The following is a 72,089-nucleotide window of genomic DNA, read 5'->3' on the forward strand; positions in this document are numbered from 1 at the left end:
TGTGGTACAATTGTTCAGGTAGTGGGACTCCTACACTCATAAAGCCTATGCACTAAGTGAAAGGGCTTCCAAAAATTACAAGGAACTGGCCAATGCACCCTTTATTACACATAAAGGAGGGCATCTTACACCCTTGAAAAATTATGATTGATGGCCTGCTGGTGACCCTCAAAAACATTAGGAGCAAGGGCCTGCTGGTGACCCTCTAAAACATTACGGGCAAGGGCCTGATGCATGAGCTGACCATCTAAAACATTAGGGGTGAGGGTCTGCTGCAAAGCTGACCTTTGAAAAAATTATGGGCAAGTGCCTGCTGCTTAGCTAACCATTAAAAAAATTATGGGCGAGGGCCTGCTGGAGAGCTGACCCTGTAAAACATTATGAGTGACGGCCTGCTGGTGAGCTGACCCTCTAAAACATTACATGCGAGGGCCTGCAGGTGAGTTGACCCTCTAAAAGATTGTAGGTGAGGGCCTGCTGGTGACCTGACCCTCTAAAACAATATATGCAAAGGGCTGCAGGTGAGCTGACCCTCTAAAAGATTGTAGGTGAGGGCCTGCTGGTGAGCTGACCCTCTAAAACATTATATGCAAGGGCCTGCAGGTGAGCTTTTTTCTAATGTTTTGAGATAGTAGTAGGTCCTCTCATTTATTATATTCTCTCTATTCAAACTAGGACCCTTTTAAAATATACCTTTTATTATTTATCCTTAAAATATATGCCCCATATTGGTGGCTGATACCATACAAAAGTGCAGACCTCAGGCCGGCTACTTATTACTATGCATATAGTATCCACCACATTTGTAACGTACATACCATACACAAATAATTAGGGTGGAAGTTCGTCGGCTAGTATCCTAATATACGGGGAGTCTTTCCCTGATACAGTCCTCCTCTAGCCTTTTGTCCAGGGACTACCCCTAATGGTGGGGTTTCCCTGTCCTTGTGTCTTCCCTACTTCCCCTATAACACCCTAACAGTAAAAAGTGAACAGTGAAAAATTTACATATTAACCACCCCAGGACCGCCGTACGCAGGATTGCGTCCTCGCGGCGGCCCTGTTATTCCTCCTGGACGCGCCGGTGCGTCATCTCGCGAGAGGCGAGATTTCCTGTGAATGCGCGCACACAGGAGCCCGCGTTCACAGTAACCGGTTTAAACGAGTGGATCTGCAGCCTGCCAGCGGCGATCATTCACTGGCAGGCTGTAGATGCGATTTTTTTAACCCTAAAAAGGTATATTAGACGCTGTTTTGATAACAGCATCTAATATACCTGCTACCTGGTCCTCTGGTGGTCCCTTTTGCTTGGATCGACCACCAGAGGACACAGGCAGCTCTGTAAAGTAGCACCAAACACCACTACACTACACCCCCCCGCCCTGTCACTTATTAACCTCTTATTAACCCCTGATCACCCCATATAGACTCCCTGATCACCCCCCTGTCATTGATAACCCCCCCTGTAAGGCTCCAGTCAGACGTCCGTATGTGTTTTGCGGATCCGCGGATCCACGGATCCGCAAAACACGGACACCACGGATCCGCAAAACACGGACACCGGCAATGTGCTTTCCGCATTTTGCGGATCCGCACATTACCAGAACTATATAGAAAATGCCTTTTCTTGTCCGCAATTGCGGACAAGAAAAGGACATGTTCTATAGGCTCTACAAAAAATGCAGTGTTCGCCCGATCAGGCCTGATCTTGTGCGCAGACTTGCGTTCAGTCCGCCCCACTGCAGTGACAGAATATTTTTTTTTCTGATAACTGCAAAAAACACTGTAAAATCGATGCGGCGCTATAAAAAGATCACTTTTGAGGGGCATGGCGAGTTCATAGAAGATTTATTTTTTTTGGCACAAGTTAGCGGAAATAGATATTTTTTTTTTTCTTACAAAGTCTCATATTCCACTAACTTGTGACAAAAAATAAAATCTCACATGAACTAACCATACCCCTCACGGAATCCAAATGCTTAAAATTTTTTAGACATTTATATTCCAGACTTCTTCTCACGCTTTAGGGCCCCTAAAATGCCAGGGCAGTACAAACACCCTACATGTGACCCCATTTCGGAAAGAAGACACCCCAAGGTATTCGCTGAGGGGCATATTGAGTCCATGAAAGATTGAACTTTTTGTCACAAGTTAGCGGAAAGGGAGACTTTGTGAGAAAAAAAAAAATCAATTTCCGCTAACTTGTGCCAAAAAAAAAAAAATTCTATGAACTCGCCATGCCCCTCACGGAATACCTTGGGGTGTCTTCTTTCCAAAATGGGGTCACTTGTGGGGTATTTATACTGCCCTGGCATTTTAGGGGCGTGAGAAGAAGTCTGGAATCCAAATGTCTAAAAATGCCCTCCTAATAGGAATTTGGGCCCCTTTTGCGCAGAAAAGTGTCACATATGCAGAAAAGTGTCACATATGTGGTATCGCCGTACTCAGAAGAAGTAGGGAAATGTGTTTGGGGTGTATTTTTACATATTCCCATGCTGGGTGAGAGACATATCTCTCTCAAATGACAACTTTGTATAAAAAAAATGGGAATAGTTGACTTTTAGAGAGATATTTCTCTCACCCAGCATGGGTATATGTAAAAATACACCCCAAAACACATTGCCCTACTTCTTCTGAGTACGGCGATATCACATGTGTGACTATTTTTTGCAGCCTAGATGCCCAAAGGGGCGCAAATTCTAAAGAGCACCTTTAGGATTTCACAGGGCATTTTTTACGCATTTGGATTCTAAATTAATTCTCACGCTTTAGGTCCCCTAAAATGCCAGGGCAGTACAAACACCCCACAAGTGACCCCATTTTGGAAAGAAGACACCCCAAGGTATTTCGTGATGGGCATAGTGAGTTCATGGAAGTTTTTATTTTTTGTCACAAGTTAGTGGAATATGAGACTTTGTAAGAAAATAAAAAAATCATAACTTTCCACTAACTTGTGACAAAAAATAAAAACTTCTATGAACTCACTATGCCCATCAGCGAATACCTCAGGGTGTCTACTTTCCGAAATGGGGTCATTTATGGGGTGTTACTACTGTCTGGGCATTGTAGAACTTCAGGAAACAAGACAGGTGCTCAGAAAGTCAGAGCTGCATCAAAATGTGGAAATTCACATTTTTGTACCATAGTTTGTAAACGCTAGAACTTTTACCCAAACCAATAAATATAGACTTATTGCATTTTTTTTTAATCAAAGACATGTAGAACAATAAATTTAGAGAAAAAGTTATATAGAAATGTAGTTTTATTTGAAAAATTTTACAACCGAAAGTGAAAAATGTCATTTTTTTGCAAAAATTTCGGTAAATTTCAATTAATATCAAAAAAAGTTAAGATGTCAGCAACAATGAAATACCACCAAATGAAAGCTCTATTAGTGATAAGAAAAGGAGGTAAAATTAATTTGGGTGGTAAGTTGTATGACCGAGCAATAAACCGTGAAAGTAGTGTAGTACAGAATTGTAAAAAGTGGTCTGGTCATTAAGGAGGTTTAAGCTAGGGGGGCTGAAGTGGTTAAAATGATACTGCCGCAACAATGATGGTCGTTGCCCATAGGTCAGGTAACAATAAAGTACCCCACAACACAATACCACAACGGTTTTCGCCCACTCAAGGGCTCCTCAGGGGGTCTCGGTTCCAATGATACAAACAATAGCACTTAATACAGTGTCTTCATAGATAAATTCACCATAAGGTGCATTATACCATTATACCAAATGTCGTCCTGAAAAGATTCTGCGGACGTCACAAATAATGATAATAAGACAGACCTTATAGGGTGCGAACTGGATAGATAAATTCACCATATGGTACATTATGCCATTATACCAACTGTTGTCCTGAAAGGATGCTGCGGACGTCACAAATAATAATAGTAAGACAGACCTTAAAGGATGTGAGCTGGAGACCTAAAAGATTGTAGGTGAGGGACTGCTGGTGAGCTGACCATCTAAAACATTACATTCGACGGCCTGCAGGTGAGCTGGACCTCTAAAAGATTGTAGGTGAGGGCCTGCTGGTGAGCTGACCCTGTAAAACATTATGGTTGAGGGCCTGCGGGTGAACTGACCGTCTAAAAGATTGTAGGTGAGGGCTTGCTGGTGAGCTGAACCTGTAAAACATTATGGTTGAGGGCATGATGGTGAGCTGACCCTCTAAAACATTATATGCGAAGGCCTGCAGGTGAGCTGACCCTCTAAAAGATAGTAGGGGAAGGCCTGCAGGTGAGCTGACCCTCTAAAAGATAGTAGGGGAAGGCCTGCTGGTGAGCTGACCCTTTAAAACATTATGGTTGAGGGCCTGCTGGTGAGCTGACCCTCTAAATCATTATATGCGAGGGCGTTCAGGTGAGCTGACCCTCTAAAAGAGTGTAGTGAGGGCCTGCTGGTAAGCTGACCCTCTAAAACATTACATGTGAGGGCCTGCAGGTAAGCTGCCTAGAGGGCCTGCTGGTGAGCTGACCCTTTAAAACATTATGGTTGAGGGCCTGCTGGTGAGCTGACTCTCTAAAACATTATATACGAGGGCGTTCAGGTGAGCTGACCCTCTAAAAGATTGTAGGTAAGTGCCTGCTGGTGAGCTAACCCTCTAAAACATTATATGCAAGGGACTGCAGGTGAGCTGACCCTCTAAAAGATTGTAGGTGAGGGCCTGCTGGTGAGATGACCCTTTAAAACATTACATGCGAGGGCCTGAAGGTGAGCTGACCCTCTACAACATTAGGAGAGAGGGAAGACTAATAAGCATGTTGATGATGGAAGAGGAGAAGGAGGAGGATGAGAAAAGGAAGATTGAACTATATACCCTTTTTTGTGGTGGAAGGGGTGCATGGGAATAGAGTGTATTCAGTACATTATACAAAAAACATTTAAAGTGCCTTTATGTTCAGCCGCTTTCCTCTGGTGGAGTAGAGAAGCTAGGGGCAATCCAGGCCTTGTTCATTTTTATAAGAGTCAATCTGTCAGCATTTTCAGTTGACAGGTTGATGCGCGTATCAGTTATTATACCCCCCGCAGCACTAAATACCAGCTCTGACAAAACGCTGGTGGCAGGGCAGGCCAACACCTCCAAGGTGTAGAGCGCCAGTTCATGCCACGGGTCCAGCTTGGATACCCAGTAGTTGTAAGGCACTGAGGGATCGATGAGGACGCTGACACGGTCTGTTAGGTACTCCTTCACCATCTTCCAAAATGTTTGCCTCCTTGTGACATTAGGCCGCGCATCAGGGTGAGGGTGCTGGCGGGGTGTCATGAAACTGTCCCAGGCTTTGGAGAGTATTGCCCTGCCTCTGTTGGAACTGCTGTGTGTTCCCCTCCCCTTCTCTGTTGCCCAAGGAACTACGTACTCTGCTGCCAGCGTTGTCAGCTGGAAAGTTATGGAGCTATTTTTCCACAAGGACCTTCTGGTATTGCACCATTTTGCTCGTCCTCTCCACCACAGGAATGAGAAATGAGAAGTTCTCTTTGTAGCGGTGGTCTAGAAGGGTGAACAACCAGTAATCCGTGTTGTCCAAAATGCGTAAAACGTGTTGGTCACGGGAAAGGCAGCCTAACATAAAGTCAGCCATGTGTGCCAGAGTCCTAACAGGCAAGACTTCACTTTCATCAGGAGGATGACTCTCATTCTCCTCATCCTCTTCCTCCTCTTCTGCTCTTCCTCCTCTTCTGCCCATCCACGCTGAACAGATGGAATTAAACTTCCATGGGTACTACCCTCTGTAGCGGAGGCATCCATCTCCTGGTCCTCCTTCTCCTCCTCATCATTATCCAATTTGCACTGAGAAGATGAACTGAGGGTGGTCTGGCTATCACCCTGTGTAATGTCTTCCCCCATTTCCACATCTTCCACATGCAAAGCATCATCCTTAATTGTGAGCAGCTAGCGTTTGAGTAGACACAGAAGTGGGATGGTGACGCTGAGAATAGTGTTATTGCCGCTCACCATCTGTGTTGATTCCTCAAAGTTTCTCAAAGCCTCACAGAGGTCAGACATCCATGCCCACTCCTCGCTTGTGAAGAGCGGAAGCTGATTTTAAAGGCGATGACCATGTTGCAGCTGGTATTCCACTACTGCCTTCTGCTGCTTACAAAGCCTGTCCAACATGTGGAACGTTGAGTTCCAGCGCTTGCTCACGTCGCTCAACAGTCGGTGAGCTGGCAATAATAAGCGGTTCTGCAGCTTTAACAGACCGACTGAAGCTGTCGATGACTTGTAGAAATGGGCAAACATGCGGCGCACCTTCACCAGTAGCTCAGGCAAATTGGGGTAGGTTTTGAGAAACCTCTGAACCACTAAGTTGAAAGACGTGGGCTAGGCATGGGATGTGTATGAGCTTGCCGAGCTCTAAAGCTGCCACCAAGTTATGGCCATTATCAGACACAACCATGCCTGGTTCTAGGTTGAGTGGCGAGAGCCACAGCTCAGTCTGGTCTCTTATCCCCTGCCATAGCTCTGCAGCGGTGTGCTGTTTGTCACCTAAGCAGATCAGCTTAAGCACGGCCTGTTAAAGTACCCCACTACAGTGCTACACTGCTTCCAGCTACCGACTGATGGCTGACTGGTGCTGCAAGAGGATAATTCTGAGGTGGAAGTGGAGGAGGAGGCGGAGGAGGAGAAGTGGGGGTTGGAGCCACTAACATAGGTAGTGGCGGAAACCCTGATGGAAGTAGGGCCCGCAATCCTTGGCGTGGGTAGCACCTGTGCCATCCCAGGGTACGACTCGCTACCGGCTTCCACAACATTCACCCAGTGTGCCGTCAGGGAAATGTAGCGTCCCTGGCCGAAACCACTTGTTCATGTGTCAGTGGTTAAGTGGACCTTCCCAGTAACTGCGTTGGACAGGGCACGGGTGATGCTGGTGTAAGGCTGGCACAGTACACTGGATGTCACAGATATTTTTGGGATGCGCACACGTTACACAGGAGATGTAGCGCAGATAATGTTGCTGTCTTCCCTGTCCCTTACTGCTCGCCTTCTTCATATTAAATTTTATACAGTTGCAAGAAAAAGTATGTGAACCCTTTGGAATGATATGGATTTCTGCACAAATTGGTCATAAAATGTGATCTGATCTTCATATGAGTCACAACAATAGACAATCACAGTCTGCCTAAACTAATAACACACAAAGAATTAAATGTTACCATCTTTTTATTGAACACACCATGTAAACATTCACAGTGCAGGTGGAAAAAGTATGTGAATCCTTGGATTTAATAACTGGTTGAGCCTCCTTTGGCAGCAATAACTTCAACCAAATGTTTCCTGTAGTTGCAGATCAGACGTGCACAACGGTCAGGAGTAATTCTTGAGCATTCATCTTTACAGAACTGTTTCAGTTCAGCAATATTCTTGGGATGTCTGGTGTGAATCGCTTTCTTGAGGTCATGCCACAGCATCTCAATCAGGTTGAGGTCAGGACTCTGACTGGGCCACTCCAGAAGGCATATTTTCTTCTGTTTAAGCCATTCTGTTGTTGATTTACTTCTATGCTTTGGGTCGTTGTCCTGTTGCAACACCCATCTTCTGTTGAGCTTCAGCTGGTGGACAGATGGCCTTAAGTTCTCCTGCAAAATGTCTTGATAAACTTGGGAATTAATTTTTCCTTCGATGATACCAATCTGTCCAGTGTTGTGTGTTTCTTCCAAACAACTCCGCTTTGGTTTCATCTGTCCACAGAATATTTTGCCAGTACTGCTGTGGAACATCCAGGTGCTCTTGTGCAAACTGTAAACGTGCAGCAATGTTTTTTTTGGACAGCAGTGGCTTCTCTGTGGTATCCTCCCATGAAATCCATTCTTGTTTAGTGTTTTACGTATCGTAGATTCGCTAACAGGGATGTTAGCATATGCCAGAGACTTTTGTAAGTCTTTAGCTGACACTGTAGGATTCTTCTTCACCTCATTGAGCAGTCTGTGCTGTGCTCTTGCAGTCATCTTTACAGGACGGCCACTCCTAGGGAGAGTAGCAGCAGTGCTGAACTTTCTCCATTTATAGACAAATTGTCTTACCGTGGACTGATGAACATCAAGGCTTTTGGAGATACTTTTATAACCCTTTCCAGCTTTATGCAAGTCAACAATTCTTAATCGTAGGTCTTCTGAGAGCTCTTTTGTGCGAGGCATCATTCACATCAGGCAATGCTTCTTGTGAAAAGCAAACCCAGAACTGGTGTGTGTTTTTATAGCTCAGGGCAGCTGTAACCAACACCTCCAATCTCATCTCATTCATTGGACTCCAGTTGTCTGACACCTCACTCCAATAAGCTCTTGGAGATGTCATTAGTCTAGGGGTTCACATACTTTTTCCACCTGCACTGTGAATGTTTACATGGTGTGTTCAATAAAAACATGGTAACATTTAATTCTTTGTGTGTTATTAGTTTAAGCAGACTGTGATTGTCTATTGTTGTGACTTAGATGAAGATCAGATCACATTTTATGACCAATTTGTGCAGAAATCCATATCACTCCAAAGGGTTCACATACGTTTTCTTGCAACTGTATATACTGGAAAGTATGTAACACGTACAGTAGCGTAAGGTTATGCGCAAAAAAAAAGGTATTCTGGATGTGGAAACGTCACACAAGAGATATACTACGCTTATGGCAATTACTTAGGTGTTATGGGAGTTTTGACAGGAGATATACCGCAGATAATGTTGCTTATGTCAGCAGCGGCTAATATAAAATTACAGGGAATGTCACAGGTATTTGAGATGTGGAAACGTTACATAGGAGATGTACCCCAGGTAATGTCACTGTCCGCAGCGGACACCGTCTACGGAAAAAGTACACTGGATGTCACAGATATTTTTTGGATGCGCACACATTATACAGGAGATGTAGCGCAACTAATGCACACTATTTAGTGCAGGATGCGCTAAAAATAGATATTGCTGCCACACACAAAATTCCTTAAATTGACTTTTGGGTCTGTAAAGTTTTATCAATTTAGCACAGGTTGCGCTAAAAATATATACGTTTTTAAACTTACCCAAAAAATTTTTCACTCCCTACACTATCTTTCACTTCTTCAGCACAGCTCTCCCTGACTAACACTGAGCCGAACATGTGTCATCGGGTGCTATATAGCTACATGGCTACGGCATTACAGTGATGGCAGATCTTACCTGCACTTTTATTTGCTGCGTAGGTGTTCGGCCGAGCATGCTCGATTAACACTAATCATCACCAGTATCTGGCCGCAAATGTTCTGAAGAAATTGTACCAACATGACTGTATTGAGTGGGATCAATGACTATAGGTTTAGATCCATCAACATCTTTCCAGATCACCTTTCTTCCTATGTCAATGACCCAACCCCATTTTTTCATTATTTCAGTTCCTATGGTGTTTTCAGAGTTAGTACTATGCCAAATGTCAATTTTAGTTCTCAGATAGCCAGGAATTTCCAAAACAACATTCTGAGCTAAAGTTGCTTTTGTTCCTCTCTTTCCACTAAAACCAACAATTGTACAAACAGGTGCATTTGGAATTAGAGGTAAGTCCTGATTAGTCAAGCTTAATTGAGCTACTGGGTCAATGAGAAATGTAACCTCTTTGCCCTGTAAGGATCCCCTTACAAATGGTCTCCCACACTAATCCAATGAAACTGGAGCTACTAATTCCAAAGGACGAGGGGTCAAAGTTCAGCAGTGCAGTTATATGTTCTAAAGCCTTTTGTGTCGTGTATAAGTGGGAAAAATAAGGGCCTATTTGCCGTTCAGCGGTGCAGTTATATGTTCTAAAGCCCTTTTGTGGAGTGTATAAGTGGAAAAAAGAAAAATATATTTGCCGTTCAGCGGTGTAGTTATATGTCCTAAAGCCTTTTGTGGAGTGTATAAATGGAAAAAAATAAGGGCCTATTTGCCGTTCAGCGGTGCAGTTATATGTTCTAAAGCCCTTTTTTGAGTGTATTAGTGGCACAAAAAAAGTATTTGCCGTTGTGTGGCGAAGTGAGAAAACTACAGACTTTTTAGCGGTGTTTTAATTTCCTTTTTATTTCTTTATTTCATCTAACAGTATGTGAGACAGAGAAGTGCCAGGCCCTGCACAGGGGAGTGTCAAAGGCCTAAATGTTTCTGGCGCAGGCAGAGGTCATAGTAACATAGTAACATAGCACATAAGGCCGAAAAAAGACATTTGTCCATCCAGTTCGGCCTGTCATCCTAGGTAGAAGCCAATTTTCCTTACTTTAGGGGAATAAAAACTTCCTTCCCGACTCCAATGAGGCAATCAGAATAACTTAAAACAAACAAGTGGAAGTAATGTATGAAAATATCATTTATTATAAAATACAAAGTATGGGGAGACAACAGGATGGTATACAGTGTACGGAGAAGCACAGGGCCAATGACAGCAAAAAACTACCAGTAAATCTGTGCAGTGTAGAGCACAGGTAAGTACAACCAATGAATCAAGGCGTAAAGCTCAAGGATAGCCAGGATAGTATGACACAAGAGGGTCGCCCCAGTAGGGCTATGTACACAAGGTACAAGGGACCATACCTTGTAAACCGTGAGCCATCACACACATACCAAAATACGTAGGCGCCGAGACTGACCAATATGATAATAAGTCCAAGGTAAGAATCAATGTCTAAATCTCAAAGATAACATGCACCTAGATCCAAGGGACCCACTATGGATATATACAGGGGTACCCTAAAGGAAATGTGGGGCTGTACTAATGACAGGACGTACCTGAAGACATGGTAGTAAAGTGGATGTCAGACCCTGAGCGCGAGACCTCGACGCGCGTTTCACCTCAGCGGCTTCGTCAGGAGGTACTGAATGATAAGTAAGCAGGGTATATATAGGCTTGAATGGGGGTGGGATGATAGAGAAGTATTACCTGGATACGACGCACCTGCGGTCCACACAATCGGGCACGGAGAACACCATGATTCACGGCGCCATCTCTCAGCGCGTCCACGTCTGCGCACCGCGCATGCGCGGCGCTTGCAGACGTCACGGAGCGCGTCGAGATGGCGTCGTCGTGCAGCGCATGCGTACCCCGCGGCCCATTGGAACGCAGGTGACCCGCAACTCACAGCGATGAATAGGGAACTACAGATGGACCCGATCACATGAATAATGTGACCGATACTACGGGAAGCACACTCTCTATATCCATATTGGGTCCCGTATAGTCCAGGGCGCATAGCATCAGCGGAAAAGATCTACCAGTGGAATAAAAAAAGTGAAAATATGGATGTAAAAAGTTATATGTGTATATGGAATTAATCCATTTATTTAGCTGTATACAGAATAGGACTAAGACCCGCCCACACGGTGGGACGTCAAGTGAAAGAAAAGTGATGTACGGAGGAACCATAGTAAATGGAATCGAAGTACTGTATGTAAATCGTGAAAAAATATATATATAAATGGTGCAAAGAAAAAAAGAGGAAAAATTATAAACGTCATATGTGAATAAATATATGTACCATCAGTGATATGCATATAATCGATGAAATCCATGATCAAAAGAACATAATTAGAATGTTCATGATTGACAATATAGTGTATAATACAGGACAATATGACACATGATTAAAACGCAATCCATATAGATCTAAAATAGATAAAATACTACCATCTATAATGGATTTACGATCGATGCAGTGATGTACGCATAATCAAACATGATCAAATGAATCAATGGTTGCACATACGTACAGCACTGGGAATAAACATGATAATATAATTATTCATCTAAACATGGTCTCTATAATTTCAGAACAAAATCATATGTTCATAATGGAAGGAAAGCATATCATATAGACATAAAAAGTGAATAGATAGAATGACAATTCATAAAATATAGGAAGGTTCTTCCTAATACATAAGTGAAAACAAGTTCACTGTGCTCATAAAAGCCGCATGGTAAATGCCCCAAGGAATGATTAGATGACAACGTCAATAGTAACAAGGATATGGGGTGGGAGTGACAGGGGCGGCGCCACAGGCGGCAAGGGCCGCCCGCGGGGTCGACCAAGGCACTCACAACCCAACAGAGAGGGATAAAATAATTAAGTGACAACATCAATAATAAAGAGAATATGGGGTGGGAGTGACAGGGTCGGCACCACAGGCGGCTAAGGCACTCCCAACCCAACAGGGAGGGAAAAAATAATTAAATTACAACGTCAATAATAACTCCCTGGATCAACGACCCCTCTCTAGTAGCTATAGCCTGTAATATTATTACACTCCAGAAATACATCCAGGCCCCTCTTGAATTCCTTTATTGTACTCCCCATCACCACCTCCTCAGGCAGAGAGCTCCATAGTCTCACTGCTCTTACCGTAAAGAATCCTCTTCTATGTTTGTGTACAAACCTTCTTTCCTCCAGACGCAGAGGATGTCCCCTCGTCACAGTCACAGTTCTGGGGATAAATAGATGATGGGATAGATCTCTGTACTGACCCCTGATATATTTATACATAGTAATTAGATCTCCCCTCAGTCGTCTTTTTCTAAAGTGAATAACCCTAATGCTGATAATCTTTCAGGGTACTGTAGTTGCCCCATTCCAGTTATTACTTTAGTTGCCCTCCTCTGGACCCTCTCCAGCTCTGCTATGTCTGCCTTGTTCACTGGAGCCCAGAACTGTACACAGTCCTCCATGTGTGGTCTGACTAATGATTTGTAAAGTGGTAGGACTATGTTCTCATCACGGGCATCTATGCCCCTTCTGATGCAACCCATTATCTTATTGGCCTTGGCAGCAGCTGCCTGACACTGGTTTTTACTGCTTAGTTTGCTGTTTATTAGAAATCTTAGGTCCTTTTCCATGTCAGTGTTACCGAGTGTTTTATCATTTAGTATGTACGGGTGACTTGCATTATTCCTTCCCATGTGCATAACCTTACATTTGTCAGTGTTAAACCTCATCTGCCACTTATCTGCCCAATCCTCCAATCTATCCAGATCCCTCTGTAGTAGTATACTGTTCTCTGTAGTATATATACAGTATACTGTCCTCTGTAGTATATATACAGTATACTGTACTCTGTAGTATATATATACAGTATACTGTCCTCTGTAGTGTATATATACAGTATACTGTCCTCTGTAGTATATATACAGTATACTGTCCTCTGTAGTATATATACAGTATACTGTCCTCTGTAGTGTATATACAGTATACTGTCCTCTGTAGTATATATACAGTATACTGTCCTCTGTAGTATATATACAGTATACTGTACTCTGTAGTATATATACAGTATACTGTCCTCTGTAGTATATATATACAGTATACTGTACTCTGTAGTATATATATACAGTATACTGTCCTCTGTAGTATATATACAGTATACTGTCCTCTGTAGTATATATATACAGTATACTGTCCTCTGTAGTATATATATACAGTATACTGTCCTCTGTAGTATATATATACAGTATACTGTCCTCTGTAGTATATATACAGTATACTGTCCTCTGTAGTATATATACAGTATACTGTCCTCTGTAGTATATATATACAGTATACTGTCCTCTGTAGTGTATATACACAGTATACTGTCCTCTGTAGTATATATATACAGTATACTGTCCTCTTCAGTGTTAATTACTTTACACAGTTTAGTGTCATCTGCGAAAATTGATACTTTACTATGCAAGCCTTCTACAAGATCATTAATAAATATATTGAAGAGAATAGGGCCCAATACTGACCCCTGAGGTACCCCACTAGTGACAGTGACCCAATCTGAGTATGTACCGTTAATAACCACCCTCTGTTTTCTATCCCTCAGCCAGTTACTTACCCACATACAGACGTTTTCTCCCAGTCCGAGCATTCTCATTTTATATACTAACCTTTTATGTGGTACAGTGTCAAATGCTTTGGAGAAGTCCAGATATACGACCTCCATTGATTCGCCGCTGTCAAGTCTAGAACTTTCCTCTTCATAGAAACTGATTAAATTAGTTTGACATGACTGATCCCTCACAAAGCCATGCTGATATGGTGTTATTTGCTTATTTCTGTTGAGATGCTCTAAGATAGCATCTCTCAGAAAACCTTCAAACAGTTTACCCACAACAGAGGTTAAACTTACCGGCCTATAGTTTCCAGGCTCTGTTTTTGGACCCTTTTTGAATATTGGCACCACATTTGCTATGCGCCAATCCTGTGGGACATTCCCTGTTAGTATAGAGTCCGCAAATATCAGAAATAAGGGTCTGGCTATGACATTACTTAATTCACTAAAGATACAGGTCGCAGTAGAGTAAGGTGGCATGGCAGCAGGAGTCCCAAAGAGAGGCTTGAGCTCCAAGTGTCATCTAGTGGTCGCGTCTTGACCAGAAACCCAGCTGCTCTTGAATGGTTGACTCAGTCAAGAAGTTTGCCCATCTGTACCATATTACCATCTCCTATTCTTGACACCTTCTTTGCTTAGTATTTTTTTGACCTGGCTATTCTTGACTTTGTCGACTTTGACCCAGACATCCTTAGCCTGCTTATTCTGATCCAATAATACACAACTCCGTCATTCTAGTTCAGAGTAATCTTGATCACATTCTCCTTGCCTAATCTTGAACCAGAGATTTATCACCCAGTTATACTTTGCCTAGTCATACTTGTCTCGCCCATTCTTGGTCCCATCATTCTCATTCTGATGATCCTTGGCCAGATTATCACAGCCATGTCCAACCATCTTTAGCAGGTGACAATGGTAAGTAATCTCTTTCTCCACTGTAGCATTTTTTAGGATTATACCGGTAATTAACCCATTATCAACTTAAGAACAATTATGTCCATTCCCCTATGTCCATGGATATCTCTGGGCTCTTGTTAATTTCTCTGAATTATATATCATCTTGAATAATATCACTGTTCCCTTCAAGTCTCTGACCCCAGTTATCCTGAGTGTGCAGATTCCATTACAATCCCCATATTACATCCTGAAAACCAGTCATTATCAGACTCTGTAATTGCCAAACCCTTCATTAGAAGACCTTCTTGTATCCCCTAGGACCTGGGTCTTCCAGCCCCTCAAGACTTTCACAAGAGCAAATCTATAATTACAGTCATATTGAGTCCACAGAGTAAAATAAGCTCAGGTGTTAATCCAAAACCATGATAGCTATAAATACTGCAGGCGCATCTCCCCACCATTTACATACATCTGCATCACATGCATATATACCACCTCATATCAGATAGATATATCAATCTTCAAGTCATATAGCCTCATATCAGATACAAATACTTACACTCAAACCTCATACAAAGTCAGATACCTATCCTCACATTGAATACAGTGTCATCTCAGATACATAGTCACGTACACATCATATACAGATCACGTCAGATACACATACTCACCCCCTGCATTATATACACATATACAGCCCATGTCTACAGGTATGTCATGTCAGGAGATGTGATGTTTCCCCTGAATAATAATTAATCAGTGGACAAATCACAATACCCAGATACAATCTGATGACTCCATAAGTTTGTGACCCCATCAAGGAAATTTCATGACAACATAAATCTTTAAGACTGAGAAACTTGGAGGAATCTCTGGTTTATCAAAGTAAAACCACTCTTGATATGTCAGCTCGGAGGGTCTTCTGTTTCTTTGTGATGGACATGACACCATAGAGCAGGTATGTACTGACCCTGTACTGAGTCAGGTCATAGACACCACTGACTCTTCCTGTATGGTGAGCAAATATCAATCTGAGGTTTCTTGTCTGTATCCGTATATATAGTCGCTAATGTCACTGGGATCTAACATAAGAGAAGGTGGGAATGATGATGAATATGAGTTATCCATTTCTATTGTATAAGAGGGCCTTGGATGCTACAAAACCATATGCACATACGTGGTCAGTACATATGTGCACTCAGGGTTAGCCAAGTTACCAATCAGCATTAGGGTCCTAGGTTTGACTGTGAAGGACACATCTTTATTGAGTACGTTCTCTACATGCTTTCCTGGGTTTCTTCTAGCCATTATTCAGGAGCTTCAAGCACAGAAGCACCCGCCAAAGCAACTTTTTCATATGTCCGTTCACCTACTCGAGTCCCAAAACCAGCCCCAAAACCAATCCAGTTGTCTGTTTAACGCTCCCCTCTTAGTGAGCAGACTTAATGACCTCCTGATTTGTTCCACATGGGTGCCACCTTAAAGATAGTCCACAGAGTAGTTGATGTTACAGAAGTGCTGCTTCATCAGACACGGTGCTATTACACAACTCATTTCTCTCCTTCATGGTTTTGAACTGCTCTGTGTACCAAAGACAGAAATTCACCCCTAAGGAACAAATCAACAGTGGTGCAAATGTCATCATTTCCAGCATCGATCTCAAGATTGGAGGATCCCACTGGTCAGACAAGCTCTATAATGAATCCTTTATATTACGGCAAATATATGGCATTTTGGAACAGTGCAAGGAATTCTTTACTGTCTGACTGAATCCAGGATTACGGATGACTCAGATTATAAACCTTGAAAAAGAGGGTTAGCCATAAAATGAGGGTTCAACCAGGATTAAAGGCTATTTACACCTTCAGGACAATTTTTTATGATTGCATTTCACTCATTTTGGCCTGAATTTTTTTTATTCTTTTGGCCTTTATTAAAAATGTTCAACCGTTTCTGATATACTAAAAATCAATCTGTTCGCAAGGCGACACAGTCTCATTTGATGGCTCATGTCTTGCTCTTATCTCTGATCTTCTGACTTCATAAACATTCATTATAGCTGAATTCTTACTAATATGGCTTAAATAAGCGTTATGAGGTGAGGAGATCACAGATAAGGGCTACACATAAGCAGTCATGATGGGACAAAGCAGACTGACAGCTTACAAACAGGCTGATCTTTAACCATTGTATCTCACAAACGGCTGAACATTTTAAGACCAATTGAAAAAAAAAATTTGTATCCCAAAATGAGTAAATACTATAATAAGAAATGTGTCTGAAGGTGCATATAACCCTTAGCTTACAGTAAGACATTCCCAATGCTTTTCTTACTTTTACCTGTAAGTTTGTGGCTTTGTTTTTGTGTTATGCTAAGAACCCCAAATAAAACGTGTTTCATTCTTTAGGATGTAACTGATATCAAGGCTTTAAAGAACATCCCTTTTTTGTTGCATTTTGCTTCAGTTACTCAAGTCTTGTCTGATTCCTGTCCCTCCATTCATTCTCAGTTCATCTAGGACAACCAATCCAGACTCATGAGGAGATTCCTTCAGATACTTCTCCTTCTGTCTTCATTGAGTGAAGAACATCCCCAGCTTGGCCGCAGCCTCCGGGGTTGGAAAATGGATTCTTTCCTTCAGAATGGAGATATTCTTATTGGAGGAGTTTTCGTGGTCCACTCTGGTTTTGAGTTTAAACCACCAACTTTCCAGGAACTTCCAAAACCGATATCATGCACAGGGTAAGTGCTGGGTCATCTTAACTTTTTTATGTTTCTAAAGTTCAAGCGACACTTGCATGTGGTCCAACTTTGTACATTGGAATTGATCATGTTTTTTGTATCCTCTGTTTACCATTAAAGGGAACCTGTCATCGGGATTTGATGTATAGAGCTGAGGACATGGGTTGCTAGATGGCTGCTAGCACATCTGCAATACCCAGTCCCCATAGCTGTGTGTGCTTTTATTGTGTAAAAAAAAAAACGATTTGATCCATATGCAAATTAACCTGAGATGTGTCCTGTATGTGAGATGAGTCCAGCGTAAAGGAGCCCAGCAACGCCTCGCATCCTCACAATCTCCTCCTTGCTCCCCGACGTCAGAAAGCCAGAGCGTCGTAATATCGCGATGCGTGAGCTAGTGCATGCGCAATTCCTTCCCTGAGGCTGATGCCAGCACAGGGAAGGAACACTATGACGCCACTGCGCATGCGCTAGCTCGCGCATCACGAGATTACGACGCTCTGGCTTTCTGACATGAGGGAGCAAGGAGGAGATTCTGAGGATGCGGGGCGGTGCTGTGCTCCTTCACGCTTGACTTATCTCACGTACAGGACACATCTCAGGTTAATTTGCATATGGATCAATTCATTTTTTTTTACACAATAAAAGCACACAGAGCTATGGGGATTGGGGATTGCAGATGTGCTAGCGGCCATCTAGCAACCCATGTCCTCAGCTCTATACATCAAATCTCCCGGTGACAGGTTCCCTTTAATTAATATCTTCTGTTTTTTAGGTTTCATATCCGTTATTACCGGGATGTTCTAGGCCTCATGTTTGCAATAAATGAAATTAATCAATCTCCATACCTACTACCTAATATCACCTTGGGCTTCAGTCTTGTTGACTCCTGTATGTCTGAAATGAGAGCTGTCGGAGGAGTCATGTCCCTAATGTCAGGAGACGATAATCCATTACCAGGATATGATTGTCACCTCCAGTCTGCCATGGCTGGGATAGCAGGAGAACTTGTATCTGCTTTATCTCTTCCAATGGCTCGGGTCCTTGGTGTCCTCCATTACCCCCAGGTAACACACTTCTGTAGACATCTCACCTGCCATGACACATTGTTTTTCTCTTTGCTCTCATAATATACACTTATATACTTAAGCTATATAATTTTTACATGTCATGTAGAAAATTTCATGGATCCTAAAACTTATAGAGTGTGTTTTTCAGATCAGCCATGGGGCAACCCTGTCCAGCCTTAGTAATAAGATCAACTTCCCATCATTTTTCCGCACTGTACCTAACAACCTTTTTCAGAACATTGCTCTTACCCAGTTGGTTGTACAGTTTGGCTGGACATGGGTGGGAATGCTGGTTGTGGACAATGATGCGGGGGAGCAAGGTGGACAAATTATTCAAGCTGGCATAAAGAGAAGTGGAATCTGTATAGCTTTCATGGAAAGAATCCACCTGAACTACTCACTGAGACAGATTTTAAGAGTGGTAGAGGTGATTAAGAAAAGTTCAGTCAATGTGATCATTCTGCACAGTCCTGAGGTCCACACAAAACTTCTCTTAGATACTCTGTTTGATGAGGGTGTGACTGGGAAGATATTCATGTCTTCAGCCTCTTTTGGACTCACTCCAACTCTTTTTTCTAAAAAATCCTGGAAGGTTTTGAATGGTACAATTGGGTTGATTCCATATACAGGAGCTATGCCTGGTTTCAAGAAGTTTCTTCTTAATCTGAGTCCATCCAACCAGTCTTCATACCCATTTATCAGACTTTTTTGGGAGAAAGCATTCAACTGCCAATCAACTTATGGAGACAGTGGTCATCAAAACTCAGTTGTCCTTGCTATAAATGACACGTTGTTCTGTTCAGCTGTAGAGGACTTTGGAGAAAGAATGTCCTTGTTATTTGAGACCAATGACCTAAGTTATACCTACCATGCTTACTTAGCGGTCTATGCCTATGCTCATGCATTAAACAGGCTTCTTGGGTGTCATAATGGAATCTGTGATGAAATTAGTTTAGTACAACCCTGGAAGGTATGTGATAAATATTTAGTACTTACGGTGACCTTAGGTGACACCAGACATTGTTGCTCCAGTTAAGGCAACTTTCTCATATGTTCCAAATTGGATGACTGTGCTCGTAGATGAGTGCAACATTGAAGTTATTGTCAGAATGAGGATGGAACACTGTTGTCAATGTGGTTTCATGTGCTGCTGGAATTACAATTTGGCCATATTCTATAGTGCGTCATAAAAACATGGAAAAAGTCCACTAACTTGTAGGCATTTATGGTATTACAGTGTCATAGTGGTATAAAACTATTTGGTTAAGCCTAAAAAGATCAGAAACCTTGGGTTCTCTTGGAGTGGAGTAGGTAAAGGAACACTTTTTACAGATATGGATTTTCTTTTAAGATTCAATGAGGAGAAACCCAGTCTGTCGGTAGTTTAGTTATTATTAAGCAAATCCTCTAGACATGCTCCAGGTGGGTAAAAAATTGTTTGTAGCAATGTGACTGGTTTCTAAACAAGGAGTCATCCCACATAATGACCATGGTGCTGAAATGACTTGTTTGTAGCATTAGCCATGTCTACATGGTGGCTGGTATGAGGACTAATGTTCATGTTGTGGACTTTGGGTTAAATACTGATCAAATACAAATTCTGCAGGTGCTTCGTTACCTCAAGAAAGTGAGCTTCCGCACCATGTCTGGGGAAGTGGTAAAGTTCAATGCTGATGGGGACATCCCAGCCTCCTATGACATCATCAACGTTCAGGTTCTTCAGAACAACTTTAATCTGGTGAAAGTGGGAACATTTGATCCAGAAGCAAAAGGTGGAGACAAAATAACATTGAACATCAGCTCCATTCTATGGAATGAGAAGTTTTCACAAGTGAGTACAGCCAAGAACATAATCCTACAAGTTGAATATTTCATTTCACTTTTGTGGACTACTTACAGTATACAGTATATAGAATGTCCCATCAAATGTCTGATTACTGAGAGGTATGAAAGCATTGCTTCTAGATAGATAGACTACATAGATTAGGTAGGGTACTGGCTATTTCCTAAAAGAGACCAGCCCTGTATGGAGACTCAGTGGAAGCGCTTCATAGCACGCTCCATGGGAAAACCATATGCAAAGAGGGAGATTTATCAAACTGGTGCAAAGTAGAACAACTGACTTAGTTGCCCATAGCAACCGATCAGATTCCACATTTCATTTTCCAAAGGAGCTGTGAAAAATGAAAGGTGGAATCTGATTGGTTGCTATGATCAACTAAACCAGTTCTACTTTACACCAGTTTGATAAATCTCCCTCCCATAGTGCTAGCGAGATGGTTCTCTTTCTTCAGGAGAACCTGAGTCTCCATACAAGGCTGGCCTCTTGAAGCTCAGTCAGTACCCGGCCCAAGCTGCATTGCACTCAGCCTGCCAGAATCCTACTCTGTACTTATGAGGGGCAAGAACCCCGAAACGTCTCTCTATGGATGGATATCTGGCTTGGCTATATTCCCTTGTCATATCCCAAAGCTTAGTTACAGTAAGATTTTGACTCATAGGAGCCACATTCAGAAGGTGGCACTAGCGAGATGGTTCTCTTTCTTCCGTAGATAGTTCTTTGCATATGACTACATAGAGAAGCTCTACCCTGTGTATGACTCCCACAGAATGATATTGCCTGCTTCCTCTGGGAACACCTTCTGAAGAACTCACACTAAGCTTCAAGGGACACCATGTCCACCTGATTGACAGCTCCAGATTGCCCAAGTGGACGTGGGAAGAGAAGGAGTCTTCCCCTCCCCTCTCCAGCAATCAGGCCTTGCTTCCACCTTCCACCAAATCTATTTAAGAAGAAGAACTGCTCATATAACAGACCCCAAAAATATGATTAAGTCAGTACTTCTTACGCTATATTTATCCTGTGTATGTATACATGTATGTGTTTGTACCATATATGCATATGTATGTATTATATGTACTGTATAACCACAAGGTCATGCACACGTTTAGATTTAGATTCCTGTATGTATGGTAGCACCATATGCAATGTATGTACAACCGCAGTATGTGTACAGTACATATCAGCGATGTATTACACTATGTATTTATGGTTTTCCTTTATTACATCTCTATTCATGGAGAGAATTCAACAATGTGGTGAGAAGAGGACAAGATGATGAGGGCACTTTTACTAAATGATAGATAACCCTGTCCCTATAGTTAATATGGTGGGTGTACAACTCATGCATGGTATAGGTAATGGACAGTGTAAATCAGATCTATACGCAGCTCCACCAACACTTGTATAGATCTGCTGCTTTGTACGGAGTGGAGCGGCCTTCCCATGGTTTGAATCATGGATGGTTACATTTGCTGCGTAGTATGTCACTGCCATTATGTGTACAGTGACATTGTAATACAATAATGTATATGTGAGAGCTGAGGTTTAATTACACCGGTGGCTCTCCCCAAGCCCTAGAGATGATGGCTGTGCCCGTTCCAATATGGCACTGGGCACTTGTAGCCCCAGGTAGCATAATTGGTGGGAATAAGACACGACAATTCAGCCATAAGTCCTCATCATGAGAAGAGTTGGTTGTAGGTTAATGTGTGAGTGGTAGGCCTGTGTTGGTGTGCCAATGGTGCCAAGATACATTAGGAAATGCGAGTGGCTTGGTTTATGCTGAAAGCCATGGGCCGAAGGTGTGAAAGGAAACCTTGGTGATACTGACAGACTGTAAGAAGGTCAGCAGAGGTTTGCCAACTGCATAATGTTCTTGTATCAGGGTGGTCCCAGGGGTGTTTGAAGTTGCCACCAATGAACCTGTGACCAATATCAGTTAACAACATGTTTAGGAGACAGTGTGAGATGTTGCCCAGCCGCTGATGAGGCTGTGCGTCATTGCTGTGCTGACAGTAAAGTTGTTGTTATCTGCAAAGACTATGCCAGTGTCTTACTTTGCGACTATATCCATGTAACTGCACAGATCATGTCTTCCAACACAGCATCTTAACAGCTCAGCTCCACAGATACATGTGCAGATCTGATCTGTAGCTCCTGTTACGATGGCAGCCCATGCCCGTCGCTTTTTGGCTCCTTCTGGAGGTGCCATGTTAATCACCCTTCTCTCCTAGTGTTGGCCACCGGGATCTTCTCACCCTTTGCCACTCATCAGCAGCGGGCCCGGCCACCCAGTGTTTCATGGGGCTTCTGCAGGCCACTTCTCTGTATAGGCCTTCTGGCCCATACACTCTCCCTGTCCCTTAAAAGACCAACTTCCACCGTCAAAGGGTGAATATCAAGGAAATGTCAGGACAATACCCTTTGGTTTAGATGAAAGGCAAACCTGTTAGTGGACACAGTTGTACATGCCCCTTACAGCTCCATAGATGCTTGTGTAGATCTGATTAGTTGCTCCTGTATACAGCATTTATCTGTAGTTCTTACATCCAATAATTGCCAGAGCTTTTCTTTTTGTAGGCGCCTAGTTCCACTTGCAGTATCCAGTGCCGTCCTGGGTACAGGAAGGTCCCACGACAAGGAGAGCCTGTCTGCTGCTATGATTGTCTCCCCTGTTCTGTGGGTGAGATGGCCAATGGCACAGGTAAGACTCTCTAATGTTTTATACATTAATGCAATTTGTTTATAACCATGAGCAAATCAATTCTAAAGTTCAAAAATTTGACTAAATTTTTTTTTAAAAAGAGAGAAAAAGACTTTTTGAAATTGAAGCTCTTTCAGTTTGGTTTGAATTTTATTTAGTCAGCTGATTTGGCAGAATCAGATCTGAATGAAAGTTTAAGAAATTCACTAATCTCCATTTGTCCAGTTTATTTGAAGGAACAAAAGAAAAAAAATCCATACATTATTAAAACACGGTTAGGATAATTTTTAAGTCAATTAGCAGACAACTGTTAGTACGAATGCTAGTGCAGCAATCCCTTGAGGAGCCGGTACAGAGGATGGGAGTAGTAGTGGCCCTGAAGAAGTGTTGTGTCACGGTGCACTTCCTCCGGACGTTGCTCTCTGCGATCGGCGGAGTGGAAATGTAGTTTGAAGAATTAGACCAGAAGTGAGCATATAATAGTCTCTGCTTAAATGTTTAAATATAACATGTGTTATATCCATCAATATTACACACAGTGCAGATTATTGCATCAGCTGAGGAGGTATGGTGGCTGGTTGTATGTTTATAGATTGGCACTGGCAGGCACTTGTAGGTATAGGCGTCCATTGTAATATTTAGACTTCAGTTTTGTCTGGCCTAAGGGTGGTTTAGGTGATAGGCTTCTGAGCTGTAGTCCCTCACCTTGCAGTGTTGGTCTCACAGGAGAGGAACCTCTGGTTCCCGGGAGTAGGAGCTCTGACTTGTACTTGCTTTCCTCTTTCTAGCTAAACTAAAACTCCCTTTTCTGGCAGGACACAGGATCAGCCCACTCCTACCAAGAGGGGAAGAACAAGGTGGTTAGCCCTGTTACTGCCAACCACTGCCAACCATACCATCCTCTGCTGGAACACATGGCCATATCATAAGTTCATAACTGGAGATGAGCAAAAAAAAAAAAAAATTGATTTGGCCGGTTCGCCGAATAAAAATAAATAAAATGGGATTGATCCGAATTTATTTGTGGCGAATTGCGTTAAAAAACAGCTATTTCCTGGCTGCAGAGAACCTTTATAGTGGTGTAGAACACTGTGCCTTGCAGTAACACACATAGGGAGTCTGCTGTGGTAGTGAAATAATACTGTGAGTCAGTATGACATGCAGATCACAGGGGTCGCTCTTAGAATCACTGCATACTTCACTTATTTGGGCAGTCACGGGGCCAAAACTGACCAAAGAACTCAAATATGAACTTAGCCTTACAAGTCGATGTTAGCACCAAGAAGAAGTGCACTCCTTCTACACCGTCGTCAGCTAATTCAACATAGATGTCTACAGAACCTGTTCTATTATACAAGTAGAGCCCCCAACAGAGTGGAGAGGGTGTCAGCAGTAAGTTTGTGTTGACGTCACTGATTATTTTGCCCTCCCTCTGATCCGTCAGAACAATAACCCACAAAAACGGATCCTGTCTGTTGAGCATCCGCCTTCACTCGGTCAGCATTTGGTCAGTAATCCATCAGTTGTCATGCCCTGCTCAGGCTATGTGCGGAGGTTTGCCAGGTTAGCAGCACGTGTGTAGCCTTTTGTTTTTGTTTTGGAGTTGAGCTATATCTGCCTCCCTTCAGGTGCACTGGGTGGGGTCGTTGGTTTGAGTTTAAATTACGCCCACTCCCAGTGTCCTGTGCAGGTTATAGATTCTGTCTTGCTCAGAGGAAGGAAGGAAGGATTTGCTGTTCCTGTTCAGTAACAAGATAAGTTGATTTTGCTTTCTTGTGGTTGTCTGTCTAGGCTGTTTGAGAGACACTTGCCTCTTTCCCCCTTTCACCATCTTAGGAATTTTAGGGAATCTTCAGCCTAGGCACGGGGACACGTTTATTTCCACCTTCAGGGTCTGAACGTGGGCATAGAAGTCTAGGGAGAGCTGGTAGGGATTTGTTAGGAGGTGACCTTTATCCCCAGCTTCTTGCCTAGACATTTGTTTGATGGTATTCTGTGTATCTTGTATCCTGTCCGCCGTGGCATTATAACCCACCAATACTTTGACTGCCATTTCTCAGCTGTTTTGAGATGGAGTCAATTGATGCGCTAGTTGATCGCATGCAGGGATTATCCCTAGAAGTTGCAGATCTGCGTAATTCGGTCACACGGTGTCAGAATGCTCTGGCATCAGGTGCAATAGGAGGAAGTCAAATTTATGGGGAGCCTAAAGTCACTCTCCCTGATAGATTTGCAGGGGGTGTGGATGACTTTATCCGCTTTAAAGAGTCATGCAAGCTGTATTTTCGGCTGCGTCCATCTTCGTCTGGTGATGAGAGTCAGAGGGTAGGGATAATCATATCCCTGCTTAAAGGGGACGCGCAATCCCGGCCTTTTCTCTACCATCCGGTTCTCTGGCCCTCCGGTCGGTGGAAGAATTTTTTAAAGCCTTGGGATTAATTTATTATGATCCAGATCGGGTCTCGATGGCGGAATCTAAATTGCGTAATTTATTACAAGGTGAACATACTGCAGAGGCTTACTGCGTTGAGTTTAGGAGATGGGCTACCGAGTCAGAGTGGAATGACCCCACGTTACGTAGTCAGTTTTGTGAAGGGTTATCTCAGAGATTGAAAGATGCCCTTGCTTTTCATGAGTACCCGGATACATTGGAGAATGCTATGTCTTTGGCAGTACGGTTAGATAGACGTATTAGAGAGAGGTGTAAGGTTCCCTCCGTGCATGGGATCCCTTCGGTGAGTGGTTTCGTCTCACCTGCTCCCCAGGGTGAGATGACATGTAACTCTGGGGTAGGGGAGGAACCCATGCAGCTGGGTCAGGTATCTATCAGTTCTGGTAGTAGAAACTTTAGGAGGTTGCATAAACGATGTTATTACTGTGGAAAAAGTGGTCAGTTTATTTTTGCTTGTCCTGTACTCCCTGTAATACTCGTTTTCTCCTTCCAGCTATGGTGGCGCTAGACTCAAGAATTTTTTTTGTTGAAGTATTCATTGACTGTGGTGCTGGGGTAAACCTTATTGATTTTATTTTTCTTCAAAATCTGGGTCTAAGTACTTGCACTTTAGAAAGAGAGATTCCGGTTTTCGCAATTGATTCTTCCCCTCTTTCTCAAAGGAGTCTCACTCATATTGCTCATTGTATTCTGTTAAGGGTGGGTGATTCACATGATGAGATCATGTCTTGTTTTGTCATGAAGGACTTGCCCGCTCCTATAGTCTTAGGTTTACAGTGGTTGACAAAACATAACCCAATTATAGATTGACAAGCAAGACAGATCATTGGTTGGAGTGAATTTTGTTCGGACAATTGTCTTGGCACATCTATCTCTGGTGTGTCTACTACGGCTTTACCTCAGTATCTCTCAGATTTTGCGGATGTCTTTTCGGAGGGTGGCGCTCAGGAATTGCCCCCTCATCGTGACTATGATTGTCTAGTTAATCTCATCCCAGGGGCTAAGTTGCCAAAGTCTCGGCTTTACAATCTTTCTCAACCTGAAAGAGAGGTCATGCGGAAGTTTATTGCCGAGAGTTTGTCAAAAGGTCATATTAGGCCATCTAAGTCTCCGGTTGCAGTGGGTTTATTCTTTGTAAAGAAAAAGGATGGATCGCTGACACCTTGTTTGGATATCTGGGAATTGAACCGTATTACGGTCCGTGATCCGTATCCCCTTCCTTTGATCTTCAATCTTTTTGATCAGATTGTTGAAGCCAAGTTGTTCTCCAAGTTGGATTTAAGAGGGGCCTACAATCTGATCAGAATCAAGAGAGGGGATGAGTGGAAGACAGCCTTCAACACGCACAAGGGTCATTTTGAGAATCTGGTTATGCCTTTTGGGTTAACTAACGCGCCAGCGGTATTTCAGCGATTCGTCAATGACATTTTCCATCATTTTGTGGGGAGGTTCGTGGTAGTTTACTTGGATGACATTCTAATTTACTCTCCTGATCTGAAGACTCATCAGGATCATGTGAGACAGGTTTTGTCGATCCTTCGGGAGAATAAATTATATGCCAAATTGGAGAAATGTGTGTTTTCTGTGCAGGAGCTTCCGTTTCTGGGATATCTGCTTTCTGACTCTGGTTTTCGTATGGACCCCGAAAAGGTCCGGGCGGTTTTGCAATGGTACCGACCGGAGAATCAGAAAGCTTTGATGCGGTTTTTGGGGTTTACTAATTATTATAGAAAATTTATCTTGAACTATTCTACCATTGTAAAACCTCTGACCGATATGACTAAGAAGGGCGCCGACGTCTTTGCCTGGTCGGAAGAGGCATTGCAGGCCTTTTCGGCTATTAAGGAGCGTTTTGCGTCTGCTCCCATTCTGGTGCAGCCCGATGTGTCTCAGCCATTCGTGGTGAAGGTTGATACATCAGAAGTGGGGGTTGGAGCAGTGCTGTCACAGGGTTCATCTCCTGGCAAATGGGTTCCATGTGCTTTTTTTTCCAAGAAGCTCTTGGTCGCCGAGAGGAATTATGATGTAGGAGATAGGGAATTGCTGGCCATCAAATTGGCCTTTGAGGAATGGAGTCACTGGTTGGAGGGGGCATCTCATCCCGTTACAGTATATACAGATCATAAGAATTTCGCTTACCTGCAATCTGCCAATCGTTTGAATCCTAGAAAGGCCAGATGGTCACTGTTCTTTACCAGGTTCAATTTTGTGGTTACTTTTCGCCCGGGGGTTAAAAACGTCAAGGCAGACGCGTTGTCTCGCAGTTTTCCTGGGGGATGTGATTCAGAGGATCCTGCTCCGATTTTGGGTGATGGGGTGGTGGTCTCCGCTCTGTACCCCGAATTGGAGATGGAGGCGTTGGGAGCCCAGGCTCCTGCTTCTTGTCCCCCAGGGAGGTTGTTTGTTCCTGATGGACTGCGATACAAGGTATTCAAGGAACATCACGATACTGTTCTTGCTGGACATCCTGGTGGTAAGTCCACCTTTGCTCTTGTGTCCCGGAGGTTCTGGTGGCCCGGGTTACGTAAGAGTGTTGAAGATTACATAGCAGCTTGTGAAACCTGTGCACGGTCAAAGGTTGCTCACACTCGACCTGCTGGTTCACTTCTCCTCCTTCTATGGACTTTATTACGGATCTGCCGAGTTCCTCCGGGAAAACAGTAATTTTTGTGGTTGTTGACCGTTTTAGTAAGATGGCTCACTTTGTATCATTAGCCAGTCTGCCCAATGCCAAGACTCTTGCTCAGATTTTGTTGATAATATCGTGAAATTGCATGGCATTCCCTCGGATGTGGTTTCTGATAGGGGCACGCAGTTTGTCTTCAGGTTTTGGAGGGCGTTCTGCTCTCGGCTTGGCATTCAACTTTCGTTCTCTTCGGCTTTTCATCCGCAGTCAAATGGGCAGACGGAGCGTACTAATCAAAACCTGGAGACCTTCTTGAGGTGCTTTGTGGCTGAGAATCAGGAGGACTGGTCCTCATTCTTGTCCCTAGCAGAGTTTGCTTTGAATAACCATAGGCAGGAGTCCACGGGTAAGTCGCCATTTTTTGGCGCATACGGTTTTCATCCTCAGTTTGGTACCTTTTCTGGGACTAGTTCCTCTGGGATGCCAGAGGAGAAGAGATTTTCTTCTGCCTTGTCTTCTATCTGGCTGAGGATCCAAGTGAATTTGGAGAAGATGAGTGAGAGGTATAAGCGAATGGCTGACAAGAGACGTATGACTGGTCCGGACCTGTGTGTGGGTGATCTGGTGTGGTTATCTACTAAAAATATTAAACTGAGAGTACCATCTTGGAAACTGGGTTCAAGATTTATTGGACCTTACAAAATATCTGCGGTGGTCAATCCAGTTGCGTTTCGTCTGGATCTTCCGCAGACTTGGAGGATCCATGATGTGTTCCACATTCTTTACTGAAGAAATATGTGAAACCGGTGGAACCATCGCCATTGCCTCCTCCCCCTGTTCTGATTGATGGAAATTTAGAGTTCGAGATCTCAAGGGGTTCTTCGGGGTTCCATTCAGTACCTGGTACACTGGAGGGGATACAGCCCTGAGGAGAGGATGTGGGTTCCGGCTGTGGATGTTAGTGCCAGCTGACTGGTGAGGGCTTTTCACAGATCCCACCCGGATAAAGTTGGGCCAGGGTGTCCGGAGGTCACCCATAGAAGGGGGGTACTGTCATGCCCTGCTCAGGCTATGTGCAGAGGTTTGCCAGGTTAGCAGCACGTGTGTAGCCTTTTGTTTTTTTTGTTTTGGAGTGTCCTGTTTTTGGAGAGTCCCAGTGTCCTATGCGGGTTATAGCTTCTGTCTTGCTCAGAGGAAGGAAGGAAGGATTTGCTGTTCCTGCTCAATAACAAGATAAGTTGGTTTTGCTTTCTTGTGGTTGTCTGTCTAGGCTGTCTGAGAGACGCTTGCCCCCTCCAGGTCCTGAGGGAGCAGGCTGCCTCTTTCCCCCTTTCACCATCTTAGGAATTTTAGGGAATCTTCAGCCTAGGCACGGGGACACGTTTATTGCCACCTTCAGGGTCTGAACGTGGGCGTTGAAGTCTAGGGAGAGCTGGTAGGGATTTGTCAGGAAGTGACCTTTATCCCCAGCTTCTTGCCTAGACATTTGTTTGATGGTATTCTGTGTATCATGTATCCTGTCCGCCGTGACATCAGTATGTTAATGTCAAAAAAAACAGGAGTGGATCCAAAACAGTGATGACACATGAATGTAATATTTGCATGTCTTCTGTGTTTTATACCCATTCCTGCTTTTGGCTACCAAATTACAAGTCAATTACAGCTGCTTCACAGACAGGATCCATTTTGCGTCTCATTTTTCCTTCCTTCTGACAGATTAGAAGAAGGGTCAAATAAATGATGATGTCAGCTTGGCCAAATGGCAAAATAGTGGCCCAATCAATGATGTAGTGGGGAGGGTGGGAACAGCATGATAAGTCCATATAGTGGCCCTATGACATAGTGGTGAGGTGGAAGCAGCATGAGGAGGCCACAAAGTGGCAAAATGACAGTGTGGAGGTGGCAGCAGCAGCATCAGGAGGCCACAGAGTGGCACAATGGCAGAGTGTGGAGATGGCGGCAGCATCAGCATCAGGAGGAGGCCACAGAGTGGCACAATGACAGTGTGGTGGTGGGGGCAGCATCAGGAGGCCACAGAGTGGCAAGGTGACATAGTGTGGAGGTGGCAGCAGCATCAGAAGACCACAGAGTGCCAAGGTGACATAGTGTGGAGGTGGCAGCAGCATCAGGAGGCCACCGAGTGGCAAGGTGACATAGTGTGGATCTGGCAGCAGCATGAGGAGACCACAGAGTGGCAAGGTGACATAGTGTGAAGGTGACAGCAGCATCAGGAGGCCATAGCGTGGCAAAGTGACAGTGTGGAGGTGGCAGCAGCATCAGAACACCACAGAGTGGCAAGGTGACATAAATGGAGGTGGCAGCAGCATGAGACCACAGAGTGGCAAGGTGACATAGTGTGGAGGTGGCAGCAGCATCAGGAGGTCACAGAATCGCAAGGTGACATAGTGTGGAGGTGGCAGCAGCATCAGAAGACCACAGAGTGGCAAGGTGACATAGTGTGGAGGTGGCAGCAACATGAGGAGACCGCAAAATGACAAGGTGACATAGTGTGGAGGTGGTTAGCAATTCCAGTACCCGCTGAAGATGGTGAGTGAAAGCAGGAGCATTTGGCATCAGATGTGTGGCATCAGGAGGGTGGCAGCATCAGAATAGTAGATGAGGCAGGTAGCCAGAAGAAACCAGTCTCTTTTGTCAAAGTGTTGGTGTGGCACCATGGATGATATAGTCAGGCATTAGGGGGGGTGGAAATCCTGGCTGATCCACGCCTGATTCATCTTGACAAAGGTCAGTATCTCCACATTTTGGGTGAACAGGCAAATTCTTCTTGGGTAACTATGGCCCCCGCCGCACTAAGCACCCGCTCTGATACCACACTTTTGGCCGGGCAGGACAGCTTTTCCAGGGCAAACTCTGCCAGTTGAAGCCACAAATCCAGTTTGGCTGCCCAGTTGTCCAGAAGATCTTCAACTTGGGGTGGCAGGGTGCTGTCCAAATATGCCACCACCTGCTGGTTCAGGTTCTGCTCTATGTCTAGCTGCTGGTGAGTAGTTTCTTCACTATGTGGGTGAAGCAAGCTGCTCATTAGAGATGAGCGAATTGAATCAGATGAACTGAAATTCGATCCGAATTTCAGGAAAAATTTGATTCGCAACAAATTTGAATTTCCTCTTGCTTCATGGTAACAAATCACAATTTTTCCTAAAATGGCGGCTACAATGGCAGCTACACGTGTGAGGACATGGGGCAAGGAACTCTGGGAAAACGGGCTGATCCATAATGCCATGCATGCAGCCAATCAGCAGCCAGCCAGCACTGTGATGTCACAGCCCGATAAATACGGCGGCCATCTTAGAGTCAGACATTTTCCAGCCTTCAGAGTGCAGGGACAGACTTGAGAAGGCGCTAGGGACAGCAATTGGAAAAACCTCATTGTGGAAAAAAAAACTGAAAAAACGATTTATAAGTGCAGGGAACGGATAGGGAGGAATCATTTCACAGCATCTTAGTGCAGGGAGAGACATCATAAGGCGCTAGGGACAGTGCTAGAAAAGCTTCTGTTGTTATACAGTATGCATTAAAAGCGTTCAGAAAGAAAAAAATATACGCACTTCACTGGTGCATTTATTTGTGGCAAAAGGGTTTAGTGGCTTATTTCAGTACAGAAAGAAAAATATATACGCACTTCACTGGTGCATTTATTTCTGCTGAAAGCGTTTACTGGCCTATTTTAGTATAAAAAGAAAAATATATTCTCAGTTCACGTCAACGGTTATATGTGTTGAAAGCATGGCTGGGAGTCAGCAGGGTGGCAGCAGTGGGAGGTGGGGAGCCAAGCGTACCCGGGGTAGACCACCTGCTTTGCAGCAGCCTACCTACCTGGGAAGTAGTGGTGCAAGGGTTCGCGGAAGTAGCGGCAGTAGCAGTGAGTGCGGCGGTTATATGTGTTATTTTGTATTTTAGTACAAAAGAACAATATATTATTAGTTCACTTCAGCGGTTATTCGTGTTGAAAGCATTTAGTGGCCTATTTCAGTACAAAAAGAAAAATATATTCTCAGTTCACATCGGCAGCGGTTATTTGTCTTGAAAGGGTTTAGTGGCCCATTTCAGTAATAAAAGAAAAATATATTCTTAGTTCATGTCAGCGGTTATATGTGTTGAAAGCATTTAGAGGGCTATTTTAGTACAAAAAGAAAAATATATTCTCAGTTCACGTCAGCGGCGGTTATATGTCTTGAAAGAGTTTAGTGGCCTATTTCAGTACAAGAAGAAAATATATTCTCATTTCACGTTGGCGGCGGTTATATGTCTTGAAAGAGTTTAGTGGCCTATTTCAATACAAGAAGAAAAATATATTCTCAGTTCACGTCGGCTGCGCTTATATGTCTCCAAAGTGTTTAGTGGCCAAAGTACAAAAAGAAAAATATATTCTGCAGTTATATGTGTTGAAAGGGTTTAGTGGTGTATTTCAGTACAAAAATAAAAATATATACGCACGTCACTGTTGCAGTTATTTGTGGTGAAAGCGTTTTGTGACCTATTTCAGTACAGAAACAAAAATATATACCCACTTAACTGGTGCAGTTATTTGTGGCAAAAGAGTTTACTGGCCTATTTCAGTACAAAAAGAAAAATATATTCTCAGTTCACTACTGCAGTTATATGTGTTGAAAGCGTTTAGTGGCCAATTTTAGTACAGAAAGAAAAATATATACGCACTTCACTGGTGCACTTATTTGTCGCAAAAGCATTCAGTGGCCTATTTCAGTACAAAAAGAAAAATATATACATATTTCACTTCTGCAGTTATTATTTTAGTACAAAAACAAATATATATACAGTACAGACCAAAAGTTTGGACACACCTTCTCATTCAAAGAGTTTTCTTTATTTTCATGACTATGAAAATTGTAGATTCACACTGAAGGCATCAAAACTATGAATTAACACATGTGGAATTATATACATAACAAAGTGTGAAACAACTGAAAATATGTCATATTCTAGGTTCTTCAAAGTAGCCACCTTTTGCTTTGATTACTGCTTTGCACACTCTTGGCATTCTCTTGATGAGCTTCAAGAGGTAGTCCCCTGAAATGGTTTTCACTTCACAGGTGTGCCCTGTCAGGTTTAATAAGTGGGATTTCTTGCCTTAGAAATGGGGTTGGGACCATCAGTTGCGTTGAGGAGAAGTCAGGTGGATACACAGCTGATGGCAAGAAAAAAGCAAAGAAAAACGAGTGGCCATCATTACTTTAAGAAATGAAGGTCAGTCAGTCAGCCGAAAAATTGGGAAAACTTTGAAAGTAAGGGCTATTTGACCATGAAGGAGAGTGATGGGGTGCTGCGCCAGATGACCTGGCCTCCACAGTCACCGGACCTGAACCCAATCAAGATGGTTTGGGATGAGCTGGACCGCAGAGTGAAGGCAAAAGGGCCAAGTGCTAAGCATCTCTGGGAACTCCTTCAAGACTGTTGGAAGACCATTTCAGGGGACTACCTCTTGAAGCTCATCAAGAGAATTTCAAGAATGTGCAAAGCAGTAATCAAAGCAAAAGGTGGCTACTTTGAAGAACCTAGAATATGACATATTTTCAGTTGTTTCACACTTGTTTGTTATGTATATAATTCCACATGTGTTAATTCATAGTTTTGATGCCTTCATAGTCATGAAAATAAAAAAAACTCTTTGAATGAGAAGCTGTGTCCAAACTTTTGGTCTGTACTGTATATATTCAGCGTTCACTATTGCAGTTATATGTGGTAAAACGTTTAGTGATGTATTTCGGTAGAAAAACAAAATATATTCAGCATTCACTGTTGCACTTATATGTGGCAAAACCTTTAGTGACGTATTTCGGTCGAAAAACTAATTTTATTCAGCGTTCAGCACTGCAGTTATATGTGGTAAAATCTTTATTGAAGTATTTCGGTCTAAAAAACAAAATTTATTCAGCGGTCAGCGCTGCAGTTATATGCGGTAAAACCTTTATTGTAGTATTTCGGTTGAAAACCAAAATTTATTCAGCGGTAAGCGCTGCGGTTATATGCAATAAAATCTTTAGTGACGTATCTTGATGAACTTTGCGACTCTTCAGGGCTCAAAGCTATCTTGACGCTTTGTCTTCTGATTGTCTGTAGCTACTAGAGGCCTGTTCATGCCAGGCAGGTTCCCTTAGAAGTATCTGGGTAGATGAGCAGCCGATACCGCACTTGCATCAATATTGACAGGATTCATCTCAAGGTGGAGAGAAATTGTTTGTGGAATGCTTTCTCCATCGTAACCACGTTATTGAATAAACTGAAGACTGGCGGATTCTCTTCTGTCTTAGGCAACACTTAATTTTTATTATTAAATGTATTAAATATTGAATATTAAATTTAACCAAAACTTGGTTAAAATTATAATAAAGTAAACTTAAATTTCCCAATATATATTCAAAATCTTCGAGGGAAATTCACGGACAATCAATTTGCCAAGTCTTTTGTGCCGGAGAACGTATATTATTAAATCGTGTTTTAAGCAACACGTTATAAAGTTGAGAAATTTTAACCTTCTGTTATGTCCCATATTCCCTATAAAAAAACAGATGAAGCAGCCACTATGTGGCCCCCTCATGCTGCTGCCACCTCCGCAATCTCTCGTTGTCATGCCACTCTGTGGCCTCCTCATGCTGTGGCCTCCTCATGCTGCTGCTACCTCCACACTATGTCACCTTGCCACTCTGTTGCCTCCTGATGCTGCCGCCACCTCCACACTATGTCACCTTGCCACTTTGTGGCCTCCTGATGCTGCCGCCACCTCCACACTATGTCACATTGCCACTCTATGGTCTCATGATGCCGCCGCCACCTCCACACTCTGTCATTGTGTCACTCTGTGGCCTCCTACTGATGCTGCTGCTGTCAACTCCAGACTCTGTAATTATGCCACTCAGTGGCCTTCTACTGATGCTGCTACTGCTGCTGCCGCCACCTCCAGACTCTGTCATTGTGCTACTCGGTGGCTTCCTCATACTGCTGCTACCTCCAGACTCTGTCACTGTGCCACTCGATGGCCTTCTACTGATGCTGCTGCTGCTATCTCCAGATTCTGTCATTGTGTACACTCGGTGGCTTCCTCACTCTGCTGCAAACTCCAGACTCTGTCACTGTGCCACTCGGTGGCCTTCTCCCGATGCTGCTACTGCTACTGCCACCATCTCCAGACTCTGTCATTGTGCCACTTGGTGGCCTTCCCATACTGCTGCCACCTCCAGACTCTCTCCTTGTGCCACTCGATGGCTTCCTCATACTGCTGCCACCTCCACACTCGGTCATTGTGCCACTTGGTGGCTTCCTCATACTGCTGCCACCTCCACACTCGGTCATTCTACCACACGGTGGCCTCCTCATACTGCTGTCACCTCCACACTCTGTCATTGTACCACTTGGTAGCCTTCTCCTGATGCTGCTACTGCTGCTACCACCACCTCCAGACTCTGTCACTGTGCCATTTGGTGGCCTCCTCATACTGCTGCCACCTCCACACTCTGTCATTGTGCCACTCGGTGGCCTTCTCCTGATGCTGCTGCTGCCACCACCTCCAGACTCTGTCATTGTGCCATTCGTTGGCTTTAACATACTGCTGCTACCTTCACACTCGGTCATTGTGCCAATCGGTGGCCTCCTCTTGATGCTGCTACTGCTGCTGCCGCCACCTCCAGACTCTGTCATTGTGCCATTCTGTGGCCTCCTGCTACTGCAGCCATCTCCACACTGGCATTGTGCCACTCTGTGGTCTGCTCATGCTGCCACAAACTTTAGACTCTGTCATTGTGCCACTATGTGGCCGCCTGATGCTGATGCAACCTCCAGACCATGTTATTTTGCCTTTTGGCCTGGCTGACATAACCATTTGGTTGACCCTTCTTCTGATCTGTCAGAAGGAAGGAAAAATGAGACGCACAACGGATCCTGTCTGTGTAGCAGCTGTAAGGCCTGTATGGTCCCATCAGAATCGGCTTATGATTTGGTAGTCAAAAGCAGGAGTGGGTACAAAACATAGAAAACATGGAAATATTCCATTCATGTGTTATCTCTTTTTTAGATCCAGTCTTGTTTTTTTTGGCATTAGCAATACTGATGGATTATTGAGCAAATGCTGACCAAGTGAGGGCGGATGCTCTACAGACAGGTTCTGTTTTTTGTGGGTTATAGTTCTGAAAGATCAGAGGAAGGGCAAATTAATTAATGACGTCAACACAAACTTACTGCTGACACCCTCTCCACTCTGTCGGGGGGGGGGGGGGGGGCTCTAGTTGTATAAGCGTTTAATAGAACAGGTTCTGTAGACATCTATGTGGAATCAGCTGGTGATGGTGTAAAAGGAGTGCGCTTCTTCTTGGCACTAACATCGACCTGTAAGGTTGAGTTCATACTTGAGTTATTTGGTCAGTTTTGGCCCGTGACTGCCCATATAAGTGAAGTGTGCAGTGATTCTTAGAGCGACCCCTGTCATCTGCATGTCATATGGACTCACAGTATTATTTCACTACATAAGCAGACTCCCTATGTGTGTTACTGCAAGGCACAGTGTTCTACACCACTATAAATGCTCTTAGCAGCCATGAAATAGCAATTTTTTAATGTAATTCACCGCAAATATATTCGGTGAACCGGCAAATCGAATTTTTGAAAAATTCGCTCATCTCTACTGCTCATCAGCGACTCTAGACTCAGGCTGCTGCTGATGGAGCTGGTACTGCTGCCACCCCACCCCTCCCCAGCAGCCATGGCAGTGGATCGTGAGTGCAGAGGTCCCCCCCGATCAGACCCGCGAGAGGATGGACGATGGCGCAGATAGGCAACGGCCAACTGATTACATAGGATGTCTCTATAGTAGTTCAGTTTGTCCTCCCTCTCAGCGGATGTAAAAAAGGCAGCCATATTGGACTGGTAGCGAGGGTCCAACAAGGTGGAGAGCCAGAAGTCATCCCTCTGCCGAATGGTGACAATTCGGCTGTCACTACACAAGCAAGTGAGCATACATCGGGCCATTTGTGCAAGTGACTCGGAGGGACTCCTTGTCTTCATCTCCACTGCATACTGCCACGGTGTGTCTGGGTCCTCTGCCTCATCTTCCTCATCGCCCTGTAGCTCCTCTGGTTGGTCCTGCTCCTCCTCTCCTGTCACCTGTGTAGAAAAACCACCCATTTTGCTACACATTGCTTGTGCTCCAATGTCCTCCTCCTCCAGTTCTGCCCCCACAGGGCTCATGTGGCCGTGTGATCTAGTCGCCACATCTCCAATCCCCTGACCAGCCAGATTTACCAGCATCTGTTCCAGAATATGAAGCAGTGGAATGACATCATTCATACCGTAGTCCTGGCGACTGACAAATAACGTGGCCTCCTCAAAGGGCCTGAGCAAACATTGAAGTTACTCAGGGGAGTACTCCTATTCGCTTAGATCATCAATAAATCATTTATGGTCTTTCTATGTTCGTACAGTTGGTCCAACAAATGGAAGGTGGAAACGTTGCATATCAGTCTATGTTGGTGGATGCCGTTCTGCCTCTGCAGCTCAAGGAGGTTGTGCTTTGCAGTGTACGAGTGGCTGAAGTGCATGCAAAGTTTCCTGGCCATTTTTAGGATGTCTTGCAGATGGGTTGAAGACTTCAGGAACAGCTTGACAACCAGATTGAACATGTGTGCCATACAGGGCAGATGGCTCAGCCCTCCTTGACGCAGCACTGACACCATGTTCTTCCCACTGTCGGTCACCATGGTTCCGATTTTAAATTATCGCAGAGAAAGCCAAGATTTGATTTCTTGATGAAGGACACGGAGGAGTTCCTCCCCTGTGTGACTCCGTTCGCCCAGGCAAACGAGGTGCAGAACAGCGTGACAACGCCATGCCCTGCACATGTGGTATGCTGAGGGGCACTGTGAATTGTCCCTGCAGTGGAGGCTGAGGACACGGTGGTGGATGAGGAGGCAGAGGCGGACATTGTCGCAGGACCAACGGCGTGACAACGTGGAGGCAGAAGCGGCGTTACCTGGCCAAGTTGCTGGTGTGGCTGTGCAGGAACCACATTTACCCAGTGAGTCATAAAGGACATGTATTGTCCCTGACCGTAGTTTTGGCTCCACACGTCAGCACTGCTATGCACTTTGACAGACACCTACAGGCTCAAGGACTGGCCCACCTTCTGTTCTATATGTCTGTGCAGGGCTGGTACTGGCTTTTTGACATAGAAAATGACGGCTTGGGACTCTCCACCTCGGCTCGGCACAAGCCATCAGTTCTCTGAAAGGTGCAGAGTCCACCACTTGGAAAGGGAAGGACTGCAGCACCAGCAACTTGGACAGGAGGATGTTCAAATTCTGCGCTGTTGGATGAGTGCATGCATACTGATCGCTTTGGTGATCGATTGCTGACGGAATGACTTACGAGGAGTAGGATGGTGAGGAGCAGGAGCATCAGGACCAGCAGATGATGAAAGGGACAGGCAGCTCCCTTCAGCTGAGGTGGTGGAGCCTTGACTGCCTGAAACCAGGTGCGTGCCACTGGGTTCTGCAGCGGTTGCAGTGGCACGCTGGACCACCACATGGGAGCAACGGTTCTTCCAGGCCTTTTTATGGTGACGCTGCATATGTTGACACAGGGCCGTCGTGCTAGCATTGGCACCCTGGCAAAGCTTCACCTTCTGCCCACAGATTCTACATATGGGCATGTTCACCTTCTCTGGCGGCTTAACAAAAAACTGCCACACCGCCGAGTAGGTGTTTTTACCCCCAACACTACTCACTGTCTGACTACTATCGCCGCTGCCTCCTTGAACCTGTGCACTGCTACTTCCTGGGCAGGTAGGCTCCTGCGAAGCGGGTGGTCTACCCCGGACACGTTTGGTTCCCGACCTCCCACTGCTGCCACCCTGCTGACTCCCGGCCACGCTAATGACTTGCTTGCTCCACTGCTGGCTCTCGGGCAAGCTCCCACCCTGTTCTCCCGATGATGATGAAGCCCCTTTGTCACCCGGCTCCCAAGTGCGATAAGCTACATCATCATCATCGAGTACTGTCTGCAAGTCACTAATGTCCTCCTCAACCATCTCTGGGTAAGGTGCCTGACCGCTCGCAACACCAGCTCCCACGCCACTCTACTCATCACTACTTGCATGCCTAGCAGGGAAAGTGACGGATGTCTCCTCCAGATCTTGTCTGGGCAGTAGCTGCTGACTGTCCTCTAGAAGCTCATCCTTGCTAAAAAGTGGAGCCGAGCCTATGGCATATAATACTTCTCAGAGTGCGCTGAGGGAACTGAAAATGACAGAGGAAGGTTCAGGACAGGTGGGGGCACAGGACCTGCTCCCGGGCCATGCCAACTAAGCGTCGTGTCAGAGAAACCCACCGACTCTTGGCTGGCGGTGTCTGATCTCACTTGGGACGAAGTGGATGACCGAGTCAACCATTCAAGAACCACTGGGTTGCTGGTCAAGACACGACCGCTATATGACACCAGGAGCTCAGGCCTCTCACTCCGACCCCTGATGGCACGCCCCCTTACTCTGCTGCGACCTCTGCCTGCGCCAGAAACATTTAGGCCTTTGCCACTCCGCTGTGCAGGGCCTGGCACTTCTCTGCCTGACATACTGTTAGATCAAATAAATAAATAAAAAGGAAATTAAAACACCCCAAAAAAGTCTGTAATTTTCTCACTTTACCACACAATGGCAAATACTGTTTTGTGCCACTATTACATGCTTTAGAACATATAACTGCACCGCTGAAAGGCAAATATATTTCACTTTTGCCACTATTACACGACAAAAAAAGCTGTAATCTTTGCACTTCACCACACAACGGCTAATAAGCCATTTTTTCCCACTAAGACAAGCCCAAAAATGCTTTAGAACATATAACTGCACCGCACAAGGGCAGGGCTGGCTGCTGATTGGCTACATGCATGGCATTATGGGTGATGCTGCCTTCCCAGAGTTCCTTTTTTCATGTCCTCACATGTGCAGCAGTCATTTTAGGAAAAAATACGAGTCATTACCAGAAATTCGGCTTTGGTGCGAATCAAATTTTTCCTGAAATTCTGATCGAATTCCACTTTGTCAATATCGATTCGCTCATCTCTAATCACAACCATTACTCAGCTATTTACAATTGAAGATGCCACCAGGTCTGGGGTACTGCACTTGTTTTCCTAATGTTGCCCCTTTGTGCAATCTCCTGTGATCAGCCAACAAATGAGGAACTGCTCGTCTGTGTCGGCAGCACATCTTCCCAGTGTAAACAGGGCATGTGCTGCCAACCATAATGGAAATGAACAAAAGCTCAATCAGTCCTAAGAACGGAATGATTGTTTATGCAAAAAATTCACTTCCGATGATTGCTGAAACGTTTGTTTTAATAAATAGCGGTAGACTTGCTTTATGTCATCAATCATCAAAAGAGACCCTATACTAAGTCAAATCATCCCGGAGAATCCAAAATTTACGTATAGAAGAGCCAAAACTCTGAAAAATATGCTAGCCCCGAGCAAAATGAGATCCACAATACATCCCCCTAATGATGAGAAAGAGATTGAGGCTCCAAAAGGAAGTTTCAAATGTGGTCATTCAAGATGCCTCTGTTGTACTAATATTAACCAGCGCTCATCCTTTAATAGCAAGAGCACTGGGGAATTATTCGAAATCCAATCTCACCTGACCTGTAATTCTAATCATGTTATTTATTTATTGGAGTGCCCCTGTCATCTACAGTATGTGGGCCGCACAATACAAACTCTACGCAAACGTTTTAATACACACCGTTCGAAAATTCGCAAAAAATACATGAAACACAGTGTGTCTAGACATGCGGCAGAACACCACGATGGCAATACCCTAGGGTTCACTATAACACCAATCGAACACATTCCATTACATCTCCAAACTGACGTCCAGTATATTAGACGTCGTGAGATGTATTGGATTTTTAAAATCAACAGTCTTAATCCATATGGGCTTAATGAGGCCTTTGAAATTAATTTATAATAGTGAATTTTTTTTATGTATTTATAATTTTTTTTAATGTATTTATAGACTTATACATTCATGTATGTTCTTATATATTTTATATATTATATTTATTTATTTATATATATTTATCATATTGTCCAAACTGCAGATATATAAATATATAAATTCATTATCTCCCCCTCCTTTTTTATAACTCTATTTTTATTTCTATTTTTATTTTTATTATAACCCCAAATAATTTATTTGAGTCATTGCAAAATCCCATGGCAGCTGCATATAACGCTCTGTATATACTTCTAAATAGGCTCCACCTATATCCATGAAAATAAACAGAGCACCAGTATGACCTAGGTCCGTGCGGCAAGATAATAGGCCACATGACCACATAGTTGTGATCATGTGACAACCTAACTGCTGGCTGGGGTGAGCATGCGCCGTTTGAGCGATCTTAGTATCGCTACTTCGGCCCGTGACATCCAAGCCGCCGGCCCATGTGAGCATGCGCAGTTCAAGCGATCCCAGTATCGCTACTTCCGCCCTCTCTTCTGACAGCTATACAAGAGCGGCGTGGAGTTAACTAATACTTCCGGACTCCCGAGTCATGTGACACTTATACTAGCGATCACATGACCGGGAATGTTATGCGACACATCACAAATAAAGAAACGATCAATGATGAATTTTAATATAGTATTAATGCGATCTTATGTAGAATATATAGAACTGTCTACAGCTATGTTTACTCAGTGCTATGATGAAGGATTACAAGTGTGGATGACACCTGGTGTTGGCTCCTCCCACAAGGGGCGTCACCCAGGTGCATCCTTTTGGCGGTTTTTCTGTAAGAATTTACCTATAAATAATGTAATGTCTGTTATGTGTGTGTGAAACCTGATGAAGGGGAGTCTCTCATCCCCGAAACGCGTTGTTTCTTATTAAAACAAAAAGAATCCATCTAATAAGACCGCTTCTACTGGTGAATTTGCGCCGATGCAGAACTTCTTTTTTCTTACCTATTAACCCCTTGAGGACACAGCCATTTTTCACCTTAATGTGGTAATAGTTTTAGAACGCTTTTACTTATTTAAGCCATTCTGAGATTGTTTTCTCATGACGCATTCCACTTCAGTGGTAAATTTGAGTCGATATATAGGGCACCTTTGTTTATTAAAAAAATGCAGAATTTACCAAAAATTAGGAAAAATTCTCAATTTTCAAGATAGCTTTTAAGACAGATAGGACAGGACTTTTCCATCCTGCGGATCCGTTACGCTTGCCCATAAACCTCTATTATGACGGATCAAAATGGAATGCCTCTAAAGGATTCACTTTTTAATTCAGTCTTACGAATTCAATATTACACTTTTTGGGGGTTTATTTCTTTTTTCAAGTTTTATTTTTGTCCCACTACACGAACCTCAACATTTAAGGGTCTGATCCCTGTTTCAATGTAATACAGTACATGCAGTATTCAACTACATTGACTGTCAGTGTACTACACTGACAGTGTGCCTGTAAGATCCAGCCTGGGGGCTGGCTCTCACAGGCTTCCATACATGGCAGACCTTGAGGACTTTTCAAGGCATTGAAGGGTTAAAGGGATTCAGCAGGGGCCCAGCTCGCAATCACAGCTGGGCCCCTGCATTGATCGGGTGTGCACAGCTCCGATGCCCACCCGATCATCATGATGTACTAGTACGTCAAAGGTCTTTAAGGGGTTAAATGGGTATTTCAGTTTTGCAACTTTCAGCATTGACATGAAACAACACGTTATCACTTACTAATAGTGATTTTTTATCTATAATGCTCCGTTTTCCTTCCCTCCTTTGTGGTCACATGAGATTTTTCATTGTGTTTGTTCCCTGTCATGTCTACATCTGAGGTGTGGTGAGACTGCCCTGTAGACACATCATTATCAATTACCTTGCCTCTGAGGGTGGTGTTCTACATATTCTCCTGGACCCTGCCCTGAAGATGTGATGTCAGCAATAATGATACAGATGTAGCAGAGTCAACAGTCACAGTCATAACACATTATCTAGATGTGATAACTCTGCTACATCTGTATATCTTAGGATAGGATGCTTAAATCCAGGGCTGCCATCAGAAATGTCAGGGCTCGATACAGGCAAACCATGTGCCACCCCCACCCCCATTTTTATTGATGCTGTTTACCAATGGGGGTAGGGGTGGCACATGGTTTGCCTGTATTGAGCCCTGAAATGGGGATGCTGTTAATTGATTTGAATGGGCTCAGCCTCGCTGAGGAGGCAATTTTTATTTTGGTCACCAGATGGCAGGCCAACATAAGAAATGAGCAGTTCTCAATAATAAGTCCAGTTTAAAAATACATTATTGTTTAAAATAAAAAATGTAAAAAATAGATTTTGTAGGCTCATATATGAGCTTCAAAATCATCACAAAAAATAACAAAACTGTTAAAAATATATAAAAAAATAAAAAAATAGAAAAGTTTAAATCCCCCCTTTCCGTATAATAAAAATATAAATATCTAAATAACGAAAAATATAAACATCATGGGTATCACTGTGACCGAAAACACCCATACTATATTCTCTTAGGAAATTTTTTTAATAAAATATGATCAAAAAGCCACACACACTCCAAAATGGTATCAATAAAAACTACAGATTGTCCCGAAAAAAATGAACCCAGCTCAGTAGATATAACTATAAAAATATTATGGGGGTCAGAATATGGTGATGTAAAAAATATGTTTTTTTCAAAGTTTACATTTTTTTTTTACACTATTTAGACATAAAATACCCTATACATATGGGGTATCGTTGTAATTGTACTGACCAAGAGAATGAAGGGCACGGGTCAGTTTTGCCACAAACGGAACACCGTGTGAACAAAACCCATAAAACTGTGGAGGAATTGTGTTTATTTTCCAAGTCCACCCATTTGGAATTTTTTTATTACCGCTTCCCACTATATTGTATGCCATAATTAATGGTTGCATTAGAAAGTACAACTTGTCCTGCAAAAAATAAGCCCTCATACAACTATGTGAACAGAAATATAAAAAGTTATGGCTCAAGGAAGATAGGGAAGAAAAATTTAACCGCAAAAATGAAAAAAACTCCAGTATCCTAAGGGTTAAGGGCAATTTTCTGCCAATGTAAAATGATTATTTGCGGTCCTCCTGTAGATACAGTACCTTTGGTTTACTAGGTCCAGATCCCATATAAAAGCCATTAGCTGTATGAAGCTCTGGAATCCATTTGAGGTTTTAAAATTGAATGCATCAATGTTCATACCCATCCTTGGAGATTTCATTTTACCTACATCTGAAAGTCTGACTCATTTTATTGCAGATTCCAGTGACTGTGTTAAGTGTCCTCCTGACCAGTGGTCCAGTGAGAAGAAAGACCGATGCATAACAAAAGTGATAGAATTTCTTTCATATGAAGAACCGTTGGGAATGACATTAGTTGTAATGGTTGTTATCTGTTCAGTTCTTACTATCTGCATTTTAATAATGTTTACTAAACACCAGGAGACACCAATTATCAAAGCCACCAACAGGGAGCTCAGCTACATATTGTTGGTGTCTCTCATACTCTGCTTCCTCTGCAGCTTGGTCTTCATAGGTCAGCCATCTAAGGTGACCTGCCTTCTGAGACAAACGTTATTCAGTGTGGTTTTCTCTATCAGCATCTCCTCAGTCCTGGCTAAGACTATTATGGTAATCTTGGCATTTAAAGCCACCACTCTTAACAGTCCCTTGAGGAAATGGTTGGGACCTACAATCCCACGTTACCTTGTAGGACTTTGCTCTGGGCTGCAGATCATAATTTGTTCTGTTTGGCTTAACAGTTCTCCTCCTTTCCCAGCACTGAATTCTCAGCTGGAAAATCATAAGATAATCTTTGAGTGTAATGAAGGACATAAGTTGTTCTTCTACATGACTTTGGGGTTCATGGGCTTCTTGGCCATGATAAGTTTTTTTGTAGCCTTCTTGGCAAAGAACCTTCCAGGAACCTACAACGAGGCCAAACTCATTACCTTCAGCATGTTGGTCTTCTGCTGTGTCTGGCTCTCATTCATCCCTGCCTATCTGAGCACCAGTGGAAAATATACTGTAGCTGTGCAGGTATTTGCCATCTTGGCCTCTAGCGCTGGACTTCTGAGCTGTATCTTCCTCCCCAAATGTTACATCATACTTCTGAGGCCGGAAAGGAATAGTCGAGAGCTGTTAGCAAACAATAAAAGGAATAGGATTTTTGGGTAAATATGTGCCGGACTGGTTTGTGGTGGCACCAGGTTATAAGAACACGTAATTCATAATCTAAAAACTCACAAACTCTTTATGCTGAAGATACACTATTTCTGGAGGTGAATCCAAAATGCTTGTAATAGGGATGAGTGAACCACTTTGAACTGAACTGAGTTCAGTTCGAACTTTGCTATTTTTCGGACGGCAGATGAACCTGAATCTTTGTTTCAAATGAATCCACTAAAATGGCGCATAGCCAATCAATACTCAGGTAGACAGGGGGGTGTACTAGCAGAATAAGCAGAACGTATTTCTGTGCTGGGCTGTGAGACAGGGTAGTTGGGTGTTACAGTGTCTGCCAGTAAAACCAAATTAGGGAGTCAGGACAGTCAGAAATCAATCAAGCTTATTGCCAGGGAGAGTGAAGGGAAAGGCTAGTGTAACGGCCCGTTTCAGCAGACAAGGGGTTAAAATCTGATTAGGCGATATGCCCCTTTCTGAGAGACAGGCCCAGCTACTGCAGAACACCCAACTCCCGAACTGGATACAAAATAGCACTCCAAACTGGAACCTCACGAATAGCTGCTAGCAGACGAACAGGAATCAGCTTACACTTCTGGCAATCGGTCTTCTAACAGCATACAGTGAATCCCTCGAATAACGAGACAAGGCTCCGTGTTGAGGGTCAAGCAGTGGTCTGACTGTACTTCACGTACAGCCTCTTTTATTCATAAACCACAAACATAGTACTGCCCACAGGGGTTTGAAATACAACCAATCAGTAATTTACAACACATACAATGTAACTACAGCAACCAATCGTTCACGCCCCCAGAGGACCAGAATGAAGACTGTGACATAGGACAGATACAACATATCCCCACAATGCATCATGGTTTCCTCTTCTCTGTCCCGGAGACAACCTGAGGAGCAATCCAATTATCTCTCAGAACAAAGGGAGATCACCAATACACATGTAGATACAACAGGACAGACATCACCATTTAAACACACAATGGGACAATGGCACAATAGAAACACACCCAGCATTTTCCTCCCAAGCTGACAAGTTACACTTATTATAAATTGTTACAACTTTGTGAGTTTACATTGGCCATACATATAACTTACATCAATTTAAACAGTATAACTTTGGGACAAACCTATCCAAATTTCACTTGAATAGGTTCAGGGGTTTAAAAGTTAGTATATGGCCCATAATCCAGGGGCAAGAGGCCAGCAGCCAGTCCTCTCCAAAACCCAGTGGCGAGGTTGGTTTCGCCACACATCTCCCCCCCCCCAGGGAAGACTAACCAGATACCTGACCTCACGCCGGTCGGTACCTGAGTTAGTCTGGCAGCCCACCCACAACCAAATACTGGACCTGTTGAATTTAGTAGCCTGTCTCTGTCCAGTGAGTCCACCAAGGTTATGTTGGAAGCTGGTACTCCCGGTCTCTGTGTTGCTCCCTGGCTTGGAGTGGAGGTTGCTTTGTGGGCAGGGATCAGCGGTACTCTGCCCTGGTGCCAGCGCTACCACGGAAGAAGCCTGGTTGGAGCCTGGTTGTTGGAGGGGGAGACCGACTGTCTCTACCCCCTGTGCTGTAAGTGCAGAGACCACGGTCCCATCTGCACTGTTGTGGGGCTTACTGTCTCCCCCTGGTGCGTTAAGCTGCCGCTGGGGAGAGGGTGTAACAAGCTCCTCTCCCATACATACTTCCAGCCGCTGGGGAGGGCGACCGACCGTCTCCGCTCCCAATACAGTGTCCTGCTGCTGGGGAAAGGAGACTGGGCTCTCTATTCCCTGCTGGACACTCTGCCGCTGGGGGACAGGACCGACTGTCTCTGCCCCCTGTAACTCCGCCTGCCGCTGGGGAATGGAGACTGGGCTCCCAATCCCCAATAATTCATACGGCCGCTGGGGAATGGAGACTGGGCTCCCAATTCCCAAAAAATCATGCTGCTGCTGGGGGGCAGGAACAACTACCTCTGCCCCCTGTAACTCAGCCTGCCGCTGGGGAGGGAGGACGCTGCTCTCCTCTCCCTGCATTTCACACTGCCTTCCCGGCATATCACTCTGCTGCTGGGGGGCAGGAACAACTACCTCTGCCCCCTGTAACTCAGCCTGCCGCTGAGGAGGGAGGACGCTGCTCTCCTCTCCCTGCATTTCACACTGCCTTCCCGGCATATCACTCTGCTGCTGGGGGGCAGGAACAACTACCTCTGCCCCCTGTAACTCAGCCTGCCGCTGGGGAGGGAGGACGCTGCTCTCCTCTCCCTGCACTTCACACTGCCGCTGGGGAATGGAGACTGGGTTTGTCACCTTACTGTCTTGCTGAGCCTTCTCACTAGCGTGGAACAGCTGCTGGTAGCCCTGTTCCAGCTCCATCTCCCGGGTCACCAGGTGGACCAGGTCTTGCTCAATCTCATGAGTGTCGTCCCAGTCATACCTGCTCTCCCTCCATTCCAAGAGATCATGGAACCGGGCTTGTGTAGGGCTCCCAAACTCCAGCTCTGAAAAAGTCTCCCAGAACAAGCCAGGACCATCAAACTCCTCTCCCTCCAGCTTGTCATGCTCAGCTGTCCTGGGTAGGTACTGTGCCCCATACCACCAGAGCACCTGGTAGGCATCTTCCAGCCACAGCTCCCGCCATGCTAGGAGTTCCAATTCCTTTACCCATTCCTCCCGGGGCTGCTCTCCCAGGAAGGGCATCCGCAGGGCTACTCGCTTCTGCAACCGCTGGTCTTCCGTGGGGACTCTGTCGTTCTGCATATACTCCACAATACCCAGTACCTGGTACCAGATGCCTTTGCGGACTGCATCTCGGTCATCCATGACACCCTCATCGTACTTCACTGCTGTTTCCATTCTGGTGCTGTCAGGGTCGCTGTACTGGGATATGCGTTGCCCTCAAATTGTAATTCCAGGGAATGATGTTTCTTTGTAGCTGTCCTTCTGGGCTGTGGGAACGATCCCGCTGCTTGCCACCAATGTAACGGCATACAAGGGAATGCTCCAAACTCCGAACGGGATACAAAATAGCACTCCAAACTGGAACCTCACGAATAGCTGCTAGCAGACGAACAGGAATCAGCTTACACTTCTGGCAATCGGTCTTCTAACAGCATACAGCGAATCCCCCCAATAACGAGACAAGGCTCCGTGTTGAGAGTCAAGCAGTGGTCTGACTGTACTTCACGTACAGCCTCTTGTATTCATAAACCACAAACATAGTACTGCCCACAGGGGTTTGAAATACAACCAATCAGTAATTTACAACGCATACAATGTAACTGCAGCAACCAATCGTTCACACCCCCAGAGGACCAGAATGAAGACTGTGACATAGGACAGATACAACATATCCCCACAATGCATCATGGTTTCCTCCTCTCTGTCCCGGAGACAACCTGAGGAGCAATCCAATTATCTCTCAGAACAAAGGGAGATCACCAATACACATGTAGATACAACAGGACAGACATCACCATTTAAACACACAATGGGACAATGGCACAATAGAAACACACCCAGCATTTTCCTCCCAAGCTGACAAGTTACACTTATTATAAATTGTTACAACTTTGTGAGTTTACATTGGCCATACATATAACTTACATCAATTTAAACAGTATAACTTTGGGACAAACCTATCCAAAATTCACTTGAATAGGTTCAGGGGTTTAAAAGTTAGTATATGGCCCATAATCCAGGGGCAAGAGGCCAGCAGCCAGTCCTCTCCAAAACCCAGTGGCGAGGTTGGTTTCGCCACAGCTAGGATTCCAAAGAAGAATTAGTAGAAGCGTGGCTGGCAAACTGGGAGAGTGCAGACAGGACATGTGACTGTGACTGCAAGAAAATATTTTTATTTTGTTTCCCACATTTCACAGAAATCCTTTTTTTGTGGGGTTCAATATAATTAAGTTTTATATATATATATATATATATATATATATATATATATATGTGATTACTGCAGCAATACCCAGGGTGTGGCAGCAATCTACCTGTCACGCTTCAATGTGGAAGGGAAACACCACACCGAGCATAAAAAGGAAGGGGGGAACAGGGAATCAGGCCTGAGAACTAGGGAAGGAAGATGAACACCTCCTAGTAAAACCCTAATCAAAATTCTGACTGAATCCCAGTATGAACAGACCCCAAAGGTAGGTGTGTTCATACACAGGAATACCTAGAGTCCCATCTAGCCCTATAGGACTCTGGTACTAATGGCAGGGACAAGACTACCTGTTTCTCCAAAAGGAAGGATGAACAGAAGTCTCCCTCAGGCCTAATACAAACAATAGGGAAATGCAACACACAGAACCAAAACAAAATACAATAAGTGAAAGGAAAGACTTAACTTCAAAGGAGCAATGGAAGCACCAGGAACTCTGCCGAGATCCACACACCAGCTATCCACAACTGAAACTATAAACCAGACAGCATTGTGGGAGAAGCAACAATAAATAATGAAGGTTAAATGACCACTGTCAGGACTTGAACCAAGGGACTCCTGTGCTCCAGGCGGCAGCTCTTCCAACTGAGCTATTCAGCTTTCTGAACAGCTCCTGTGCTGAACTGAAGCCTAGTTTCCTGTGCCTCTTGTTCTGTTCCCGCCTCCCTGGTTTGCACCACCTTGTTCGCTGATTGGACAACCTATTTAAACCCAGCCTTGCACTTCCTGCTTTGTGAGATTATTGTGCTCTCAGCCTGTAATCAAGACACTCTCACCTGCGCGGCTATTAATCCTGATGCTCATCCTGTGCATCGACCACTACTTTCCTCCTGACTACGGTGTTTGCCTGCTCCTCTAATACTGACGCTCATCCTGTTCATCGACCACTGGCTTCCTCCTGACTACGGTGTTTGCCTGCTCCTCTAATACTGACGCTCATCCTGTGCATCGACCACTGGATTCCTCCTGACTACAGTGTTTGCCTACTCCTCTAATAATGACTCTCACCCTGTGCATCGACCACTGGCTTCCTCCTGACTACGTTATCGACCGTGCAATTACCCCAAGTAGTCACAATAAAAGACTTTGAACCAGAACTGGACTGTTACAACTACATTAGCAACACCTGAGCCAAGGGGTGTGGAAATACCAAGGGAGGTAGGCGGCTCTATTGAAAGGGAGGGCGGCGATTTCTAGTCGGAAGGCAGCGCTGGGCACCAGACGGAGATGGCTGCAGCCGGGCACCCTGCATGATGAGACGTCCCCTTGGACACATTAGGTACGTGAATGACAGGTTATAAAAACCTGTTTTATATGCTAATAGAGCCACAGGCACATTTAATAAGGTCTGTTTCGGATTCAGGGTATTAGTAGAGACCTGGCCATATGTTTAGGTTATAGGCCTCAAATCTCATGACAGAATCCCTTTAAGTTACATAGTAACATAGTTAATACAGATGAAAAAAGACATAAGTCGATCAAGTTCAACCTAGGGATAGGTGGGGACGCGAATCCCAGAAGGAAGGGAGACTCAGATTTCTACACATTTTTATAAGCATTAATGTCATTTACTTTTAGTTGAAATTGAGCATCAAGCCTCAATCGTCTGTTTACATATTTTCGTCATCATGCCACTGCCACTAAAGACTGAGGGTCAGTTTCCATGTTCTCACTTTCCACCCAGTTGAAATTATTATTTTTTTTTTTCTGGGGGTTAACACGGTTGAAATGTAAACATTTTTTAGGGGGGTTGGTTAACATGTTAATTTTTTATTTTTATCTTTTTTGGGGGGGTTAAATAGAGGTGGATTACGTATGTGGTTATTGTATTAATACAACAATTTTCTCATAGTCCAGGAAGGCTGAATGCCATCAATAGACCTCTCTTTGCTGGCGGTGCCCCATCTTGCCACTCTTGTTCTCTGTCTAACTACCATCACGTTCTGTACGGCTGCTGCTGTGCTCTACATCATGTCACTAATGCCACTTGCCAACCATTACGGTCCCTCAAGACACTTTTTAATTTATTTATTTAATCCCATAACACCGTGTGAGTCATCCCGATAAGGAACAATTTTTTTAAGCATTGGAATATGAAAAGCATAAGACGTGTACCGCTGCGGTGTGTTTTTAAAAACGCTGTATGATAATAACACCGTCAAATGTGCGTTTCCCCACAGCTATGTATGTCAGTGTCACTTAGGCATCATTTACTATTGCTATCATTGCGTTCCAGAGCTTGGGGAGGGCGGAGTTATAAAAAATTCATAAAAAATAAACAAAAAGATAGTAAGTTTTCCTAAACCTTATGAGTCCTAGGAGGCTAGAGGGGGTTATACTTTCAGGGCAATTGGAGCAAATTCGCTTTGGCCTGAATCAATTCAGATCCAAACCAAACTTTTTAAAAAATTTGGCGCACCGGACCCCCGAAACAAATCTTGTCTGGTTGCTGATCTCTACTCGTAATTAAAAAAAATACTAAAACCTTTATACTTTGAATCGACCATAGGATTTGTAATGGAGTTTACAGACAATCTTTGGCTGCATCTATGAAAAGTACTCATGCCTGATACAGCTTGTCTTCATTGATGGAGCAATGGATTCTTAATTACATCAGCAAATTTTTAAGGAAAATGTCAGGACATCTGTCCGTTACTGCAAAGAGAATGTGGGTCGTGTAGCAAGACAACGACCTTAAGCACACAAGTCATTTTAGAAAAGAATGATAAAAAAAAAATAATGGTACATTTTTGAAAAGGCTAAGTCAAAGCCCTGATCTCAATCCAACAGAAGTTTTATAGAAGGACCTAAAGCAATCAGTTCATGGGAGAAAAATACCAACATAACAGATCTGAAGCTGTTTTGTATGGAGGAATAGGAGAAAATTCCTCCATGTCCATGTGCAGGACTAATCAACAATTACCGGAAAAGTTTAGTTGCCGTTATTGCTGCACAAGAAGGTCACACCAGATACTGAAAGCAAAGGTTCACATACTTTTACTACTTACAGATGTGTGATATTGGATCCTTTTCCTCAATAAATAAATGACCAAGTCTAATATTTTTTTACAAATTTTTTATATATTTCAATCATAGAGCTTCATCTTATGTACTATACCGTTAGTCAAACATACACAAGACTTTTGAGAACAGGACATTGTTTAGAGCAGACATCTTCAGGTCACTGGCACTTTAAATGGGTTATTCCTTAGGGGAATAGGGGATACGTATCTGATCACTGAGTGTCCTCTGATCAATTATTAGAATGGAGGTCCTGAAGTACCTCAAAGTTCCCTATGAGAATGTAACAGAGGTATGGATGTAATACCACTGCTGTTCTGTGAGACTAATGAATACAGCACTCGATCCAGATCCATAGAAGTGAACGTAGACCATGCATGTGTACCATAACTTCATTCTCATCGGGCACTTCAGGAACTTTGTTGGACCTTCATGCAGACAGAGGACAGACAGATCGGAACAGCCAGACAAAGAAAAACAAAGGCAATAGAGGAGTATAGGTGGAAAGAGTAGACTAGAGGGAGAAAGAGTAGTCTGCAGACGACAAAAAGGCCTGGAGGGCAGAGGAGTCGGGAAGGAGAAATTGGAATCTGGAGGAGACAAAAGGGTCTGGAAAGAGACTGATGAGCACAGGTGAAAGGAGGAGTCTGGGTGAGAAAGAGGAGTCTGGAGGCGGAGAGAAGAGGGGCCAAAGGAGTCTGAGGGGCAACAGAGGACCCCAGAGGGGACAATCAAGTACAGAGAGGAAAATAAGTCTGGAGGGGACAGATAAGTACGGGGGGAAAGAGAAGCCTAGAAAAGGCAAAAGGGTCTGCAAGGGACAGAGGAGTCTGGAAGGAGAAATTGGAATTTGGAGAAAACAAAAGTGTTTGGAAAGGCCATAGGAGTGAGGGGGGTGTCACGTCCCCGGGGCCAAGGCAGACCTACAGAACGTCATGCAAGCATGGTACAGGCAGACTACAGACCAGGGACCAACAGAATACTTTATTACACATGTAATACATGAACATAACAGTAATAATATGCAGATTGAGCAACAGCGGTAGAACTATCACAAAACCAAATGTACCAGCAGACCAGAGGCAAAACCCTGAGGGCCGGAGAGCCAATGAGCCCCGTTCTTCACAGAGTCCCTGGTGGTGGGGATGAACTGGACCGAGGGCTCACTGGTCGCACCTCCAGGAAGGTCATAGAAACATAGAAACATAGAATGTGTCGGCAGATAAGAACCATTTGGCCCATCTAGTCTGCCCAATATACTGAATACTATGGATAGCCCCCGGCCCTATCTTATATGAAGGATGGCCTTATGCCTATCCCATGCATGCTTAAACTCCTTCACTGTATTTGCAGCTACCACTTCTGCAGGAAGGCTATTCCATGCATCCACTACTCTCTCAGTAAAGTAATACTTCCTGATATTACTTTTAAACCTTTGCACCTTTTAAAACTATGTCCTCTTGTAGCAGTTTTTCTTCTTTTAAATATTCTTTCCTCTTTTACCTTGTTGATTCCCTTTATGTATTTAAAAGTTTCTATCATATCCCCTCTGTCTCGTCTTTCTTCCAAGCTCTACATGTTAAGGTCCTTTAATCTTTCCTGGTAAGTTTTATCCTGCAATCCATGTACTAGTTTAGTAGCTCTTCTCTGAACTCTCTCCAAAGTATCAATATCCTTCTGGAGATCTGGTCTCCAGTACATTAACATGACGCTCGTGGCCAAGGCTGGCTTTTACACAGGTCCTGGTACACTTTGCCGCTACCTGCAGAGAACCACAGACAACAGGACTGGAACCCAACCAAACACAGGACATGTATCAGACAAAACAAAAGGGGACCAGCACACACAAGCAGATGCCTGGACCCCATGTGGAATGGAAGAATGGCGGTCACAGGCAGAGCTGCAAACAGACTAGAGATCCTCCCTCCGGAGAACCCAGGAGCCCTCTCACGAAGGCAGGACAAACACAGGAACAGAAGCAGTTGGGCACTGCAGGCAAGACATAGAACAGACAGGATCAGAAGCAGTTCAGCACTGCTAGGCTAAACATGCAACAGAGTGGACCCAGACACAGAACAGGTACAGAAGATCAGACAAGGGAATGACATCAGCAAAAACACTTTACCAGGCGACACCACACAGAAGGGCAGATGGCAAACTCCCCCTGGGTCAGCAGAAAGGGGCTACACCCAGCAAGGCACAAGACAGACTGACCACAAGCCCCACAGCTCACAGGTAGAAATAGCTGCATAACGAGGGCACCTGATAAACCACACCCAGGCACAGACCAGGGAATGTTAACCCCACCAGATCCAGGATTAACAAGAAGCACTGAACAAACGATACAGGCCACAGTTCCCACAGAAGGCCGCAGCCAGCACGTATCACAGAACCAGCATACATGGGGACACCCACAGCTAGTACACAAAGCTCATGCAGCCAGCCTGCATGGCACCGGTGACAGGAACCACAGAGATATGGACATGGAAGCCACAAACACAGGCCACAGTTCACATACAAAACCGCAGCCAGCACACAGCCCCAAGCAACCAGCATACACAGCTGTCATCCTGCAGCCAGTACGTGAGAGGGCCTGCAGCCAGCCTACGTGGTAACGACTGTCACAGTGAACCGCACCATGACAGGGGGAAGGGCAGAGGAGTCTGTAAGGGGCCAGAGGATTTAGACACCAGATTATTTCCATCTCCCCAATGATAAGATACTAGGTCATCTGAGCCCAGTATGAATGTGTATAGGAGAGTCTGGAGAGATACCTGTCAGCTGAATGCTCTTTCTGTCTAAAACGTATATCTATCTTGACTAACAAGTATGTACGAGAGTTGTATGAAGATAGTACAGCACCAGTGCAGCCTATACCTCCCTATGCCACTGATTTTATATATTTGTATTCATACCATTAGATATCATATTACCATATTTTTCTTTCCTACGAGCATTGCTCTTAGGGAGCCTATATGATGGTACATGGAGCACCCATGACTCCATATTGTGGAACCATAGACAATATATACTCCTACAGAAGTTATTCCATCAGCAAAACCCTTTGTACATCACGGGCCCATAGACATCTACCTCCATATTATTGCTCTGTAATGTACAAGCTGTGTGTATGAAGTCTGAACACTGCCTAAACTTATATTACGTGTTCTTGGTTTCTACGAAGATGAGAAGTTTATTTACTATGAGTGCTTGTCCTCTCCCTGACCATCTCATCCATTCTTGGAACCTGTGTGGTCTGTAAGGCTGCCAAGCATGGCAACTTTGGCCATGACACACATCATACAGCCCTTTCTTTTAGATGTTTTTCCTGCTGAAGAGACCTTCAACCCAAATTGCTCACGAGCCACGACACATAGGATATCCTCAACCATAATTCCCAGCTTTGAGGCAACTGTAAAGACCATAGGATATTGTCCGTCATCCAACCTCTAATACTACTGTGAGCCCTGCATATCAGATTCTTTGAAAGATCACCATACAATTCCTATATGAAGTAGAAAGAAGGAACATCCCTAGGCGCAAGGAACCAGCCAGGTGCATATGTCGTATCTTCAGAAATATTTATTGCAAGCTCACTACGCGTTTCGGGGACAAATTCCCCTTCATCAGGTGAATAATGTTGCATGTTCCTATAGGGAAGGTGAAGAGTAAAGCTGGACATGGACAACACTGGGGTCACCTCTGTCCTATGCCATGAGATTCAGCTGTGTCCATTCTTACCATTTTCTTTTCCTTGCTTTTCCTTTCCTCTTCTTGTGAGATATCACTAGATAATATTTTTGCTTTACTCTCAACACAAGGTAAATTAAATATTTTTTTTTGAAAGTTGGTCCTCTTGTGCCACTCATCTTCAGATATCTTGAGCCATTAGGAAAAGTAAGGAAGGAGAAGAGGGAAGGTAAGGAAGGAAATGTGAAAAGTTAAGTATGGAAAATAGAAAAGGTAAAGAAGGAAAAAGCTAAAGAAAATATCAAAAATAAAAAGTTATGAAGGAAAAGAGGAAGCAAAGAAGGAAATAAGCAAAGTTAAGTGAGGTAATGAGGAAAGTAAGGAAGTATAAGGGGAAAGGTGAAGAACAATAGAGGAAAGGTAAGGAATGGAACAAGAAAAAGTAAAGAAGGAAAAGAGTTAAGGTAAGAAAGGACAGGTGAGGAAGGACAAGAGAAAGGGCAAAGAAAGAAAAAAAGGAGGGTTAAAAGGGTTGTGCATGGTTACGACCACCCTGTAATCTATCAGTGGTGGTCGTGCTTGCACACTAAAGGAAAATGGCCTCTCTGGTGGCTGGGACCGTGGGAGCATACATAATCTACAGTTTTTTTTTCCTGTAGTGTGAAAGCACGGCCACCGCTGATGGATTGCAGAGTGGTTGTAACCATGGAAACGAGCAGTGTATAATGTGATGGAAAAATGAATGAAGCCAGCAAAGGAGAATCACAATACATTAGTAAGAGTCTTGTATTAACTTTCTCTACATGATAAATGCCACTTGCTGAAGTCACACAACCCCTTTAAAGAACGAAAGATCAAAAAAGAAATGCTGTCTTCTCCATTCCTGCACAGAAGTGGAGCTGCCAAAAGTCAGTGTAGACATGTATCCAGTGTCTGTAATAATAAATAGATGCATCCTCTATTATTTTAGATGTTGGGAGTGATTGTGCAGGTTATTGTCACTGGAGTTCTTATCATTAAGCCTCATCCAGATGGTCGTAATGTGGCTGTATTAGCATTCATTGAAGGACTTCAAGACCCTGCTCACCACAAGTGAACTGAGCTTAGATCACCCTTGATCATTATGATGATGTAATACAGGTCTTCAGCACTGATGCTCCTAACAAATGTCTGAGGGGAACGCAGAGGAACCTTGGACCCTTCTCCTTCAGGAACGCTGAGGAGCAGATAAGAAATGTATAATGTCCAATACCTGGGCTTGTTGTCATTTCTGTTGTATGGCAGTGTATTGAAAGACAAGTCTCCAACAAGTGTTCTACAGAAAACCTGACACCTAAAGACAAAAATGTCATGAGGCCGCAGGTTCCATATTCTTCATTGACACAATAGGAGCCTTAAAATGCAGAGGATAATAGTAGTAGTCACATTGTAAGAAGGTCTGTGTGTGGCCACTGCCCCTAGCAGCAGTAAACTTGTATTAAGCTTTACTACAACAGGAGCACCATGCTTGATGGTTACAGTAGCTATTAGGCTTGGTGGTTACAGACACAAACGGGCACAAGGCTTGCCAGTTATACAGTCTCTTAAAGCCACAGAGCTTGGAGGTTAAAAGAAGCAGCAGAACAATCTCTCAAGGAGGCCACACTGCATAATTGTTGCCATCTTGGTTAGGCACACAGATTAATGGTTACAGTCTGAGCAGGCTCCAAATGCAACTAACAGTAGCTGAATATAGCAGGGTATGGTGGGTGTGTGCCGGCAGTCTATAGTCACACAGAGCAGAATTTTCCATGGCTTCCATAAGCTCAAGGTATAAGCGCTCTTCAGGAATTAGCATATAACTGCATGTAATGCCTTCAGGGACACATCCAGTTAAAGGCCTCCCTCAGACATGGTAGTTCCAAGCAAGGCCACAGTCCCATGCTGGTCAAGATGAACAGGTCAGCACTTCAACACATAACAGGATCCCCGGTTCTGGCGTGGCTCACTGGTCAGACCCAACTGCCCTCTCGCAGACCAGGCTGGTTTCCTGCTGTAGCTCTCCATCTCTACCATAAAGCTTGTCACTGCCACACCAGACTCTCCGTACTCATCCACTGATCAGTGCACGTAATAGTGACCATGAGTTGCACAAAGCAGCCTCCTATATTATCTGAAGAAGAGCTCATGTGTCACGCTTCTACACTGATGACTGTGGCAAAACCAACCTCGCCACTGGGTTTTGGAGAGGACTGACTGCTGGCCTCTTGCCCCTGGATTATGGGCCATATACTAACTTTTAAACCCCTGAACCTATTCAAGTGAATTTTGGATAGGTTTGTCACAAAGTTATACTGTTTGAATTAATGTAAGTTATATGTATGGCCAATGTAAACTCACAAAGTTGTAACAATTTATAATAAGTGTAACTTGTCAGCTTGGGAGGAATATGCGGGTGTGTTTCTATTGTGCCATTGTCCCATTGTGTGTTTAAAATGGTGATGTCTGTTCTGTTGTCCTCACATGTGTATTGGCGATCTCCCTTTGTCCTCAGAGATAATTGGATTGCTCTTCAGGTTGTCTGGACAGAGAGGAGGAAACCATGATGCATTGTGGGGATATGTTGTCCTATGTCAGTCTTCATTCTGGTCCTCTGGGGGCGTGAACGATTGGTTGCTGTTGTATCATTGTATGTGTTGTAAATTACTGATTGGTTGTATTTCAAACCCCTGTGGGCAGTACTATGTTTGTGGTTTATGAATAAAAGAGGCTGTACGTGAAGTACAGTCAGACCACTGTTTGACCCTCAACACGGAGCCTTGTCTCGTTATTGGGGGGATTCACTGTATGCTGTTAGAAGACCGATTGCCAGGATTGTATGCTTTTCCTGTTCGTCTGCTAGCAGCTATTCGTGAGGTTCCAGTTTGGAGTGCTATTTTGTATCCAGTTCGGGAGTTGGTGTTCTGCAGTAGCTGTGCCTGTCTCTCAGAAAGGGGCATATCGCCTAAACGGATTTTAACCCCTTGTCTGCTGAAACGGTCCGTTACAATGACCATAAACAGTGGCCAGTGGCGTAAACACATGCAGTATATCAAGTAAGCAAACTGTTAAAGACACATCAACTTCTAAGGCAGTGTGTCTCAACCCCTCTGCTAGGGTTGAGCGAACCCGAACTGTAAAGTTCGGGTTCGTACCGAACTTTTGGATTTTTGGACCCTGGACACGAACATTTTCGTAAAAGTTTGGGTTCGGTGTTCCCCGCTTTCTTGGCGCTTTTTGAAAGGCTGCAGAGCGTCATACTACTTGCCCCAAGAGGCCATCACAGCCATGCCTACTAATGGCGTGTGTTGGCCAGAGCAGCATGTGACCCAGCCTCTATATAAGCTTGGGTCACGTAGCGCTGCACGTCACTCTGCTGTTACAAGTGTAGGGAGAGGTTGCAGCTGGACTGGTGATTTCAGGGAGAGAATAGGAGAGAATCTAACTCAGCGATCTACAGACAAATAGTTGTGGGGGTGCAGGGCACTATCGTTTTAGCCTGCCCTGAGCTCATTGACCAAAAATACTAACTTTTATAATTCTGTTAGTTAGGTGGCAGCGGTGGCGGCGGACATTTTATGCAAGCTCAGTGCACCAGCACTGCATCTGAGCTTTTGGGACATTGCAAATCACAATTTTTTTGGGGCAAACTACAACATCTGTATTAGTCAGTTACACCCATCATTTTCTGGGGTTTAAAAAACACATATTTTTTTTCTTCAAAAAACAGTATTTGCCAGATCTGCAAGTGTTAAATTCAAATTTAATATATACAGCTTTCATATTCTGTTAGCAAAAAAACACTTTTTGGGCAATCTACAACATCTGGATTAGTCAGTGTGCAATTTAAGCTAGAAATACACCCATCATTTTCTGGGGTTTGAAAAACACACTTATTTGACAGAAAACACTATTTTCAGGCCTTGCAGCCTCAGCACGTGTGACATTACAGGGTTATATACTGCTGTCAAATTCAGTTGTTAAACAAACACTCGTTTGGGCTCCAAAAATGTAGTTGGCAGCCTTTGATGCAGATGTCATTGTGAGATACACCCTTAATACATTTGGGTTACATGCAGAGATTTGAAATACCGCAATTTGGTGCACCAATATTGAATTCAGGCCTACAGTGGTTCAGGCCCTCTGAGATACTACCTCTACATACAGGGGTTTGAATTAGGCATTTGAAATACAGCCATTTTAAATACAGCCTTTTTGTGCAAAGATATATTTACTTCAGGCCTACAGTGGTTCAGACCATGTGTGATCCCCCTATACATACAGGGTTTTGAATCAGCCATTTGAAATACAGCCATTAGGTGCAAATAAATCTTAAATTCCGGCTTACACTGATTCAGGGCGTATATGATCCGCCATCTACATACAGGGGTTTGATTCAGCCATTTGAAATACAGCCATTTGAAATACAGCAATTTTGTGCAAGGAAATCTTTAATTGAGGCCTAGTCTGGTTCAGGCCGTGTGAGATACACCCTTTACATACTGTCGATCTTTTTTACTATTAATTAAACACCCATTTAGGGCAAGATCCTAAATTCAAAAAATATGAGGAGAGCGTCAAATAAGGGACGTGGCCCAGGTCGTGGTGCTGCTGGTGGAGCTCCTGTTGCAGGGAGAGGACGTGGTCGATCTGTGCCAGCTACATGCACAAGTGAAACCCCTTCCTCAGGTGCGAGTAGGTGACAAAACCTGCAGCGGTATTTGGTTGGGCCTAATGCTGCTCTATGAATGGTGAGGCCTGAACAAGTACAGGCGATAGTAGATTGGGTTGCTGACAGTGGATCCAGTTCCTTCACATTGTCTCCCACCCAGTCTCCTGCTGAAAGACACAGTTGGCACCTGCGGCCGATGTCCATCAGTCTTTCACCTCACCCCTTGTAAATCAGCCAAGCAGTCTGAGCCCCAAGTCATGCAGCAGTCTCTTCTGCTTTTTGATGACTCTGTTAGCAGGGTTTCCCAGGGCCATCCACCTAGCCCTGCCCCAGAAGTGGAAGAGATTGAGTGCACCGATGCCCAACCACTTATCTTTCAAGATGAGTACATGGGAGGACCATCGCAGCAAGCCTCGGATGATGACGAAACACAGGTGCCAACTGCTGGGGCTTTCAAAAGCGTGCAGACCGACAAGGAAGGCAGGGGTAAAGACCCCACATGGAATCAAGGTCATGCAAGTGACCGATGTAGTTCGGAGGAAGAGGCGGTGGTCGCACAGAGCCACCAGCACAGCAGAAGAGGGAGCAGGGTGAAAAAGCAGAGCTGCCATCCTCTAGACAGTACTCCTCCCACTGTCCACCGCAGCAAGGGACTGAGCACACCAAAGCCAGCTCCAAGGAGTTCCCTGGCGTGGCAGTTCTTCAGACAATGTGCTGACGACAAGATACGAGTGGTTTGCACGCTGTGCAATCAGATCCTGAAGCGAGGCATAAACGTTCTCAACCTGAGCACAACCTGCATGACCAGGCATTTAAGTGCAAAGCACGAGTTGCAGTGGAGTAGACACCTCAAAAACCAAGAAAGGTCTCTGGCTCTTCCTGCTTCCTCTTCTGCAGTCGTGGCCTCTTCATCCACCTCTGGAGTGACAGTGCCACCTGGCACCCCACAAACAGAGGATCTGCCAGCAACACCAACACCTGGGTCACCAAGCATCTCCACAATGTCCCACGGAAGCGTTCAGCTCTCCATATCCCAAACGCTGGAGAGGAAGTACCCCCCTTCCCACCCGCGATCCCTAGCCCTGAATGCCAGCATTTCTAAATTACTGTCCTTTGAAATGCTGTCATTCCGTCTGGTGGAGACGGATAGTTTTAAAGGCCTTATGGCGGTGGCTGTCCCACAGTACGTCGTGCTCAGCCACCACTACTTTTCAAGGCGAGCCATCACTTCCCTTCACAACCAAGTAGGGGACAAAATCAGGTGTGCACTGCGCAACGCCATCTGTGGCAAGGTGCACCTGACTACGGATACGTGGACCAGTAAGCACAGTAGGGGCCGTTATATCTCCATAACAGCACACTGGGTAAATGCAGTGGCGGCTGGGCCTGAGGCGGATAGCAGTTTGGCGCATGTCCTTCCACCACTGAGGATTGCAGGGTGCTTCAGTTTGCCTCCTGTTGCTTCCTCCTCCTACTCCGCTTCCTCAACCTCTACCAGCTCCTCATCCGGTCAGCGTAACACCTTCACCACCAACTTCAGCACAGCCAGGGGTAAACAACAGCAGGCAGTTTAAAATCTTATCTGTTTGGGGGACAAACCCCACACCGTGCAGGAGCTGTGGACGGGCCTTGAACAACAGACCGATGAGTGGTATGTGCCAGTGGGCCTCAAGCCCGGCCTGGTGGTGTGCGATAATGGGCAAAATCTCGTAGCAGCTCTGGGACTAGCCGGTTTGACACACATCCCTTGCCTGGCACATGTGGTGAATTTGGTGGTGCAGAGATTCCTTAAAAATTACCTCGACATGTCAGAGCTGCTGCATAAAGTGCGGGCCGTCTGTGCGCGCTTTCGGCGTTCTCACCCTGCTGCTGCTCGCCTGTCAGCGCTGCAGCGTAACTTCGGCCTTCCCGCTCACCGCCTCATATGCGACGTGCCCACAAGGTGGAACTCCACCTTGCACCTGCTGGCCATACTGTGCGAGCAGCAGCAGGCGATAGTGGAGTTTCAGCTGCAGCACACACGGGTGAGTCGCTCAGTGGAACAGCACCACTTCACCACCAATGACTGGGCCTCCATGCGAGACCTGTGTGCCCTGTTGCGCTGTTTCGACTACTCCACCAACATGGCCAGTGCCGATAACGCCGTTCTCATCGTTACTATCCCACTTCTATGCCTCCTTGAAAAAACGCTCCTGGCGATGATGGAAGAGGATGTGGCCCAGGAGGAGGAGGAGGAGGAAGAGGGATAATTTCGTAGGGTTTCCGACCAGTCATTCCCAAGTGGCTCAGAGGGTTTGTTCCTGCACCCACAAACCCAAGGTACACAATTGTCCAGCCAGGCATAGTTCTGGAGGATGAGGAGGTGGAGGATGAGGAGGAGGAGATGCAGGAGGAGGAACCATGTTCACAGCAGGGTGGCACCCAGACCAGCTCATGGCCATTACTGGTGCATGGCTGGGGGGATACAGAGGACACAGACGATACACCTTCTACAGAGGACATCTTTTCGTTGCCTCTGGGCAGCCTTGCACACATGAGCGATTACATGCTGCAGTGTCTCCGCAACGACCGCCGAGTTGCCCACATTCTAACTTGTGCTGATTACTGGGTGGCCACGCTGCTGGATCCCCGTTACAAGGACAACGTACCGTCCTTAATTCCGTCACTGGAGCGTGATCGTAAGATGAGTGAGTACAAGCGCACAATGGTAGACGCGCTGCTGGTGGCATTCCGACCTGACAGCGGGGGCACAGAGGAAGCACAAGGCGAAGGCAGAGGACGAGGAAGAGGTTGCCAAAGCAGCTGGGGCACCGCCAGCACCTCAGAAGGCAGGGTTAGCATGGCCAACATGTGGAAAAGATTGTCAGCACGCCACAACAACCAGCACCACCAGCTGATATGGAACGTCTTAGCAGGAGGCAGCATTTCACAACATGGTGGAGCAGTATGTGTGCACACGCCTACACGTACTGACTGACGGGTCTGCCCCCTTCAACTTCTGGGTCTTCACATTGGGCACATGGCCTGAGCTTGCCCTTTACACCTTGGAGGTGCTGGCCTGCCCTGCAGCCAGTGTATTATCTGAACGTGTGTTTAGCATGGCAGGGGGCGTCATCACAGACAAGCGCAGCCGCCTGTCCACAGCCAACGTGGACAAGCTCACGTTCATTAAAATGAACCAGGGTTGGATCCCACAAGACTTGTCCGTACCTTGTGCAGAATAGACATTTATACCACCATCAAACATACATTCTTGTACTCAAGTCAAGTGTAATGATTCTTTGTTTTCTTTTTTTTTATTTGTCACAATATTTTGGGGGCTACCTACCCCAAAAAAAAATATAAAACATTGTTGGCTACCTCATCCTCCTTCTCCATTGCTGCCTCCACCTACAACACCACATTCACCGCCTCCTCAACCTCCGACTTGATATCCACCTCCTTCTCTAAGTTGCAGGTTAATAATTTATAATTTTTAGTTATTTTATTTCATTTTAAGTTATTTCCCTATCCACGTTTGTTTGCAGAGCAGTTGCCATGCTCTTAAGCACATTTTACTGCATTTTACATCCCTCTAGCCTTTTCAAGCACTATTTTTAGCCATTTTAATGCAAAAAAGTGTCAATTTTAGTGCCCTAAATTGAAAAAATTATTATTTTCAATTGTCGGGTGACATTTTACCATTTTTGGCATATACAAACCCCTGCTGTGCCCGGGTGACAGGGGCCTAAATCTCTCAAAATCCTCTGTTCTATTGCTGGGTGACATGAACCCCCTTTTGCCGTGAATGAACCCCTGCTCTGCATTGCTGACAGGGATCTAAATTTAGTGAAAACATCTGTTACTGATCGGAAGATGCGCGACTACAAGCGCACGCTGATGATGGCATTCCCACCTGACAGCGGGGGCACAGTGGAAGCACAAGGCGAAGGCAGAGGAGGAGGAAGAGGTCGCCAACGCAGCTGGGGCACCGCCAGCACCTGAGAAGGCAGGGTTAACATGGCCCAAATGTGGAAAAGCTTTGTCAGCCTTGGAGGTGCTGACCTGCCCTGCAGCCAGTGTATAGTGTGAACGTGTGTTTAGTACGGCAGAGAGCATTATCACAGGCCGCAGCCAATGTGGACAAGCTTACGTTTATTAAAATGAACCAGGCATGGATCCCACAGGACTTGTCCGTACCTTGCGCAGAATAGACATTTATACCAGCCTCAACCATCCATTCTTGTACTCAAGTGCACTTATTCTTTGTTTTATTTTGTTATATGTCCGAATATTTTGGGGGATACCCCAATTTAAAAATAAAAAATAACACAAATCAGTGTTGTCTACCTATTCCTCCTTCACCGCCGCTTCCACCTACACCGCCACGTCAACCTACACCGCCACATCCACCCATCCACCGCCTCCTCAACCTCCTACTCCTAGATCCAGATTGTTATTTTGAATTTTTCTAAATTTTATGTTATTTTAAGTTATTTCCCTATTCACATTTGTTTGCAGAGCACTTGCCATGCTCTTAAGCACGTTTTGATGCCTTTTGCAGCCCTCTAGCCATTTCCAGGACTATTTTAGAGCCATTTTAGTGCCCAAAAGTTCGGGTCCCCATTGACTTCAATGGGGTTTGGGTTCGGGGTAAAGTTCAGGTCAAGTTCGGGTCCCGAACCAGAACTTTTTTTTCAAGTTTGGCCGAACTCGTCGAACCCGAACATCCAGGTGTCCGCTCAACTCTACCCTCTGCAACATAGTAGTGATGTGAACAGCCCAACTAACTCCAACTCCAGCAGAGAGTACCAAGTCCTTGCTCAGAACGGTTAGGGAAGTAGAATCTGTCCGGACAGGACGTTGGCAGGGAATACTGCTCCAGTGTGTGCACATGTGCTCATACCTGTCTGCAAGGCCTTCTTCTCCAAATGAAAGCTCAGCGATCAGATGGTCTTGCCGGCTGGGAAATCGGGAGCTCGAGCAGTGGAGCAATCAGGGTGTAGGAGTGGTATGCAGTCACACGTCAGTGTTCGATGACTGACTTCCATCAGGGATTGGAGCCTCCACAGACATAAGGCATAAAGGAAAGATCTGCACCTGTTCTGTGTTTAGAGCCGCCCCTGGCCACACTGACCGAACACTGACGTGTGAATGAGGCATAAGAAGACATTATCAAACACAAGAAGCTAACTTCCGATCACATTACCATGCCACTGCTATACTGTACTCACCAATCATATGTAAAGCTCATGGCTGTGTGGTAACAGGGGTCAGGTGACCTCACCACTGCACACAAGCCCATCCAATGTGTGAAGATACACAACCGTCCAGGGGCGGACTGACTGGTCGGGCACTTCGGACATGGTCCGAGGGCCCGGCCGGGATGGGGGCCCGCCGCAGAGACAGAAGCTGAACTATCATGTTCACTTCTTATCAGCAGCGCAGTGGAAGAGTCTTTCCCTCCCCCTGTGCTGCTGCTGCCGCGGCCAATAAGAAGAGGGACAGGGGGAGGGGCTGTGGCCACTGCGCCACCAATGAAGATAACTGAGCTGTTAATACAAATACAGGAGGCGGGTGCCAGAATCAAATAGCGGCACCCGACCTCTATGACAGGGAGCGGCACCTGAGGGGTTAACTGCCGCTGATCGCAGCTCCCTGTCATAGAGGTCGGGTGCCGCTATTTGATTCCGGCACCCGCCTCCTGTATTTGTATTAACAGCTCAGTTATCTTCATTGGTGGCGCCCCCCCCCAACACCCCAGTATAATAAACATTGAGTGCGCCCCCCCCCAGTATAATAAACATTGAGTGCGCCCCCCCCCAGTATAATAAACATTGAGTGCGCCCCCCCCCAGTATAATAAACATTGAGTGCGCCCCCCCCAGTATAATAAACATTGGTGGCGCAGTGGGCAGTGCCAATGAGGGTTAAAATAAATAAATAAAAATTAACTCACCTCCTCCAATTGATCGCGCAGCTGCCGATCTCCTGTTCTTTCTTCAGGACCTGTGGTGACGTCACTGAGCTCCATCACATGGTCCATTACCATGGTGATGGATCATGTGATGTATCATGTGATGAGCACAGTGATGTCACCACAGGTCCTTTGACAGATCCTGAAGGAAGAACAGGAGACCGGCTGCTACGCGATCAATTGGAGGAGGTGAGTTATTATTATTTATTTTTTTAACCCTCATTGGCACTGCCCACCAATGTTTATATATTTATTATACTAGGGAGGGGGGCGCACTGCGCCACCAATGTTTATATGTTTATTATACTAGGGAGGGGGGCGCACTGCGCCACCAATGTTTATTATGTTGGGGGGGATGCACTGTGCCACCAATGTTTATTATACTGGGGTGTTGGGGGGGGCGCACTGCGCCACCAATGTTTATTATATTGACCTTCTACTACGCATTCTGTATTAAAGAATGCTATTATTTTCCCTTATAACCATGTTGTTATAAGGGAAAGTAATACAGTGAATAGACTTTCATCCTAGCAACCATGCGTGAAAATCGAACTATTCAACCGGAAGGATGGATCCGGCATTCCGGTATTTTGAATGCCGGATCCGGCACTAATACATTCCTATGGGGAAAAATGCTGAATCCGGCATTCAGGCAAATCTTCAGTTTTTTTCGCCAGAGATAAAACCGTAGCATGCTGCGGTTTTATCTTTTGCCTGATCAGTCAAAAAGACTGAACTGAAGACATCTTTTCCGGTATAGAGCCCCTGTGACGGAACTCTATGCCGGAAATGAAAAACGCTAGTGTGAAAGTACCCTAATCCCCCCTTTCCCAATTTTACATATAAAATATATAAACAATAAATAAACATATTACATAGCGCTGTGTCCGAAAAGTCCAAACTATTAAATTATTAAAAAATATCTCCTATGCGGTGAGCATTCGCCATTTTTAGTCACCTTGTCATCCCCAAAAAATAGGATAGGACTGTTCTATTATGGGCCGAACGTTTCATAAAATGCGAAATGCACGCGGCTTTTTTTGGTGTTTTTTTTTTTTGCACGGTATTGAGTATCGCAATACTTTTTTATGGTGACGAAAGTGAATCAAAACTTTGGTATCGAAACAACCTTACGCCAATCTGATCGGCGTAGCGTTGTCACGATATCAAAATTTTGATTCAGTTTTGATTTGGCTCCTAAATTTTTCAGTTCAGGAGCCAATGGCTACTAGGTATTTTTTTTTAGTCTGGAGCACTGTGCCCAGCACCCCGATTCCGAATGTTATGCTGGCCTGGTAATGGCAGCGGGGCCCGGTGCAGTCACTGTATTCTATTACACCGGGCCCCGCTCACTGTAATACTAATATTCATAAGTGAACAACTTGAAATCCTCTGCGATCCTCTCCCTCTCTGTACTCACAAACTCAGCAGCAGGTCGGGCGGCAGCGCAACTCACTGACGTCACGTGCCTGCTCCTCCCACTTTATGAATTAAGTAGGAGGAGCAGGCGCGTGACGTCAGTGAGTTGCGCTGCCGCCCGGCCTGCTACTGAGTTTGTGAGTAAAGAGAGGGAGAGGATCGCAGAGGATTTCAAGTTGTTCACTTATGAATATTGGTATTACAGTGAGCGGGGCCCGGTGTAATAGAATACAGTGACTGCACCGGGCCCCGCTGCCATTACAACACCAGACGCCGGCCCCCAGACCCTGTATTGGGGATCATTCACTCACAGGGACACTGTTATAGATATAAGGTGCTATATATGTGTCACCCACAGATCCCCCCCACAACAGTGTCACCCACAGAGCCCCCACAACAGTGCCATCCACAGAGCCCCCACAACAGTGCCATCCACAGAGCCCCCACAACAGTGCCATCCACAGAGCCCCCACAACAGTGCCATCCACAGAGCCCCCACAACAGTGCCATCCACAGATCCCCCACAACAGTGCCATCCACAGAGCCCCCATAACAGTGCCATCCACAGAGCCCTATAACAGTGCCATCCACAGAGCTCCCATAACAGTGCCATCCACAGAGCCCCCATAACAGTGCCATCCACAGAGCCCCCACAACAGTGCCATCCACAGAGCCCCCATAACAGTGCCATCCACAGAGCCCCCATAACAGTGCCATCCACAGAGCCCTATAACAGTGCCATCCACAGAGCCCCCACAACAGTGCCATCCACAGAGCCCTATAACAGTGCCATCCACAGAGCCCCCACAACAGTGCCATCCACAGAGCCCCCACAACAGTGCCATCCACAGAGCCCCCACAACAGTGCCATCCACAGAGCCCCCACAACAGTGCCATCCACAGAGCCCCATAACAGTGCCATCCACAGAGCCCCCATAACAGTGCCATCCACAGAGCCCCATAACAGTGCCATCCACAGAGCCCCCATAACAGTGCCATCCACAGAGCCCCCATAACAGTGCCATCCACAGAGCTCCCATAACAGTGCCATCCACAGAGCTCCCATAACAGTGCCATCCACAGAGCCCCCATAACAGTGCCATCCACAGAGCCCCATAACACCTTTTGGTTCAAAATATTTTTTAATTTGGCTATTCCCCACCCCTCTTGTAATTGTTCCGCTACTTGTGGGCTGCGCGGGAATGAGTTCAGTCACTTCGGTGCGCAATTCCGTCCTGCAGCGCGCGATCCTGCAAGACCTGCCGCTGTAGGTCACGGGTCTCGCGGGATCACGCACCGCAGGATGGGATTGCGCACCGAAGTGAATGAACTGCCCATGTAGTCCGCAAGTAGCGGATCAGTGGAACAAGTACAAGGTGGGTGGGGGGATGATCTGTGGGGTTGCCCAGACGGCTAGGCCCTTCACAGTAGTTATTAACCTCTTTCAGCAGTCCCCCATTCACTGAAGGGGGGACTGCTGAAAGGGATTAATAACTACTGTGAAGGGCCTCCCCCCCCTTCACAGTAGTTATGCCCAGATATGTGCCCCCTTCACAGTAGTTATGCCCACACTGCTTCTAACAGAGGCTCACTAATGGACGCTGAGATTAGATCACCCCATTGAATCAATGCTTTCCTATGGGGAAAAATCTGACCCTGGAGGTCATCATGCAGAGTGTGAGGACGTCCAGCGTCAGATACCAGACCAAAGGTCTGTTTTACTCCAGGAAGCCCTCAGGTGGCTGCCAGCGACTAGAGGCCGACTTATTGCTGGAACGGAAACAATGCAGCTTCTCTAGAACATTGCAGCTCGATTTGCAAAAGGGACACTGTACCCAGACCACGTCAATGAGCTGAAGCGGTCTGGGTGCCTTTTGTGTCGCTTTAACTTTGAAATCTTATTAAAGATTGTGTAGGGTGTGGCTGGAGGCGGGGCATGGAGGCGGGACAAGGGTGGGGCTTGCAGCAGAACATGGGTGGGGCCTGTAAGGGGGCCCTTGATTTATTTTGCCCGGGGGCCCTGAGGGTTCTCAGTCCGCCCCTGCAACCGTCATCTGACATATTCACACTCATTTACCTGAACGGACACTCTGAGAATACGACAAACCATAAAAGCATCTAGTGGTCATATCTGCTAACTGCAGGCTGGACTTAGATTGTACTTTAATACAGGGGTCAGCAACCTTTTGTAAGCCATGTACCGCGGTGGGCTCCCCAGGATACAGTGAAGTCACAAACGAGGAAAGCAACTCCAACACCAGCTTTTGCCAAAACAGAATTTCACTTAAATGTGGCAATAAACACAACCACAAATGCTGGGAACATACACCCAGCCCGAAGGCTGAGACCCTTGTGCTGCACGGCGCTCTCCAATGGATGGAGGAGGAAAGTGCAGTAATTTACCTACTGGCGGGCACAACTAAACTGCCATACCTTACCTGTTATTACCCTAAAAAACAAGAACAGCTGTATGGGTGTGTGTTGCTGGCTAGCCTGCGGTGCAGCACAACAGCTTACAATCTTACAATGGTCTACAGTATTCCCCCTCCCATAACTGGTCCTGTAGCACGTGCTTGAGCGAAACGCAATCCTGGCTTGAGTTTGTGAGAATTGTATCAGCTCTTCAATGTGAAATGTCACTTTAAAGCGAACCTTTCACCTCATTTTCACTTTATAAACTAGCAACAGTACCTTATAGATTATCCTGAGTGTGTTGTTATCCATGTTAGTGCCGCTTTCCTGGGCTCTTTATTCATAAAAAAATCGTCTTATAAAGTTCTCATTTCTGCTCCAACAGTCACGCAACAAGTCAAGGGGGTAGCCCTTCCCTCTCCTCTGGCTGTACCTCCCCTGCCCTAACGCCGCCTCTATGCTTTGTAATTGACAGCCTGCTCAGTCGCCGGGACGGCGCTTCTGAATCCTGCGCATGCGCCGTCCTCCTCATTCGCCGCGCGATCCCGTCTTTCTGGCGGACACAAGCGTGACCATGTAACAGAATCGCGCATGCGCCGTACGCGATGCCTGCCTGTCTGCTCTCCCTCCCGTGCGCGCCTCCACTATCTTCATAAAATACCTTCGGATTATTAGAACAATGCTCCGCTCACGATGATCACTGGCTTGCAATCTGCGGCAAGTCTACAGTGATCACGTGGGGCACTTGGAGCCTGAAGATAGTGGAGTGCGCGCACGGGAGGGAGAGCAGACAGGCAGGCATCGCGTACGGCGCATGCGCGATTCTGTTACATGGTCGCGCTTGTGTCCGCCAGAAAGATGGGATCGCGCGGCGAATGAGGAGGACGGCGCATGCGCAGGATTCAGAAGCGCCGTCCCGGCGACTGAGCTGGCTGTCAGTTACAAAGCATAGAGGCGGCGTTAGGGCAGGGGCGGTACGGCCAGAGGAGAGGGAAGGGCTACCCCCTTGACTTGTTGCGTGACTGTTGGAGCAGAAATGAGAACTTTATAAGACGATTTTTTTATGAATAAAAAGCGCAGGAAAGCGGCACTAACATGGATAACAACACACTCAAGATAATCTATAAGGTACTGTTGCTGGTTTATAAAGTGAAAATGAGGTGAAAGGTTCGCTTTAAGTTATGGAGTCCTTGCAATGAGCATTAGTAACACTCGTGGCCTGACACAAACAGAGACCCTAACTAGTAAAAATATCTAATCCAGTGGCTCTACTGTAACTAGGCACAGTATTGGTTCTCACTTCAGTGGACACACCCTCATTGTCTGGTAATTGATAATATGTAGGGAAGAACTGATCGGAACTCAAAATATAAGGAATCACTTGTGTAAAGGCAAATATATATTTTATTATGATATAAAATCCTCAAAATTCCTAAAAGGTAATACAGTATGTACTAAAATCCCTAAAAAGTAGTTAAAAGTTAATTTAATTAAAAATAGTAAAAGGAGCAAAAAAGAGCAAAAGGACCATATATGGGATAGTAATTGATAGTCACCACTGGATGTCGCTATGGTACCATAGATGAATGTTCCTTAGT

The 72,089-nt window shown here is 45.0% G+C and overlaps 1 protein-coding gene across 1 annotated transcript; it reads left to right on the forward strand.

Annotated features, from left to right (window-relative positions):
* Nucleotides 1-17,316: 17,316 nt before the first annotated feature.
* Nucleotides 17,317-45,361, forward strand: LOC120997760 (extracellular calcium-sensing receptor-like). Its single transcript, XM_040428026.1, has 7 exons — nt 17,317-17,435; nt 18,211-18,502; nt 18,654-19,020; nt 19,309-19,475; nt 20,112-20,336; nt 22,929-23,052; nt 44,445-45,361. The coding sequence occupies exons 1-7, from the start codon at nt 17,317-17,319 to the stop codon at nt 45,359-45,361; spliced, it is 2,211 nt and encodes a 736-aa protein (XP_040283960.1).
* The last annotated feature ends 26,728 nt before the right edge of the window (nt 45,362-72,089 follow it).

The sequence above is a fragment of the Bufo bufo genome, chromosome 4 (assembly GCF_905171765.1).
Source record: "Bufo bufo chromosome 4, aBufBuf1.1, whole genome shotgun sequence".
Lineage (NCBI taxonomy): Eukaryota > Metazoa > Chordata > Amphibia > Anura > Bufonidae > Bufo > Bufo bufo.

Bases quoted from the DNA above. Each gene is read 5' to 3' on its own strand.
- LOC120997760 (XM_040428026.1), top strand. From the start codon at position 17,317: ATGGATTCTTTCCTTCAGAATGGAGATATTCTTATTGGAGGAGTTTTC. The intron at 17,436-18,210 runs GTAAGTGCTGGG...TCTGTTTTTTAG, and splicing joins AAACCGATATCATGCACAGG to GTTTCATATCCGTTATTACC. The intron at 19,476-20,111 runs GTATGTGATAAA...CAAATTCTGCAG, and splicing joins GTTTAGTACAACCCTGGAAG to GTGCTTCGTTACCTCAAGAA.